Source organism: Sprattus sprattus (genome assembly GCF_963457725.1).
Source record: "Sprattus sprattus genome assembly, chromosome: 3".
Lineage (NCBI taxonomy): Eukaryota > Metazoa > Chordata > Actinopteri > Clupeiformes > Clupeidae > Sprattus > Sprattus sprattus.
In genome coordinates this window covers 34,841,784-34,903,460 of record NC_137922.1, presented here as the reverse complement: position 1 = coordinate 34,903,460, position 61,677 = coordinate 34,841,784, and the positions used below count along the sequence as shown (strand labels likewise).

Sequence of the window (61,677 nt, the reverse complement as noted above, 5' to 3'; positions counted from 1 at the left end):
AGAGTAAGCGAGTTTATGTGTTTGTACTGTTTGTGGGCCCCATCCCCCATTTTTGGAACACATTTTGGTTCATGATGCAAGAAACTTGTACACCTTGATGGATTCACTGCTTGGATTCAGTTACAAGATTAAAAGATGGAAGGACTTTTTTCTATTGAATGTGCTGTCTGTGTTTGTATTTTGTTTTGATGTGTTTGTGTTGTTGTGCTCATGCTGACATGGTAACAGAGAGGAACTCCTCTGAGTGTAAACTTCCTGCCTGCCAGTGACTCAGAATCACATGATGATATGAGGTCACTGAAATAGACAACCAAAACACAAGGTGGACTCTAGTGGAGGAGAGGAAGGTGTGTGTGTGTCTGTGTGAAAGAGAGATACCCAGTTCCAGGGTATTTTTGTCTTTCTTTTTATTGCCTCTTCTCGTCCTCTCGTGTGTCCCCTCATCTATGCTCCCAGCTCAGGTTCATCCAAACAGCCTACAGTCTCACCTTACTGGTCAAATTTATGAAGACCCTCCACAATTTCTCCATTTTGTATTTTCACAAATTCACACAGATTTAAAGATTTCCCACAATTGCAGCACTTTTATTACAGCGATATTTCCACCAAAAAAGTCTATATTATTTGCGATTATTCAACTCAAAATCACTGCAAATTTAACCACAACTTTTTCACAAATTCAGTTACTTTTGGCTGCAACAATTACAACAAACCCTTGCAAGATCCCAGAAGGATCAAAGACCACTGTATACACTCTGAACACAGTAGAATTTGCCAATTTATTCTACTCAGTCCGCCTGCCTGTCTCTCTCTCTCTCTCTCTCTCTCTCTCTCTCTCTCTCTCTCTCTCGCTCGCTCTCTCTCTCTCTCTTTATCTCTCCCTCTGAGTCTTTCCCCCTGTCTACTATACCCTTTCATACACATTCATAAAGAATAAAGTCCAGTGTGTGTGGACACCTCCGTGACCAGAGCTAATCCCTCTTCTTTCCACACCCCTTTCCCAGGACCTCAGTGAGGGAGGACAGAAAGAAGAGAAAAAGTGAGAGCAGAGAGGAGGGAAGATAAAGGGGAGGAGCGACTGAGTTAGGGAGGGAGTGAGGGAGGGGAGAGGGAGAGGAGGGGCAGGGCATTAAGTATGTATGTGGAGTAAGCGCTACAGACAGAGCGAGGGGGACCAAGCACAGGAGAAAGAGGGAGAAAGAGAAGAGTGACTCTCCAGCTGCAGCAGCTGCACCGTGGTGGAATTGGCATCCTGCTTTGTTTGTGTGTGTGTGTGTGCGAGTGTGTGTCTGCATGTGTTTGTTCTTGTGTGTGTGTGGACGTGGGTGTTGTCAGCGTGAGTGTCTGTCCGTCGGTGTGCGTCTGTGTGTGTCGCGGGCTACTTGAGACGCCCCCAGGCTGGCGCTGGCTGTCTGCATAGCAGTCACCTCTTCCAAGCCCATCACCGTGGGAACGACGAGAGGGGGAAGACCAACAAACTGGAGGGCGGGAGAGAAAGAGCGAGCCGAGCGAGTGAGCGAGCAAGTCAACGTTGAGGAGAAAGAGAGATTAGGAAGAGAGAACAGAGAGGAGGAGGAGGAGGACAACGAGTTTATCTCTGGACTGATTCTGACGTTTGCCAGCCTCATTCTTCCTTCTTGCTCTACTCAGTTCTTCTTCTGTGTGTGTGAAGTACAATGACCCAACACTGCTGCTGCTTCTACTCCTGCCCTTGAGTCCGTCCGCACGCATCCTCTCCTCACCATCTCTTCGTCTTCTTCCACATCCTCTTCCTTGTCCTCTCCGGCTCCGGACATGCAGACCGTTCCAGATGAGTGGCGGGACACCCCGTCTGAGCGATCAGACGACAAGGGCACACTGCCCTGGGAGGGACAGATGCTCTTTCAGAGGAATGGCACCGGACCTCCACAGGGGGTGTCGAAGGACAAAGCGCACCCAGGGAAGGGTCACGAGAAGGGGGTTGAGGCGGAGAGGGAGTCCCTGATGATGGAGCTGACCAAGCTAGTGCAGAAGACGGTCAAGGAGAGCAGCTGGTGGGAGAGAAGGGGCATCGACTGTGCCATCCTGGCCGCAGCGTTCTTGTCCCTGCCCGTAGGTAAGACCCCCTCACCCCTCCATGACTGATTGATTGATTGATTGATCGATTGATTGATTGATTGATGGTTTAATTGACAGGCCTGTTCTCTGACAGAAGTCTCAGCTGTGTATTGGATGCTAAAGACAGCAGGTCTCAAAGACAACACAGTCCTCTCTCTGACACCAATTTCTACAGACAATGATGCTTCAGCTATGTAACTTCCTAGGTGTTCTTGTGGCCTTCATATCACACATGTGGGCTTCGAATTGTCATGCAAGTGGTTCTAAAAGAAAACACATAGACATGAAGAGAATAGACTTACATCATGAACTGTAAAACAAGGAGCATACCAGCCATCATTTTAATATTGCTGTGGTCATTTGCTTAGACACAAACATTTCTTTTTAGAAATGTAACTTGTGAGTCCCATGTGTTTATAACCTGCACATGTTCATTGCTGCTCTCTGAACCACAGGACATACAAAGTCCACTGTGCTGTGTGAAGAGAGAGCAAGGGGTTTATTTTAGTGCTCACCCTATGTTTCACCCATGTATCGTCTGTCAAATCCTATTTGGGGTGCATGCCTATTGTGTTTTGTATTGTGAAAAGCTACGGGAAGAGGATAAATAGACTACAGTAATGAAAGTAACAATGTCCTGCATGCCTCCAGGTGTCTAATGACATCGAGTAGAACACCGGCACTTTACAACCTGCTGCGAGTGCTACCCGGCAATCAGTTTCCCGGTTATTGAGGCTTTGCGCAATGGAGGTCACTTGGCTGTTACACAAAAGGGCCGTGGGTTTCCTGAGGTCATGCATTGAATTTTTTCCCCGGGTAAGCGAGTTGCTGAGCTTGACTCGTTTTGACAGCTCATTACATTCTCGCTAAATCTCACGAGGAGTGCAGTAAGAGCCTTTCGAGAATGTACTTTGTTTCAAACTTTCAGTGGTTTTTTGGTTGTCCGTGACCCCCACCACCCCACCTTACCCCCCTCCCCTCCTCGTCCTTGTGTCACACGCCAGAGCAGCACAATGTACCTTCACAATCTTCTCCTCAGTTGTAAACCCTCCACTCTTCAGTTAAGTGGACATTTGTTGGGTAATTCTTGTGGTGGTGGGGGAGGAGGAGAGAATATCTAGCCCTGCTACACTGCATCATCTTTCAGTGTCGGCTTATGACAGATGCCTCAGTTGTGTGATATTGCACCTGACCCCATGCCTAAGCACCTGCTAATGAAGATCCTTGAGATGGCCACAGGGATTTTACAGGAGGGAAGAAGTATAGTCAAGTTATCACTCTTTACACTTGGGACATTCACTTTTCCACCATCTCAGTTACACTATGTGAACTAAACTGTGGATACTTTTGCATTGCTTTGATACAACATGCATTCCATCACTGCTTCTTCCGAAATTCATGAATACCTCTCTGAGTAAATGTCCACCACCCTGTTTTAAAAGAAAAAAAAAAGTACATCACTGTAGATATGCTGCATTTTTGACAGACAAAGGAAACTATATACTTTAAATAAAACAGGTTTTCAGCCTGGCGTCCGTCTATACAAAAAAGTGGTCATATTTGCATTGAAATCTGCAGAGTTTCCCACTATTGGTGCTGTGTATGTAAGAAATGGGCTATCAATAAGAGAAACGGACCCAACAATGCAACTACAGTACATGTACTAGGATGATTTTGCTATAGCATGAGTCAACTGTTTTGGTGGTTATAGTGCATTTTGCACACTATTTCTCTCTGTTCATATGACCTGAAGAATACTATTCCTCGCTGTAAATTTTTTTCTTTTTCTCAGCTGTCATGCAGAGGTGGTATCAGTATTCTGGACCTACAGTTGTCCTGACAACCAACCTAGTTTGAAGTCTCCTCTCAGTGTATGTGTGTGTGTGTGTGTGTGTGTGTGTGTGTGTGTGTGTGTGTGTGTGTGTGTGTGTGTGTGTGTGCCTGTCATCTCCTCCGCACCCGTTAGATCCAGTTTCCCTCTCTCCACCTGAGCCCCTTGAGTCACCTTTCAGCGCTGAAACCAGACCTTGGTGAAGTAACTCTTTACAGCCTCTGAGTGGCTGAGACCAGAGCATCTGCCTTCTCCCGGGCCACCCCAGAACCCTGGGCCCAGCCACTATGGCCACAGCCACTGTGACTCCACACTATGGAACTCATTTACATTTATATTTGGATGCACTAAATCACACTGAATCAAATCAGTTGGCTATTAGAACCCCCGTCCATCCTTACTGAGTGAAAGGTGTTTACATCTGACAAGGTCACAGGGGTCAAACCCAAACAGGCAGAGCAGTTGAGAAAATGTAATGTTGAGCTAATGCTGTGTTTAAAATACCTCTGGATGGTAGCATCTAATCAATGAGCTCATGTTGACACTGAAATGTGCGATCATAGATACACAGACCTGTGTGGGGCAGGACTGAGAGAGGCGAAGCTTGTGTTCATTGTTCAGGCTCCATGTTGTTGCTTTCAAAGTGCAGAGCACTTGGAGACAGTTCACGGAGAAGAGCTATAATTGATATTATGGCTCTTAAACTGAAGTCCAACTGAAGTCGTCATGTTTTTCATACTGTTCAGCTGTTTCTGTAAGACTCAGGGAAAACATGTTATAACTTGCATCTTCAGCTAAAGGGTATTCTGATCAATACTGGTGAGCCACATAGGCACTGGACCATGTTATGATCAATATCTAGCATTAACATAGACACTGGACTGCAGACACCGTACCATGAAAACAAAAACACGTGCTGTATATTGCAGCGTATTGCAGAGCACTTTGTATACACTTTGTTATATTGCAGAGCGTATTGCACTGCCTTTCCACAACTGTGTGTCAGGCAACCACTGGACTGGACTCTCTGAGAAACAGCAAAACCAAGGCCATAAATACACTTCATCACGGGGAAGGTTTGGCACTGTAAATGAGCAGCTCTTTACACCACATATTCGGCTCAAATCCTTATTAAAAGTCCAAGTGCACAGTACAGAGTGTGCCTCTGGCAGCCCTATGCTTTAGTCTGTTGGGTCAAATGGCCTGGTTGGAATGGTACCCACGATAAACAAAATCCATAAGAGGGAATCATGGCAGTGCCTCTCTCTGCACAGTGTGTTATTTTAGGAATTACTTTGCACCCTGCGCAGGCTTAAAGAGAGAAGTTAATATTTATGAGAACGATGAGAGAGTGTAGTGGACAGCAGGTCCTCCTAGGTAACGTGTCATAATATGTGCAGAGACAGCTTATCCTCTTTCTCTCTCTCTCTCTTCCTTTCACTTGCTTTCTTTCCCCTTTCTCTCCTTCCTTACTTCTTCTTCTTGTACAGATCTTCTTTCATTTGTCCTCCATGACAAAACAAAAAGACAAGACAAAAAAAACAGATATTGCAGCAGGGAGGTATAACATTTCCACCTATTTGGCCCTTTGTGAAACACATTTGTCAGCAGTATGAAAATTCTTACACATCATGCGCTTCCCTCCCTTCCTCTCTCTCTCTTTCTCCCCCTCTCTGTGTCTCTCCCTACCTCCCTTTCCCTCCCACCCCCTCTCTCTCCCTACCCCCCCCTTTCTCTCCCTCCCTCCCTCTCTCTCTCTCTCCTTCTCCAGCCTTCTTCCTCCTCAGCTCGTCTCAGGTGGTGCCATTCGCTCTGGGGATGCTGGTCATGGGGGTCGCCCACGGTGTCATCACCATCAAAGGGACCCACTTGGCCAGCCACGGGTCACTAAGCGAGTCCCAGGCCTGGGGAGAGTTCTGGGCCGTGTTCTTCATAGAGGTGAGTGATGGGCACTTGGTACTGGGTATTTTGGTTGTGGGTATGGTAGAAGAACCTAGATCGTGCCCAACAAAATGCCTATTCAGTTTCTCAGCACGTGCAGCTATCAAAATATGTTGGACAGAAAATTGACCATTTTAAAAAGTAATGGAGATGATTTAGTTCAATTCAGTTTCCCCAAATGTAAATAATGTGACAGATATTTGCCTCCTACACCAAGAGAGGCTTAAACACCAGAATGGATATTTGCCTCCATCATCCAGACAGATCCTTCTTTGTGTTTCCCTTCTTTGGCCGGTGACCCTGAGGAGCTCTGGCCAAGAGTGTGTTTCAAGTTGAAACAATTCCAGTATGTTCTGCACAAACAGTCTGCAGCAATTATCCAAGTTCAGTTTGGGTTCAGATGCATTCAAGTGCTTCTCTCACAAAGAGATGAACATCTTTTTTGTATGTATTTCTGTAACTTTCAGTTACTCCATGAACTTTTAAATACGCTTGTAGTTCTGTGATTAACACATTCATAATTGTCCTCTTATCCATTTTAAACGCATCTTATTACTTCTTTCCACATTACAAATAACTTCGTCAGAGTTATGGTCTCACAATCCTCCATTAGCTGCAGTATTTCGAAAGTATTTCGATCAATCAGGGACATAACTACTGTTTAGAGAACTTACAAGCAACAAGCTTATTACTTTGATTTTCACCACCCATGTATTCAGCTCAATATGTTAACCTTGGACTGAAGAAACTAGACTGGAGAGTTCATTCACTCCTACCCTATTAACATGACCTTTATACTCCCTAGAATTAATTTGACCATGACATGACATGACATGACATGACATGACATGACTAATTTGGCCATGACACAGCACAATAAACACGTCCCCTCAAGAGACACACTTAAAGGCACTCACAGTTTGTTATCACGATTTCTAAAGCTGCGATAGTTTCCTACTCTTTTTCATCTGTGTGTACGGATAACCTTTGTACACAGAGACACCCTGTAGATACAGTATATATACATCAGTTTACAGCCCGTCGTTATGCAAACATTCTAGCTCAGTGTTTGCTTCTCTTATCGTAACCCCGTGAAATGAACAATTTGTGTCGCCTAGGTCAGTCCAAAGTTCTTACCTATGAATGACCGATAAACAACATGAATGATAGATAACATCATAAATCAATACATTAAATACATCAATACATTAAAAATTGGAATTTATGTAGGAATATTGGAATGTTATTGGAATAATATTGGAATGTTATTGGAATGTTATTGGAATAATATTGGAATAATATTGGAATAATATTGGAATAATATTGGAATGATTTGACCTTGTCCTGACATACAGTATGTCTTCTGTCCCCACTGTGTGTTGTTCCCAGGTGTGCGGCTCGTTCACGGCCAGAACAGGTGTCCAGGCTCACATAAAGATGCACCATGCCCACACCAATGTCATCGGCCTGGGAGACTCCAGCACCTGGAAGGTCCCCTCGCTGCCGCGGAGCATCTACCTGTTCATCGCCCCACTGGCTGTGCCCATTATCACACCCCTGGCGGCCTTAGGTGAGATAGAGACAGAGTTCGAGACAGAGGACATGCGAGACAGAAGAACCAATACAACAAACAAACAAACAAACATACAAACAAACAAACTAAATCTTACCATCTGAAATACGGCTTTTCAGAAACTAATCCTAAATATAAATAACTACAATCTCACACCTGTACCATCAGCTGTAAACCAAACCATATTTGAAATAGTTTTTGTGGAAGCATTGCATTTAATATGGAGTCAGTCCCTGTCATAAACTAGGGAATTATTTTTAATTATATAATTCTTATTATACATCTATGCATGTGTATATATACTGTATATATTCAGAGCACTTTACTGAGAGTTAATGGTGGCCTGACCTGGGGCCTACTACATGTAAGAGAGAACCACATAGGCTGGAGAGGACACAGACAACAAGGCAATAATGGAAACGGATAGGAAATTATTTGCCTTCCACGCAAAAAAGAGCTGAATAGTTCTTAATCTAGAATCATTTTAAAAAACATGCATCATTGTATTTCAACCTGTCATCTCATAAATAAGTTAAATAACATACTGTATATAAGCCCAAAAATAAATGTAGCCAGTAGTCAGTAGACTCGATGCCTTGATGATGATGATGATGATGACGATGATGACTATGATGGCGATGACAATTATGTGTGTGTGTGTGTGTTCATGTATCAGTATGCATGTATTCATGATAAAGACAGGTAGTGTGTATGTGTATATTGACACGGCCGTGTCTGCTGTGTGTGACAGGGCAGCTGAGGGCCCACCCTCTGTCCCAGGCTCTGAGGACCGTGCTCATGGTGTCTCTGGGTGTGTACTCTCAGTATTGGCTGCTGGTGCACCTCTCTGGGTTCCAGTCCCCTGCCATCACTCTGCTCTGTATGCTGGTGTGCAGGGCCATGTTCTCCCTGCCCTACATCCACGTCAACATCTTTCAGGTGAGCCATTTATACATGCATGCATGCACACACACACGCGCGCGCGTGCGCACGCATGCACACACACACGCGCACGCACACATGCACGCACACACACACGCACATGCTTGCACACACACACACACACGCACACACACACACACAGACACACACATGCACACACACTCACATACACACACATGCACACACACTCACACTCACACTCACACACTTACTTGCACTCACACTCACACTCACACTCACACACATGCACATGCACATGCACACAATCATACACACACATGCAAGCACACACACACACACACAGTGGCGGTTCTACATGGAAATACGCCCCGGGCGAGACCCCCTCCCGAGCTGAACCTAAAACTGAACGTGTACGGTTTTGTTGCAAAGCACAGTCTTATCGCGAAATTATATCTCGTGTTTGTTGAGATAAAACCGATTTATTGTTGTATAATCATAAGCAGCAGAATAGCTAACAAATGTAAGAGTTATAGCCTACCACCAATTAACATTAGCCCTTCATCACTTCATGGATAGGCTACCGTAATCAAACAGAGAGAGCATCATGGCATACCTTTATGTTTTGCTCGTTTCTCCTCTTCTTCTTTTCTTTTTTTTCCGAAATTGGGCACCTGACGGATTTTTGCCTTTTCCTATCTATCTCTGTGATTATTTTGCACTCGACAATCAACACATTCTCCATCCCCCAAAACTTTCACTCGTACAGAAGTTAAGACTAAACCAATTCACCTTGCCCTTGGTGACACATAATCGTTCAGTATTACCTATTTGTATAAGCCATTTCACACAATTCAGAAAAACAAAAAACGTGCAGGAATTATAGGTCTGTAATTATAATATTATGAATGTGCGTTTTTTGCAAGAAAGTCGAGGTGTGAGTGACTTGCGCCCACTAATTGTATTAGAGTATTGCTCTATAGCCTACAGTGGATCCCCCCGTCCCCCCACTTGTCTGTTCCAGTTGGGAGTCCCAGAGGTTAACTTTTCCCCCGCGCTCCCTCCCCTTCCACGTTTTCACACATATGGCACCTTCTTAGCAAGCAGGGGCGCAAGCAGGAGCGCCTGCAGCCGCAGGGGGTGCCAATTCGCCAATTCCCCACACAGTGATATGATAGATAATAGAAAACCGCTTCGAGGCGCAGATTATTATTGATTTATTTACTTGGTCGTGCCGCCCCTCACGTGACCTGAAAAAGTACCGCCCCGGTCCACCGCCCGGGTGGCCCGTGTCTAAAACCGCCACTGCACACACACACATACACATGCACATGCACACAATCATACACACACATGCAAGCACACACACACACACACACATACACACACACACACACAAGCGCACACACTTGTGCACGTGCACACACACACAGCAAAAAGTACAGTTATTGCAACAGAGAGGTATAACATTTCCACCTATTTGGCCCTTTGTGAAACACATTTGTCACCAGGATGAAAATACTTATACATCATGCGCTTCCCTCTCTCTCTTTCTCTTTCTCATCCACTTCTTTGTCCTTCAGTTGCGTAGCCTACTTATAGAAGTACATACATTTCTTCTTGATAACCCTCTCAGTTGCTCAAATCCAAACAATATCTCACTCCTCCTACTGTACAGTCTTTCATGTGCACAATGTATTCATTCATGCATGCATTCAATCCCTTCACTCCTACTCAGTCTCTCACTCGCTCACACACCCATCAGCTTGCCCTTTCTCACACTCACCCTTAGCCTCCCTCAAGTCTCTCAGTGTATCGTAGCTGGATGTGTGTAAGAATGTGCTGACGTGTGTGCTGCTGTCATTGTGGTCCAAGAAAAGCCCCTCTCATGCTGTTCAGCGTTCCCAGTCGTCCTTTTCCTCCCCTTAATTCATCGCTGTTGTTTCATCCTTCTAGTTCAGTAAAGTCTGCAAGCCGGTCCTACACAAAAGACCAACCCATGCATGACTTTCCCAGATAGGGAGGCTTGAGACGGGGATCTGAGGTATTGTTCTGATCCTGTTAAGTATGTCTGCTCGCCTTGTTTGAAGTCGGATCAGAAGGTGCTTTCTTGGGTCGCTGGTGTAGTTGAGGTCAGGAAGCGGCCAGTGCCTGCAGGGAAGGAAGGAAGACAAGCTACATACTGGGATCTGTTACTGTGGTGGGTGTAGCGTGTTTAGCCTGGGTGTGTTTGTGAGGTGTTTTCTTGATGCGAAATTGATGTTTGTTTGTGTGTGTGTGTGTGTGTGTGTGTGTGTGTGTGTTTGTGTGTGTTGTTCCCTTTAGTCCCTCTCTCAAAGCCTCCCATCCACACCCCTGCGGTGATATCCACTTACAGTGGCAACATCCATACTGCTCGCTCATGTAGTGTTTTGACCTGGCCGTCCACTGCTCTGTCTTTCTCTCTTTCTGTCTCTGTATCTCTCTCTCTCTCTCTCTCTCTCTCTCTCTCTCTCTCTCTCTCTCTCTCTCTCTCTCTCTCTCTCTCTCTCTCTGTGTATCTCTCTCTCTCTCTCTCTCTCTCGCTCTCTCTCTCTCAGTGCATCTCAATATCTCTCTCATAGGCCATCTCATAGCAGGACTCTGTTTCAAACACACCCTGTATTGTTCGGTTCTTGTTTTCTGTACTTTTGAGAATTTATCTGGAACCATCACACCTTCTCCAGACACACAGGTTCTTTCGTACTGACAGAGATATGCTCATGAAGACCCACACTCAAATAGACACACACACACACACACACATAATCACATACATACAGACTTGAAGATGCATTCACATACAACTTTACATGATACACACCAACTGGCATGCAGTTTAATGATTATATTAGCAATGAAATTTAAAACAAATTAAAAACAAATGTACCCCTATGAGGCATAGCAAATGAGTGGAAGGATGACCACACAAATACAGATTCAACCAATGCCTCACAACGTGCACAGCATTCCCAGTCTTACTCATTAAGTCAAATCCCCACCACCAACTCACTCTTTCTTACACTCACGCATTCCCTTGTGGTTCTCAGGCTACCGAAGCTGGGCTTTTGAAGTGTCCTAATATTTGAGTATTCTAAAGTATCTCACATTGATCAGTATGCTCGTCATCACGTCACTATTTCAGTACTCCAACTGCTGCTTCCACAGCACATCGGCCTGCCCATGTTCTCCTCGACCCGGCGGCCTAAGCGTATCTACCAGATGACGCATGGCGTCCTGAACCTCCCACGGAACCCGCTGCTGGACTGGATCTTCGGCCACTCGCTCATCAACTGCCATGTGGAGCACCACCTCTTTCCCTTCCTCTCTGACAACATGTGCCTGAAGGTCAGTCACTCACTCCACACTAGTGTGTGTGTGTGTGTGTGTGTGTGTGTGTGTGTGTGTGTGTGTGTGTGTGTGTGTGTGTGTGTGTGTGTGTGTGTGTGTGTGAGTGTGTGTGTGTGCGTGTTTGTGCGTGCGTGCGTGCGTGCGTGCGTGCGTGCGTGCGTGCGTGCGTGCGTGCGTGCGTGCGTGCGTGCGTGCGTGCGTGCGTCTGTGTTTGGGGTCTATGCTCGATTTGGGTTTGGGATTAACCTTGACTCAGTATGTCTGCCATCCGTGTTGGATTAAAATTGTATTCATAGGATTAGCGGCAGGGTCAGGATTGAGGTGAAAGTTAGACATTTGGATAGTAGTGTGGTGGTTGTCATATTAACTAAAAAGACAAAACTTTCACACTGGTAAGTGTAACAAAATAAGGGTGGATGAATTCTAAAGAAGGTGACAGTAAGGCTCAAATTCACCTGGAATAAACTGAACTGAAGTAGGCTATATGACAACAATAAACTGGAAATGGAAAATATTGTTCCACAGTGGTGTTATGGACCCACAGTAAATACGAATGGGCCCCCCTGGCTATATATATTAGGTCAGAGGTACAAACATTGGCACGAGTAGATTTAAAAAGGGATAAGTTCTCGGTTGCCAAGAGTAGCAAATCTCCTCTAAATGTAATCTGCCAAAGACCTAGATGCAAGTTCACGGCTATAAGTCAGAGTAATGTTTTCCTGGAGTGCTCCTGAAAAGGCCACACAATGAACAAGTAAACGTCTTTCCCCCTTTGTGCCGAGAGTCTTTTAAGAAACTAAAAATAAACTTCAAGGTTATGGAAGCCACCCGCTGTAGTTGAAGGAACACCCCCCACTCAACCGTGCTCTTTATCAGTGCATCACACACATTTTTCTGAACACTTACTCCCTCTAACCGCCCCCCACCCACCCATTTCTGTTTCCTCTCCTCTTTCTCCTCCAAAGGTGAAGCCCATTGTCTCCAAGTACTTAAAAGACAAGGAGCTGCCGTACCAGGAGGACAGCTACCTCTCCCGCCTACGCCTGTTCTTCCACCACTACCAGGAGTTCATGGTGTACGCCCCTCCCATCACCGAGCTCGTAGGGGTGCAGTGATGGAAGGGAGACCTGAGAGAGGAAGAGGAGGAGGAGACGAGAAGAAGAAGAAAAGAAATAAAGACACAAAGGACATCTAGAGAGAGACTGCTTTTCTGCTAATGCACAATAACATGCGAAGAGTGAGAAAGCCAGAAAGGGTAAAAGAAAGAGAGGGAGAGAGAGAGAGAGAGTGAAAATGTCTCCCTCCCATTAATGGACCAGCTACAGCGCTACAGCGTTCTCCCAGTCTCATTTCATTAACAAACATTATTAATTATGTTAATTTGATATATATTTATTTTACACATCATTAGCTGAGCAACAGGCTGTGCACCTGTATACTAAGCACAAGTCATACAAACATTCAGGAGGAGCTTCATATGTCACTTAACCATAAATGATGACTATGCAAGAAATCATGCAGAGAAATCCAAGGCAATCAGAGTCTATGTAGACAGCAATAAGTCTGTAATAGGTTTAATGATCACAGCAGTTGATTTAGCTTCTCACTGATTTGTGCAAATACATAGTTGCTATATTTACCCTCTGTAGGTAAATTTCAGATAGTATAATGTGATGTATTTGTTACACAATCTGTAAATCTAAACAAATCTCAAAAACCACTGTAGCCTACCCCATCTGTGTGAAAGACATGCTCACATTTTATTGGAAATCTGAAGTCCTTTTTTACATCCATAGTTTATGATTCATGACCGACAATTGAGGTTCGTTATAGAATTTATATATCAAGTTGACAATACACAGACATTACATAGACATATATTTATATATATATTTACATCACTGAACAATATAGGCATAGGCTACTTGTAGCAGCGTTGCACCAAAATGTCAAAGGTTTCCATGGTGAGAAGTCAAACGGATGTTCATAAAATGAGAGTTTGAGAGACTATTTCAGGGCATTTCAAATCAAACAGGGTAAATCAGTAGCCTGTGGAAATTAGGTTTTGTGTTTTGGAGATTCTTGTTTTGTCTTTGCGATTGGTGCTTCAGCTTGGCAGTGGCAGAGGTTATTGTCTCACCAACTGCCTTTAAATGTGACCGTTTAAATGAAATATGACAGTAGACTCTACAGCTGACTTGATGCTTTTCTATCGTGAATGTCACTTCTGTCGAATGTCTTTAATAATATAAAGCTGCATAACTGTTTGCACTGTGATTATATACACACTGTGTTAGTAATTAAAAATTATCCTGGACAACAGTGGCGTTCGAAATCCCAGTACTTTTCCCCCTGCCACATTGAGACACGCCCTCTTGCACCTGATTAAGAAATCAACCTGAGTCTTCTACCAGTGTCCTCAGTATGGTGGTAGATGGCTCTCTGTTTGCAGTGGCTGCATCCTCACCCAGCAGAGTGGATTGTTGCGTTTGAGACATTACACCAGCAATATCACTCTAGAGAAAATAAAGATTCGAAGTGAACTGGAAGCTGGATTACCGTGTTTTAATAGACACAATCATTCTGGCAGCACTATTCCTAACCAGCCAATCCTCAATACTTTACAAGTGGTCCTTCTTATTTTTGCATGATCGACTGCCTGGAACGGAATATATGGAGCGGCGTTAGTTAATTAGCATACTGAAAAAAGGGTAGGCTAAGTGTATTCCGGTACAGTTACAAAAAGTGAAAGACGTAATTAGATCACAGATACTTTTAGCTAAATTAAAAAAAGGGTTATTATCAGGATTACAGATAGATTTTAAAATGCAGAACATTATACTATCATCCACATGCGCACTTTACAACACGTCGCGAAAAGACAACAGAGAAAACTACAAGTCCAGTTGATGACCTCGAGTTCAAAAACTGTTCCCTGGCTTGAAATATCGACACTATTTTGTCTTCGAAGATGAAAGTGGGAAAAACATAACAATGCAGTGCACCTTATGCTATGGCTCCTCGCGGTGAAAATACTGTCGTTGTACAAGGACTCTTCGTCAAATTTCATGAGGCATTTACAGGCAAGACCAACACTTCTAACGTAGGCTATACACAGACATCCAGGCTAAGGTGAAAGTGACTGGAAATGATCGAAATATGTTCGTGGCAGTTTAATTGAAGTTTCAATGTGGTCTTTGACAGTTCAGAAAGTGGTTATTTGATTCATTAAAATTACTGTGGATGTTCTAAATCTGTGCTGATTTAGTTTTTTACTATTTGTAAACTGTGGTGTTGTGCACTCTCAATGTAGGTCTGTAGGCTTAATTTGCATAATGACAAGCAGGTTTTTTTTTTTTTGTTTAAAACACTGAGCAAAGGGCAGGTGTAGGCCTACTTCTTAAAACTTGGTTTTCCTCATTTTCTTTTCTAAGGTTACTTTGTGCTGATGACTTACAGAATACGCTTAAGGGAAAGCCATCTTATGATGATGCGAGTTATTGAGTTCATGTGACCATTGAGTTGCACAGTTTATGACTCTAGCAGTAGGCTACATGCCATGCCAAGGTTGGACCAATGTTTTTGGCATTGAGGAAATCCAAAAGAAACGGAATGGTAATCAGTAAGTGTATCGGAATACATTTTTAAAGTAATCCTCCAACACTGTAGACCATATTAACACGCCTCAGCATTGCAATGTTATTTCTAGCCAGATGGTGGCAGCAATGAATAAGTTTCTGTAAACTTCAAACTAGGGCCTGTATCTGATTCTCCCTGAAGACAATGAAAGAAGGATCATGTTTGTTTTGGCCTCGTTTCTGAGCTCTAGAATAAGAGTAAGAATGCAGTGAATGCGTGAAACCTCCATTTTCTGGTCTGTCCACTGCGTTAAAACACATTGTCGGAGCATGTGGATTTGGGGTTTTGTTTTCTCGATGAGAGATCTCTGAATCAGGTAGGAAAACAAATACCATTCCAAAGCTGCTGTTGGTTTCTTCTCACTGCAACACGGTGAAAGTGCATATCAGAAATGTATGTGGCTGTTTTATCTGCATCATGTGATATTTGCACTCTACCTTGAACTTGCTGTCAAACAATACAACACAAACACATCACATGTTAGAGTCAACAAAACCCACCCCTTCCAGACGCCACAAACAAACGGCTAAAGCACTCAGTTTGCACAAGCTTTTCACTGTAAAACACAACTCAGACCCGTCCCCTAGACATCACATATGAGGAAACAAGGAGTGGGAGGCAAAGCTACACCTCATTGCCTTTGATTTGAAACATTCCTCCTAAAACCCTCAGCTGGCTCCTCCTGTCCACCGCTCCTCTCTATAGGAGTGACACAAGGAAGGGTGTGCTCTTCTCCCAGTGGGTGGGGCATCCACACACTGAAACTATGCCGAGTTCACAGCAGTGGTTTCAGTCTCTTCCTGTCTCCTCTCCTCTTTTTAAACCACAGGTTGAGAGCCTGCAGAGTATACTTGAGTTTGTGTCTGGCTGGAGGAAGGAACGCGAGAGAAGGGGAGGAAAGCAGTTTAGGAGAGAGAGAGAGAGGGAAAGATTGAGCCATGGCAGACACGCAGCTGACCTCAGATCAGACGGAATGTATTCTTTGTTCGGGTACTCAGAAGGCAGACAATGGGAAGGACTGTCCCCAGTGCAGCACGAAGAGCAGCAGCGGTGCTGGGAAAGCCAGTCCAGCCCCTGAGGGGAAGCCCCAGGTGAACGGCCAGCCAGGTAAAGAGAACGGTTCCAAAACTGAAAAAAAATTGGAGGATAAGGAAACTCCAGATCTGAATAAGAAAGCTTCAGAGGCTAAAACTGCCACAGACGAGACTAAGATCCAGAAGGACCTGAAGGAGTCGGAGGACCCCCAGAAGCCACAAGAGGACTCAGGTGGGGAGACGGAGGCACCCGCCTCAGAGGAGGCGGAAAAGGAGGTAAAAGAGAATGGTGTAGCAGCAGAGGAGGTGAAAGAGGAGGAGGTTCTGGGTCCAGACGACGTGGTGTGCGACTCCTGCATCGAGAACCCACGTCGTGCCTCCAGGTCGTGCCTCACCTGCCTGGTGTCGTACTGCGAGGCCCACCTGAGGCCCCACCTGGAGAACCCCAAGTTTCAGAACCACCGGCTGGTGGACCCACTGCAGGACATCGAACGGCGCACGTGCGAGAACCACAAGTGGCCACTGGATCTGTATTGCTGCGCCGACTCCTGTTGCGTCTGTCAGGACTGCGTCAGCGAGGAGCACCGTGGCCACAACACCGTGCCCATCGAGGAGGCGCGCAGGAAAATAGAGGTGAGGACCTCACTCAAACACCCACTCATATACACACTCACTGGCACAGTCACATATAAACACACACACTTACCCACACAAGTAAAAATGCAGACACCCAGACAACCAAAGCTGCACTCTGTGCTTGGGAGTCTTGTCTGCTGTCTACACATCCCTTCAGATGTATGCTTTTTCTGTCACACATCGACCCTATAATTGTAATTCGTAGAAACACACAATTCTATTTTTCAACTCACACGTTGATTTAAGTCTGTTTTGGCACTATCTACCCCTGGCTTAGCAGTTACGGAAAGACTGCAGAAAAGCACACACTGATATGGAAGGCTAAGATTATGGCAGCTTGGTACAGCCAATGCGTGATATTGAATGTGCTGTGAAGGTGAAAAGGCTGGGCAGCTGCTTAAAGAAAATTGGAAGGGATTTCCCACAGTCAATCAGATCAAAGGAAAACAGATAAAAATAGTCAAGGCAGACAGATGGACTGCCAGGTCAGATATTGACAAGCTTGTGGTGTGTTTGCGCTGTGCGAGAGGAATACATTGCACAGGATAAAGTGCTTTGAGGGGCCCCCAACTTAATCAGTGAGTGGTAAGCAAATATGGGTGTCAATGTGTGATGATTGTACTATAATTTAATCAAGGGTAATCAAGATATCATATCAGAAATGTTTTCACATCACCCATCAAATTAAACCTTGGTACTTCATCACACGAGCACTCAGCTTAGACATGCCAGATCTCAAACATACTGGAACCAAGTGTCAGCCACTAACTGCCATTTGACTTCAGCACAGAAACTGAAAGAGTACCTCATTTGTGTAGCCACATCCTCATTTCCATACGGAACCTGTAAGTGTTGTACATTGGCACCATTTTTCAGAGTGTACCACGTGACCATAACTTTGGAGTCATGTGACCAAAGAGGTCATAACCTCTCTGGCTAGGACACGTCTCCCAGTCAGGCCTGCCTCATCTCCTCTGTCCTGAGGTATGCCTAGCTATTGTCATTTCACTACTGGGTAGATCACAGAGTGACATGCTTGTAATACTCAGGAAACAGGCCACTCGTGCCACATTGCACTGTCATCATAGATAGTAGGGATTGGCTTCCTGCTCGGCTGGAGTCACAACATGAGCAAACAGGAGCATTGTTTCATGCATGTACTGCAAGTTCTTTGAAAAGGGCCTCTTGCCATGTTGTTGCGTAACACCATGGGCTAGTCCTGTTTGATCAGAACTTGAAAGTTAAAAGTGCTTATTCATTCTCCTCACTGTTTCTGTAGGGTTCTACTACACAGCACTTACTGTACTGTCCTAGTCGCAAAGTTATACCGAAAATGGAATGAATCCTTAATTAATCATGTAAATACAGTCCTTAAAAAAAAGGGAAAGTAATGAAGGAAGTGTCTAACTCAGCTAACATTTAACACAGACACTTCATGCAACCAAATCATCCACTTGTCAGGCAAATTATTTTTCAGTTATCTTCTGTCAGCAGACTAAACTGCTCTTCACCATCCCTATACATTCATTCCCCTTAGTCTCAAACTGATGTGTTGAGTCCACTGGAATTGCTTTTCAGAGTATTCCAACTTTGAGCATGTTCAAACTGGAACTCGATTTATACTTTTGGGGAGGAAATAGCTGAACAAGAAAAGAAAGGTAACTAAAGGAATGGCATGTGTTAAGAAGAAAATGCAAAAAACCTTTTATAACTACTTCAAAGCACGACAACTCAATCTCATCCACCAGGAAGAACCAGTTCTTCGTTAACTGCACGACGAATTTCCCCTTTTAACTGAAAGAGTGGCATTCATAAAAAAGAAATCTGAGGTCTTTCTGATGCTGATGCTATAAATATAAATCTCAGGTACTTTATGTTCCCCACCATTAAGTTTTTGCTCAGGTCTAACCTGTAGAGAAACAATGGGAATGGGGGAGATCACCTTCAGGCACAGAATCTTCTGTGGAATTACTGTTGTGAGGTATGCCCTGACCTGCCCAAGGAATGTAGCCTGTAGTTCATGCTAAGTGAAGTGCAAGGACTAGTTCAGACTCCTATTAAGGAAAGTAAATGTCAAGATGATTACGAGAGATCTGGATTTGACTAAAAAAAGAAAAGACATGGCTCATCAAATAGACTGAGCTGTAGAAATGATTTAGCCAAAGCATCGTCTGTGTACAGATGGTGTCCTGTGCTTATGTTTTGCAGAGTTACATGTTGGATGCAATGATAACATAAAATTGAAAAACGTTAGACAACCATCAATGTTGAGGGGATCAGTCTAATTTTCTTCAGACATCAATGGCTTTGTGTGTGGGTGTGTGTGTTTCTTTTTTTACTAAAGTTTGTTAGTAAAGTAACAAAACTTCTCTCTTCTCCTCCACTGACAGAAAGAGCTGCACGATAAGCAAGCTGAGATGGTGAAGACGGTGGGTGCAGCAGAGAATGCCATCAGCAAGCTTCAGGTCAACACCGTCTCCATCGAGGTACGCCATTACATCTTTCAAAACAGCTTATCCCACAGTGTCTGTGCTCGGTTCACTGCTTCTCTGCTTACATAACACACTGTATGATAAGAGACATGTGCAACACTACGCTGCATTTCCCGAAACCACTGCTGTGCCAAAATGGTGATAGCACAAAGTTGAGCCTTGTACAACAACAAAAGGCTCAAGGAAACACCTCACATTTAAGGAACGAATGTAGAGTCAGAGACGTCTTCCGAGCATTTGTAGTTATTTCATTTACGCACACTTTACAGAGAGGTCTGGTCTTGTTTGTACCTTTCGTCTCATTTCCATGGGGTATAGGGAGTGTTTGTCAGTCGACCAAACAATTTGTTATGCTACAGCTGTTTGGGAATTCCACATCGGTGACTTCCTTTGACAGCCCACGCAGTTGTACCCTGATGACACATAGTAATGTGGGTTAACCTTACAGTATGTCACTGGCAGGTGCTGATTTGAAGCTTAGATTTGGCTGACTTAATCCCTGGTTGTCTGAGTTTCGGCCCGCCTCCTGGCCTCACAAGCTCATGCTTAGGAACAGCTCTCTGTGTCAGGGAGGGGCAAGTCTTTTGGTGCCAGACTTGATCTCTGCATTAAAGCAAATAGCTGAAATGTGCATGGAAAATGCCTCCGCCTATAAGCTTTTTCTCTTAAACCCACCTCTAATGTCCCTGTAGTTTCAATGGACTTTCAGGCCTTCAGGAAGGCCATTAATTTGGTTCAGCTGTAATCTGTTATCGTTAACACCCACAGTTCACTGTGGTATGAGAATGCACATCTGGCTATGCGAGATCAGGGAGAGCTGGTTACACATTTCTACCTCAGGCGAAAAAGGAATCAGTACAAATATTTTGCATTCAACCCTGAGTTACATCACAGACTGTGTTCCAGAAATTGCGAGGCTGGGAGTCCAGGAAGAAGACAATCTGCTCTTTCTGTTCATCTTGATTTTACTCGTGTTTACGGAATGACCAGCCTGAATGACTTCTATTGTTATTATTGGGCCCACAATTCTGAGATCCTGTTTTTTCCTGGGCAGTCTTGAGCTTCTGTTATGTAACTGAATTACTTAGAGTAGGAACTGAATAAGATAATGAATTATAAGAATTAAAAAACATGTTTTATTTAAACATGATGAATTTAATTGTTTACAGGTTAGATGAGCAGAGTCAATGTATCAATGTTCCCAAAATGAAAATGTGGTTTTCATTTCAGTCATGTACAAACCCGATTCCAAAAAAGTTGGGAAAAAGTTAGTACAAATTGTGAATAAAAACAGAATGCAATGATGTGGCAGTTTCAAATTTCAGTATTTTATTCAGAATACAACATAGATGACATATCAAATGTTTGAACTAAGAAAATTTATCATTTTAAGGGAAAAATAAGTTGATTTCAAATTTCATGGCATCAACACATCTCAAAAAAGTTGGGACAAGGCCATGTTTACCACTGTGTGGCATCCCCTCTTCTTTTTATAACTGTCTGCAGACGTCTGGGAACTGAGGAGACAAGTTGCTCAAGTTTAGGAATAGGAATGTTGTCCCATTCTTGTCTAATACAGGCTTCTAGTTGCTCAACTGTCTTAGGTCTTCTTTGTCGCATCTTCCTCTTTATGATGCGCCAAATGTTTTCTATGGGTGAAAGATCTGGACTGCAGGCTGGCCATTTCAGTACCCGGATCCTTCTTCTACGCAGCCATGATGTTGTAATTGATGCAGTATGTGGTCTGGCATTGTCTTGTTGGAAAATGCAAGGTCTTCCCTGAAAGAGACAACGTCTGGATGGGAGCATGTGTTGTTCTAGAACTTGGACATACCTTTCAGCATTGATGGTGCCTTTCCAGATGTGTAAGCTGCCCATGCCACACGCACTCATGGAACCCCATACCATCAGAGATGCAGGCTTCTGAACTGAGCGCTGATAACAACTTGGGTTGTCCTTGTCCTCTTTAGTCCGGATGACATGGCGTCCCAGTTTTCCAAAAATAACTTCAAATTTGGATTCGTCTGACCACAGAACAGTTTTCCACTTTGCCACAGTCCATTTTAAATGAGCCTTGGCCCAGAGAACACGCCTGCGCTTCTGGATCATGTTTAGATATGGCTTCTTTTTTGATCTATAGAGTTTCAGCCGGCAACGGCGAATGGCACGGTGGATTGTGTTCACTGACAATGTTTTCTGGAAGTATTCCTGAGCCCATTTCGTGATTTCCATTACAGTAGCATTCCTGTTTGTGATGCAGTGGCGTCTAAGGGCCCGAAGATCACGGGCATCCAGTATGGTTTTCCGGCCTTGACCCTTACGCACAGAGATTGTTCCAGATTCTCTGAATCTTTGGATGATATTATGCACTGTAGATGATGGTAACTTCAAACTCTTTGCTATTTTTCTCTGAGAAACTCCTTTCTGATATTGATCCACTATTTTTTGCCGCAGCATTGGGGGAATTGGTGATCCTCTGCCCATCTTGACTTCTGAGAGACATTGACACTCTGAGAGGCTCTTTTTATACCCAATTATGTTGCCAATTGACCTAACAAGTTGCAAATTGGTCCCCCAGCTGTTCCTTATATGTGCATTTAACTTTTCCAGCCTCTTATCTTTACCTGTCCCAACTTTTTTGGAATATGTAGCTCTCATGAAATCCCAAATGAGCCAATAATTGGCATGACATTTCAAAATGTCTCACTTTCAACAATTGCTATGTTATCTATATTCTATTGTGAATACAATATAAGTTTATGAGATTTGTAAATTATTGCATTCCTTTTTTATTCACAATCTGTACAGTGTCCCAACTTTTTTGGAATCGGGTTTTGAACAATGTACAGTCCATTACCTTGAATTTACAAAGAAACACTGGCAAACAGTTTTTAACTTAAATGTTCTCTCCTAAAAAAAATGAAAATGCAACATTATTCTCATTTCTTTCCCTAAAATAACATAATAATCAGTTATCACAATAATGTCATTTTGTCTGTGGCAGTAATGACCTCCGTAAGAGACAGTGCTTTAAATCAAACATTGTGTGGTTCTCCCCCAACAACCACAGACGTCAGTGAAGGATGTTTGTGGCGTGATCGAGCAGCAGTTCTCAGCGCTGCAGGCTGCGGTGGAGCGAGCGCAGCGCGAGGTGACGGAGATGCTGGAGGGCGAGGAACGGCAGGCTCTGCGCCAGGTGGAGGGGATCCGCGTGCACCTGGAGCAGCGCTGCACCGAGCTCAAGCGCACCCAGACGCAGGTGGAGAAGATCTCCCGCAACAAGAACGACGTGGACTTCCTACAGGTAAGGCATGACCCCTCCACCGCATGTCCATGGTAGACCACCAGATGCAAACTAAAACCTCTAGATGCAGCTCTCGATTGGTTGACTTACTGACATGACAGTCACCATTTAGTGTTAGGATTTGACTTCTGAACCAATTGCCAAGGGAGAAGGTATACATGTCATTAGCACATCTGCTTTGTGAGGCGTTGTTCTTGGCATTGTTCAAGCCATGCTTTACCACAAGAGCTAGATGAGCTGCAGGAGCTTGTCTTGATTCCCTCTGGGCAGCATCACTTTAATATCTTTTGACGTTTTTAATCAAATAGAATTCTTCAAAATTGTTCAAACTTGGCAATGTAAGGTGTCATAATCAAGGGATAATATTAACCTTTGTTCATAATGATTGTACATTATAAAACAATTGGTTTCTAGCGCGTAATTTAGCTGTTTCTGATTGGACGAGAGACGTTCCATGCTATAGGTTATTCTTCAACATACCTACAGTTACGGGACTTTTCACAGCTAAAAATAAATCACTCCGCGATGAAACATTCGCATTGATGGATGGCGGCCTCGGTGGCTACGGCCGAACACCACCCGTGGGATTATCCCTTACCTACCCCACTCCCACTCTTGCTATATTGCTTAAGTATATGATGAATGAACAGCTATGCATTTAGAGGGGCTGGTTTAACTGAGGATTTTCACCAGGTTGTGGACCAGATTGAAACAGCAGGTTGTCATTTGACTTGCAGGAATACTCAGAATGGAAGAAAGACGCTCCAGATGTCTCACTTCCTGGGGTATCCATCGGCCTGATGGATCGCCTCACCGCCTTCAGCCGTGTGATTGTGAGCTCAACCCAGGAACTGTGCGATAAGCTGCTCTCAACCTACATTGACACGCTCAAGGAAACCTGCAAGAATGGTACGTCGTGGATTCCACACAGTCCAATCTCTCTTCTCATGCTTCTCTCTATGACGTCTGCCACCTGTGTGTGTTAGACATGCACACAGACTGAGTCTCATCTACTCCCACTCTTTCAGAGAAACACTCTGAAACATAGTCATAGACTTACATAGTGCCACAAACAAACAAACTTGCCAGCCAGTGAGTAATGAGAGGCGCTGAGACGTCAGAGAGCCGGAGTTAAAAGGAGTGTTGAGAATGCGGTGTGAGTCTGAGGGGGCGTGTTCGGACACGTCCAGGGACCTGGTTATTTGGTGTGTCACAGGTACACCTGGATTTAGCAGAAAGCTGAGCCAGTGATTTACGGGAAATTTTGTTTACTGATTACTATAGCCAATGACTTGATCCTTATGATTTATGCACCGTAATGATTGAGTTGCTTTATGTTTTCATTGAGAGATATCCACATTCAAGTGATTCTGTAATTCTTTTCTCCCCCAGATAAACTCAGCATTAAGACCACAGTACAAGCCATTGTTGCAGCTAAACAAAATGTTGCCATTCCTAACCCAAAGACAAGAGAAGACTTCCTTAAGTGTAAGTGTTCGCATCATCTTATGCTCATCCACATACAAACACTGAATAAATACAGACACTCATGTGTAAGATGCTTTAACAAGACTGAAATTCTGCAAATAATGTCACTTATTTTGACTTAGTTGTGGACGTTATACGTATACATTCTTTTGTCGCTTTTTGAGAAGGGGCGATTCAAATTACAAAATATCCTTAAATGTAACCTCAGCATGTAATGCTCTTGCAGACTCCACTCCCCTGACCTTCGATGGCAACACCGTGCACAAGTTCCTCCGGCTGACGGAGGAGAACCGCAAGGTCACCAACACCACACCCTGGCAGCACAGCTACCCAGACGTCCCGGAGCGGTTCGAGCACTGGCGGCAGGTCCTCACCACCGAGAGCTTCTACATGGGCCGCCACTACTTCGAGGTGGACGTGAGCGGTGAGGGGACTCACGTGGGGCTGACCTACAAGAGCATCGAGCGAAAAGGCGAGGAGAGCAACTGCTGTATCACAGGCAACAACTTCTCCTGGAGCCTGCAGTGGGACGGACGCAGCTTCTCCGCCTGGCACAGCGATGTGGAGACACCGCTGAGTGCCCCAAAGGTGACGAGGATCGGCGTGTACGTGGACTACCACCGTGGGCTCCTGGCGTTCTACGGCGCGGAGGATGGGATGTCCCTGATCCACGAGTACCAGGCCGAGTTCCTTGAGCCGCTGTACCCGGCCTTCTGGCTATCCAAGAAGGAGAATGTGGTGCTCCTGGTTCCCCCGGGGGACACCCGGCCAGTCAAGAGCCCTTCCCCGCCCTCGACTCCACCAACCTTTCCTGGATTGCCACCCTCACTGTCACAGTAGGGCTTAGTCAGGACCTCTTGGCCTGGTCTACTTATTCAGGACTGGTGTTAAGACCATTTCAGAACTGTAGCCATGTTTCATGGTAATGTATACTCAGTCAAACTGTCATTTCTGGAACATGATTCCTTGGCCCATGAGCTGACATTTTCTGACACTCAAGAGCCCCTCCCCGATTTCATCTCAACCAACTCTCCCTGTGTCTCAGCCCTTCTTGCCACAGTAGAGCTCAGATGGATACTTCAAAGCTGCACTATTGGTTTAGCGTGTTAAGACTAGTTCTGAACAAAGTAGTGGCTCACTTAAACACTCAGGGGTGAAATTGTACCCATTTTTCATGTTTAAGCACACCTAGACAAACTGGACCACCTCAATGACACTGAGATGACAACATTTAGTTCAGAGGAGGCTGACGGACAGGATAAAATTATATTGTTCTTCCTCAGAATAACATCCATTAAAAAAATGCAGTGCATATTAAAGAGAAATGTTTTTCTGGTAAAACAGTCTTATTCTTATAGGCATTATAGCCTAGCAGAAAAAGTATATTTTGTATGTTTTCAGGTGTGTATATAATGGTTTAGGTGTTCATCTGGTGTTATTAAAGTTTACCGTTCTCTTCATACATGTTATGACCTATTTTCTGAGCTGTGGATGTTTTTTCCCCAGCTGTGTGCAATGTCTAAACCACTGTGACTTGTTGGTGATATTTATTTGTAAGCTGATGGGAAAATTGTTACTGTTTTGTTTACTATGATGGGAAACGTACAATGAGTGTGCCTATTTTTTTGTCTTTTTACAACTATAAAAAAATTAATAGATCAGAGCTCAAACAGAACAGATTCTAGGATTCTATATTGTCGATGCTATGATCCAGTTTTCACTAAGCTGTTGACAAACTGGTTTGCTAAAGGTTGCGCAAATTATTTCAAAGCGTTTAAATGCCATTTTAGCAATCAGGAGGATTGAACACGCACAGTTAGGCTGGTTGCTTTAACGGTTTGGTTAACGTGTGAACTGTGAAAGATCATTAAAATTTGCCTTGCTTTGAACGGATTCATTTAATGTGTTGACGATTCATATTTTGTATCAATTAAAGATCAGTGAATGGTGTTTTGTGACATTACAACCCCGAGCAAGTGAAGGCTCATTCAATGTGTAAAGACAGCTCCCTCCAGTGGAGGAAGAAAACACTTTCAGAAGACACGTCACCATTTTCACGTCATTCCCCCAAATCCGGAAGTGGTATCGAAAACAGGTTTTTTAAGATGAGGCGACTGGTAAGTAAACGGTGCTACTTTATTTGATTTTTTTATCGCTGCTTAGCGTATGTTTTCTAAAAAAATGTTTTAGTATGGTGGTTACATTGCTATTGCTGAAAGAAGTAGCCTAAACGACAACTTACAACGCTAAACTAACGTCAACGTTATATCTTAACACATTACTGATAGCGGACATCAGTGATACCTGCTGGTTTCAAACAATAAGCCGTCACAGTGGTACAAACTCACAGATAGCTCGCAAACTAAGTAATGTTGGTTCGCTTACAGTTGGTAGTCAGTTGAATAATCGAGAAGTGTATCCCACAGTTAAGTTTATATTTTGCACTAGACTTATAACTAGTCGTTAGCATCCTCGATAAGGCGAGCTAGCGATCTGTAGTTAGCTTGGCGATGAATTCCCATTATAAAGTTTTCGCTGTTTCGACACCCTTCTGTTAATGTCCACATTATGTCAGTGTGACTATGCCTGTAAAGCTATGACAGTCGCAAAGCTAAGATGAAGGAATTTCATACGCCTTGTTGTTATTTCCCGACAGTTCAGATCAATCCGATGTTGCTAACACAGCGTATTTGGACAAATGTAAACTCGAAAAGCCTGCTGACAGTTATCTCGGGGGTACATTAACATTCTTTTAGAATCGGTTGATTTTGGCCTGGTGTGGTGTAAAATAGGATATCTGGTTAATGGGATCTTCTCCGAAGATCAGTCCTTAATGCATGGTTTTAAAACTAAAGAATGTCAAACATGCAGCTGGCAAATGCCAGTGAAATACTGCTGTCTATTAGAAGTGTACCATTCCCCTTTGTCATTGCCACTGCAGCCACCCAAGACTTATAAGGGTTGGGTTATGGATTGTTTCCCAAGAGCTGTCGGATATTGTATCTTGTCAGTGTTGAAATAGCTGTAGACACAATGTGATAGTATTATTGTGTTAATGCTCCTTTGTGTATTCCAGGATTCAAGTGATGATGTCTCCCTTTTTGATGCGGAGGAAGATACAGGACGGAAATCAAAGTCCAAAATTAAGTCAGTGACTGTGTTTCAGTTGTTTACTGTGTGTGTTGGGGGGGGGGGGGTTAATGGGTATCTACTATACCACCTACTTATTGCATTAAGGAATGGGGTTTGTTGTTCACTCCTCCTAGATAAAGTATAGAGTGGCATGGAAGTCATGACCTAGTAAGATTCTGTTTTTGACTGCAGCAATCCAGTTGGTATTTGTTTGCTCACTTGTTTAACTTATTGGTGATTTAATTCATTGCAATATATATTTTTACAATATTTTCTGGGTATACTCTAAACTTAAATATCCCTCAGGCATGCTCACTTGTTTAACTTATTGGTGATTTAATTCATTGCAATATATATTTTTACAATATTTTCTGGGTGTACTCTAAACTTAAATATCCCTCAGGCATCCGCTGGCGTCTTTCTTCCACCTGTTCTTCCGTGTGAGTGCCATCCTGGTGTACCTGGTCTGTGAGCTGCTCAGCAGCAGCTTTATCGCCCCCATGGTGGCCATCATCCTGCTGCTCTGCTGTGATTTCTGGACCGTCAAGGTGACGGTGACACAAACACACACATACATTTATCCTTTCTGCACTTTTTAAAGTTTTATTTTGGGTCTTTTCAGAATAGAATAGAAAGCTTTTATTGTCGTTGTATAGTTTTGCATACAACGGGATTTGGAGCACTGCTCTTGTGCGATGAAGGACAACATATAACACAAAAATACAAAACTTAAAACGTTTTTTGAGATGGCAGTACATTAAAGTGACTGAAGTATCAATATTGCACATTGAAATTTCACATTTTAGTGCATGACTGGCCTTTATGGAGGTGGGACAGTGTAGCGAGTCAAGAAATTAGTGGGGGAGAGTTTTGCACTAGGATCAGGAAATGACTGCGGGTATCTTCTCTGTAGGTACTTAGACCTGTACCTGGTCAGGGATGTTACCATTCCTCACTAGACACGGTTTCCTCTCAAACAGTTTAGGCTCTTACAGACTTGTTAATCCTGTAAACAATATGACTAATTTCAGTTACAAATAATTCCTAGTATTTTTAAATATAGGCTTTTGTTAAGATCAGTTTGATGTTTTCAGCCTTCTTCCATGCAGTGTGTGACACATACAACTATTTGATTTCATCCCTCAGAACATCACTGGTCGTCTGATGGTGGGACTGCGATGGTGGAATCAGGTGGATGATGATGGGAAAAGCCACTGGGTGTTTGAGTCCAGAAAGGTAGCCTATATTGTTGCTGTGTGTGACTGAGAATGTGAGCTAGAGAGAGAGAGAATGACACTCAAACAAAAATGCATGGCTTTCTGTACAGTGGTACACATATATTTTGCTTTTGTAAAATGAAAATATGACTAAAATGACATCAGTATGATTTTACTTTAATTTTTTGGCTCTGTGAATACTAACCCCACTAGTTTTCTTCCCACCAGGGCTCTGGGAAACAGGCCTCTGACTCTGAGTCTCGGATCTTCTGGCTTGGCCTGCTCATATGCCCCATCGTCTGGGTCATCTTTGCCTTCAGCTCCCTTGTCTCTTTCAAGATTAAATGGCTGGTAGGACTGTATTTATTGACATGTTTAAATTACTGATGTGAAGTATTATCACAGTGGCAAAGGGTAACTGATGCCACTCTAGAAAACTGTATATGCATATTCAAGATTGATTTAATACGCAATGAAATGATTCATTCAAAATTGATCTATTTTAATAAAATCAAGACAGAAGGCAGTGTTCTGTTAATCGTATTCTTCCAAGTCATCCCTTGTGAACCTGTGACACAATAAAAAGGATCTACTTAAATCCGTTATTCTGTGCTGCTTATCTGATGGACTCTTCAGTTTTGTGTGCATAACCTCACCAAGTCTGTGTTGTCATTCAAACGCCTAGGCTGTGGTCATCATGGGAGTGGTACTGCAGGGGGCCAACATGTACGGCTATGTTCGCTGTAAAGTGGGCACCAGGACCAACCTGAAGAACATGGCCACCAGTTACTTTGGGCGGCAGTTCCTGAAACAGGTGAGTGTTGATAAGTGCAGAGTTTGGCTCTATGAAGATGAGGAATGGGTAATGTCATGAAATAAGTTCTCCATATACAATCATGTTGTTAGGGTCAGTGATCAAGTCAGAAACATAAATGTGTTTATATTTGGGTGTCTTTCTTTTCATGCAGACGATGTCCAACCAGGAAGAATCCTAAAGAGGTTATGCCGTATGGAAGAATGTTTGCTTTACATTTTAAAGAGTGGAGTTTTTATGATTGTTTCCTCCAGAATTCACAATATTTAGAATCATTAACCTAAATAATTTTTTCTTTTGTTTTGTGTGGTCACCATGTTTGATGTGGGGTAATTTGACCTGCTCATTGTTGCATTTGACTGGGACCGATTAATATGCATGGTGAACAAAGCACCTCTGGTTACTGAATTTCATGGGGATCGTATACAGCGATTTCACCTGTCCAGGAGAGATCAAGGGAAATTTCTATATTTCCCTGCCCGCACATATTGTTTAGAGTTTGAGTTCCCAGTGGTTTTTTTCGTTTGATTTGTTAATTTTTGATGTTTTGCCTCTCACACACTAACATGTGTTTTGTACAGTAAAAAAACTACATTCTATCTTGTACAATGGTTTGGATGAATGATGGCAACGAGTGTATTTGTAAATATTTATTTATAAAACATCATGTAAAATACATTGTTGGGCTGATACAAATACAGCATTTCTGAAAAAAGTAACCTTGTCACACAATTATTTTCGAATGCAGTAAGAACATGTAAAGAAGAAGTTTTTCTAAACGCCATTTACTAAGTTCCAATCGATATGCACAAGTATACATACGTTTATTATCTCCCTCTGGAACAAAATACTGTTTTCTGATTGGCTAATGGGGTGTACATTAAGTTTGTATAACCAGACACCTTGGACGTAGTCCCAGTAGAAAAGTTAAATCGCCGTTCCATATCAATGCTCTTGAATGGTTATCATTGACAACCAACGTAACTTTTTTTTTTTTGACAGCTAGCGGATACATATCAATGCTCTTCAATGGTTACCATTGACCACCAATGTAATGTTTTTTTTTTTTTTTTTACAGCTAACAGGAGCACTAGGCTTCAAATCAATAATTCATCAGGTTATTATGCATATTAAGTTTCCTAAAGATAAAGGAAATTCTAAATAATAATAATAAAAACATTTTTGGATGTTGTAAACGGGAGATAAGCGGGATAACGGCCTTCGAGCTGTATAGTTCTACTAATGGACTTCGCGGAGCAACTCCCTGCGCGTCGTGGAGTTCTTTGCCCTGCATCGTCCATTATCTTTGTATCTCCCATTTACAACATCCAACATTTTTTTTATTATTTTTATTTAGAATTTCCTTTATCTTTAGGAAACTTAATATAAATAATAACCTGATGAATTCTTGATTTGAAGCCTAGTGCTCCCGTTAGAGAAAGTAGTGAGTTTTTTCACAAAAAAAAACGTTACGTTGGTTGTCAATGGTAACCATTCAAGAGCATTGATATGGAACAGCGATTTAACTTTTCTACTGGGACTACGTCCAAGGTGTTATACGAACTTAATGTACACCCCATTAGCCAATCAGAAAACAGTATTTCGTTCCAGAGGGAGATAATGCTAGCTAATAAACGTAGGTCTACATCTCAGTTCCTCTCCATATTAATTAAATTAACCAAAGGTAAAGTAATGTTATTTCTCTTCCACATCATGCAGAGGATGGAGCTGAAGAAAAAATGTAGTCTCAGCCCAATAGCTCTCTCTGTTTAATTCTGCTCCTTTTCTCATAAATGAACTACAGAATTACTTTATAACAGGGCAACTCTTTACTAACTCACTGCTACAACCTACGTGTCTCTCACGTTCCACTCTCACTTCAGGTGTCACATTCCAACATGTCCGTGTGTACACAATTACTATTGTAACACTCTCAACTTAACAAGTGTACAAGGCAAAATCTTATTTTCAAAGGGTTACTGTATGTATACAAACTATAGAATACGTATAACATCACCCATATGTTGTTACTCATGTGCTGATAGAGCTAGCATTAAGTAGAGCTAGCATGGAGTAACTGTATTGAGATACCTCAGTGATGTCCACAGGGGAGTTGCAGTTCTGTCTTTGCTCTGTATTGGGTTTACGCCTTAGGAGGAAGCTAGAAAAAAAAAACATTTCTGAAATATTGTGATGTCTCTGTTTACATATGTCCGGTAGTTCACCTTGTCTAGGTGTTAAATAAGAGCCATTACAAATACTTTGGTGCAATCTATACACAAATGGCTTTGGTTTTGTGTATCCATTCCTATCAATCAGAGACCAACCAGATACAGCAATGTTAATACAAATATCTAAACCTAAAATGGTTAACCGGTTGTATCAGCAGCTTGACTGAAAGCGGTCACAGGAAACTTACCCCCCCCCCCCCCCCCCATATAAAAATATAAAAAATCAGGTTAAACATTAAGATTAGCGCTGTCAAACGATTTAAATATTTAATCCCGATTAATCGCATTTTTGTCATAGTTAACTCAAAATTAATCGCGATTAATCGTCAATTTATTAATCGCAAATTTTTATCTATTCTAAATGTCCCTTCATTCATTTTTTTTTTTTAATGCTCTTATCAACATGGAAAAGTGGATTGGCTTGCTTTATGCATATATTTTATTGAAAAACAACATTGCCAAACAATTATAAAATGCACATTTCAGATAAACAAGGACTCAGCCTATAGTGCAGTTAAACCATGGCTTAATATTTTCTTTTTTTCAAGTTTGTTGTGAACATAGAAGTCAGGCCTCTTATTTCAAAAACAATGAACTGTAACAGTTAGGTTACCAATAAAAGGTAAGCCTATTACTTCTGTGCTTTCAGCCAGCTGCCTGTTGGCATTTTCAGACATCAGTGAAGCTCGCTTTTTTTGCACAACACAACTTTTAAAGGTAAACTTTCTATTCAGAGGCTTTTTTATCATCCATTTCGCTGTATCGCGCTCACCATTCACTCAAATGTAACGTTAGCAGTTTGGGAGAGCAAAAAGAGCGTTAATCTAAAAAAAAATTACAACGCGTTAATCGCGCGATAAAAAAATGTACGGCGTTAAGCCCATTTTAACGCCGTACATTTTTTTATCGCGCGATTAACGCGTTGTAATTTTTTAATAACGCGTTAAACTGACAGCACTAATTAAGATCAGATGGAAAACTCACTCAGACACCCTTTTCCGGAACAGAAAGGCCAGAATTGCCAAAATCGCCAGAATCACCAGAGGCACAGACACTACCAGGGGTAAGAACAGCTTTCCTTCCTCAACAGGCTCCATGTCTGAAAGACAAGAGTTCAGTTAAGGCTCTATTTTAATGCCAAGAAATAAACACAGTGGTTAGAGTTGCTTCAGTGTTCAAAGTCCTTTGTTCATGAGTTAATTGTAGTTTTCAGAACAGCAGTTCTCAACCTGCTGCCTGACAAAAGTTTGTGTTTTGAAGAGGGAGGAGGGCATGGAGTAGGGGAATGGAGGGCATGGAGTAGGGGAATGGAGGGCATGGAGAAGGGGAATGGAGGGCATGGAGTAGGGGAATGGAGGGCATGGAGTAGGGGAATGGAGGGCATGGAGAAGGGTAATGGAGGGCATGGAGTAGGGGAATGGAGGGCATGGAGAAGGGGAATGGAGGGCATGGAGAAGGGGAATGGAGGGCACGGAGAAGGGGAATGGAGGGCATGGAGTAGGGGAATGGAGGGCATGGAGTAGGGGAATGGAGGGCATGGAGTAGGGGAATGGAGGGCATGGAGTAGGGGAATAGAAGGAATGGAGTAGGGGAATGGAGGGCATGGAGAAGGGGAATGGAGGGCATGGAGTAGGGGAATGGAGGGCATGGAGTAGGGTAATGGAGGGCATGGAGTAGGGGAATGGAGGGCATGGAGTAGGGGAATAGAAGGAATGGAGTAGGGAAATGAAGGGCATGGAGTAGGGGAATGGAGGGCATGGAGTAGGGGAATGGAGGGCATGGAGAAGGGGAATGGAGTAGGGGAATGGAGGGCATGAAGTAGGGGCATGGAGGGCATGGAATGTCTCACCACTCATTGATTTATTCTAGGGTTAGGGTGAAAACGATTGATGGACAAGTGCAGGGTTTGCCATTTCATGCAAAACTGTAATGGATTAAAAAACATTACTTTATCATGCTTTAGTTCACCACATTTAGTCATCTATATCCATGTAACTATTGCTATTGCTAGTGTGACAAGCTAAACTAGCTGGAATCCTGCTGATGTTCATATCCAGTAGCTAATATTTGTTGCAAAGTATGAATACATTTTGCATGTATGACTTCAAATCAGCATTGCGTTTGAGAGAAAACAGACAAGGAGAGGATTGATCAATTTCAGGCATCGGTTCACTCCAGGCCTGCACACCATCAGAGGTGAGGGCTACTACAGACACTGAGCACCTGACCTCCTGAGGCAGTCCCTCCAGCACAGTGGAAGTCCCAGACACTGTCACCTCATTCATCAGCAGTTCAGTAGCATTGCAGGACCACTTAACCTGAGGAGGACAGTTGGAAAATTCTAATGCGTGTTCCATTATATTTTACATTTATTTATACAAGACACACTTTTTTTCTAAGTAACTTAATGGGCAAGTAAGCTGTTAACACCTTGCCCTACCAATTGAGCTATAGCAGGGGTTCTCGAACCTGCTCCTCAGGCCGACCTGCACTGATCATTTTGTATCCAAGCACACAAACAGCGGCAAGGCAAAGTTAGGGCACCCCTGGCTAAGTGGATTCAGAAGGGATGCAGTGGTACACAGTATATTGTCAAACCAAACACCAAACCTATAGTTCAAAACGTACATGTGAACCATGGTATTTCAGTACGCCTGTCAATTTCCTATAATTTTCAAAACATCCTTACTGCGCTGCTGACTACACGTACGTTGTACATTCACATCCACAGAACATCTCTGGCGTCTGTTAGAATTTTCCTCTCAGCATTTTGCATGCTAATACACACACATTTTTTCTATTTGATTCTCAGCGACAGGAGAAACTGACAACTCTTACATAACAAGCTCACCACTGCATTGTGGGAAATGTGAACAGCACATACTAAAGCCACCAGGTGAGTTCCGCCAAGGTACTCAGAGGAAGGAAACTATGGAAGGGAGCCCTAAGAACAGCATTGAGAAGCTCCTGAGCAACAGAAACACGGCTCCATATACATTCATAGTTTCCCCTTTTAAATGTCTTTACCTCATACTCCAGGATGGGTCCAGTCTGCCAGTGAACAGGAGGTGGCTGCCAGAACACGCTGACTTTGGACCCATTGACGGATAAGGAGACATTTTGAGGCGGGGAAGTGGTGGCTAGAAAGTTAATGAAATGGTATGGCATTAGTGACAATGAGAAGGGTATTGTAAACACTTTTAATTTCAAAGAAAATGTCACAATGTCTACGGCTGTTGAAATGACCAAAACAGATCATAGCCACGAATATGTATGAAGAGCTCCTCCACTTAGAGAAGGTTCTGGAATGATCACAAACAAATGTGTGGAGGCAGATGGACAGATTACATGGAAGATGCTGAAATGACATCTGTGAAGAGCTACATCAACACTTTGCTTCGGGGTGTGGTGCGTGTCTCCACAGTGCTTCTGCATTTGTTTAGCCTATTAATATTTATCTTCACAGGTGTGAAGGCTTTCAGTCTGGGCATCGGAGATCATAACAATCTTGAGTATTCTACAAACTGAAAAGGATCTAAAACTGGATCTTGTAGACATCATTAAACTGGTTGATCACTCTTACCTTTAATGCTGTAGGTGTATGTTTCAGGGCTCGGAGGGACCAGATACGTAAGGGATAATGTATAGAACGCAGGTCATTGTCGGGAAAATAAGCCCCGACAGGGCGAACAGCACCCCGACGCGAAGCGAAGGGGTGTTGATTCACCGTGAAGGGGCTTATTTTCCCGACAATGACCGGCGTTCTATACATTATCCCGCTTATTATACGGCTAAAACTAAAAAAATTACTTAACACAGTGTGTCTTTTTACAATGTATTTGCTTTTGTTACTATACGTAGTGAGGTTAAAAAGCAGAGAAATAGTTCGCCAAAGACGTTGAACTTCAAAGACAGTTGAACATTCTTTAGAACACAGCTGCTCAACCGTCCGCTGAAACTCCCTTCATAAGTTAGCGTACTACTTGCGGAGTGCTACGAAAGATGTGAATCAGAGGCAAAAAGGCCACTTTCCTTGACAGCGGTCATTAACTGCATAGCAACGGTCAGTTATCGGAAAATAGTTGACCGCAGAACGTTGGGAAGCCTCATTCAAGTGAATGGAGCATTCTACAGCATTAAGAAGAGCCGTGTAATAATCACATAAACATGTGATCTAAATCTCCTTTTCGTACATCTTTCAATATGAGGCAGTCACACGAACCAATTAAATGGTTCTGAAATTCTGCCCCCCCCCCCCCCCCCCCTTGTCTTCTTGAGAGAAAGTATTATATCTAGGTTGGAGGGGGGGCACTTCTGGACTAGATCCTGCGCCATGTGTGCCGCATGCAACAGGATAACGGATCACCACAGCTGCACAGCACATAACCAGAACAGAAATGTATCTTCAGTAAAACAAATTCATAGGCTATACAATTACTTCACTGTTATAAAATGTAGTCATCAAATCACTTCACACTGTAGACACCTTTGGTGTACCTCTCTTAACACGTTGTGCATCAGTGGTGAATAATCGTCCAGCGATTAAAAAAGAATCTGTATAAAAAGAAAAAGCAAAGCAACTGTAATCGTAACGTTAATGTTATAGGATACAATATTAAGTTTACTACATTGGCAGTATGGGGCAAGCAAACGGGCTACCAGTATGAGGAGCTCTTGCCATCCTCGGCTTGTTGAAAAGAAATATGCCAGAAGGGAGATCTGGAAGTACTTCGGATACTTCTGGTTCGGTGAAGGAAAGCCCATCGACACACCTAGATCCGTCTGTAAAACATGCTTCAAAGCCACTCAGGCAAAGGGAGGTAGGCCTACGTCAAATATGGCTAAGCACCTCTCAGACAGACAACCCGAACTTTTCAGAGAGTTCAAAGCACGACAGGTCAGCAAATGTGATTTTAAACAAAATAAGAGAACAAATCCAAAGCTTCCTCCCCCTCTGTGACCCTACACCCCTTCCAACATGCGCCAAGGTAACACCATTTCAACCGGGTGCTATCCTTGAATTCTTCGCACCCACCGACCTCCCTGAATTAAATTCCTTGATCCTCTCATCTAAATCATCAACGTGCCTACTAGATCCTATCCCCACAAAATTACTTAAACATGCACTTCCCTTACTAAGTGAGACATTGCTCAATGTAATGAATTACTCACTTATCTCAGGCTACGTCCCACAATCTTTCAAAATAGCAGTGATAAAACCATCTCTTAAAAAACCTAACCTTGATCCCGATAATCTCGCTAACTATAGACCCATATCTAACCTTCCTTTTTTGTCAAAAATACTTGAAAAACTAGTTGCTAAGCGACTTACTTCTTTTCTACATCAAAATAAAATTGAAGAAACCCTCCAATCCGGTTTTAGGGCCCACCACAGTACTGAAACGGCCTTAGTCAAAGTCTTAAATGACCTACTAATCGCATCTGATCATGGGTGCACCTCAATATTAGTTCTCCTAGACCTTAGTGCTGCTTTCGACACTATAGATCATCTGATCCTGTTACAGAGACTTGAACATCACGTTGGCATCAAAGGTTGTGCCCTATCTTGGTTTAGATCTTACCTCTCTGATCGCCATCAATTTGTTCATGTCCATGAGAAGTCGTCAAATCACACCAGAGTAAGCTACGGTGTCCCACAAGGCTCTGTCCTTGGACCACTGCTTTTTTCCCTCTATATGCTACCCCTAGGTGCTGTCATAAGGAAACATGGCATTAACTTCCATTGCTATGCTGACGACACCCAACTCTACCTATCAATGAAACCTGATGAAATTGTACATCTACCCAAGATAGAAGCTTGCCTCCATGATGTAAAATCTTGGATGACTAGCAACTTCCTGCTCCTCAACTCTGATAAAACTGAGGTTATGCTTGTAGGCCCCGATCAACTGAGAACTACACTATCTACCCATTTACCCACACTCAATGGCTTCCCAACACCCAACACTAACATCAAAAACCTTGGTGTAACTATCAACCAAGACCTCCTACTTGACTCACACATAAAACAGATCTCAAAGACATCATTTTTTCATTTACGCAATATTGCCAAAATTAGAAAGGTCCTATCCCTCCAAGATGCAGAAAAACTAATCCACGCATTTATTACTTCCCGCCTCGATTATTGTAATGCTCTCCTGTCCGGATGCAGCATCAACACAATAAAGAGCCTCCAACTTATACAGAGCGCTGCTGCTCGTACACTCACCAGAACTAAAAAATATGAACACATCTCACCGGTACTCGCTTCTTTGCACTGGCTCCCCGTTCAAAGTAGAATCGACTTCAAAGTACTCCTGCTAACATATAAAGCCCTAAACGATCTGGCTCCAAACTACCTCAAGGAATTAGTCGTCCCCTATTGCCCTCCAAGGCTGCTCCGTTCCCAGAGTGCAGGCCTCCTGGTAATTCCAAGAATATCAAAGACCACAATAGGAGGGAGAGCATTTAGCTACCAAGCCCCTCTCCTCTGGAACAATCTCCCTGCCTCCATCAGAGCTGCAGACACCGTGCCTATATTCAAATCAAGACTTAAGACATTCCTCTTTAGTGCATCATATAGCCAAAAGTAACCGCGCCAACAAACCAATCACCTACTGTACCAGCCACCCAGACATATCCGAACACATATTCAAATATTACTTGCATTTAGTACCGCAACATCAAATGTGTTTCCTGTTTGCCGAGTGGATGCATGTACGGCCCCGGCAAACAGATCACAACAAAAAACAAATTAAATTACTACTTGTAATTTAGTACCGCAACATCATATGTGTTTCCTGTTTGCCGAGTGGATGCATGTACGGCCCCGGCAAACAGATCACAACAAAAAACAAATTAAATTACTACTTGTAATTTAGTACCGCAACATCAAATGTGTTTCCTGTTTGCCGAGTGGATGCATGTACGGCCCCGGCAAACAGATCACAACAAAAAACTAATTAAATTACTACTTGTAATTTAGTACCGCAACATCAAATGTGTTTCCTGTTTGCCGAGTGGATGCATGTACGGCCCCGGCAAACAGATCACAACAAAAAACAAAATGTTCAATGCCAGAAAAACTAAACATATCTAAGTATTGCAATATGCAACAGGCAAACCGACACACAGGTGACATGTCCCTGGTTGGTGAAATGATTCATCTGTGTGTCTGTTCGTGCTGATTCCCGACTGACAGACCTGCAGACTGATTCGTCATTTCCTGTTTGTTAGATGGATCAGGAGGAGCCTCCTGGGCCTGATAACTCCCCTCCTCAGCCCGCCCCGAAACGCCCCTGCAGACCGGCTCCAGAGCAACACCAGCATCGCCCACGCCGCCCTGCTCCCCATCCTGGGCCCTCAACTCAGTCATCATCCCCTTGACGACTTCTCCCGCTGGATGTGACGACCCCCACCCTGGTCATCGGCAGCTCCATGGTCCGAGATGTCCACACCCCCCCCTTCAACAAGCGGCCCCTGCAAGGTCCACTGCCTCCCCGGAGCCTGGCGTGTTCCAATCGCTGATGGATGTGGAACTTTCCCTCCCCACCCCCACCACTCTGCACGTAGTCTCTCTACCTGGTCTACCTAGAGAAACCCTCGGCCAACCGCACCCACTGCCACTGCATTGCCGTACACCTACTCTACCCAATACCCTATGCTAGCATTTATGTACAATATACATTATTGCCTCCACCGAAATGTTTCTCTGTCCCTACATCCCCTACCCCTGTAACAGTAACCCTATTGCCACAGTAATCTGGTCTTGTCTGTATCATGTATTTACCACCAGATGTATGTACACATATGTCCAGTGATCAAATGCTGGCTGTGTATTGCCCCTGTTGCTTCCTTTCCCCTTCTGCCACACTACCCTTCCCCTTCCCCCCGTCCCACCTTCCTGTCTCCACCCGGCCGACCTCAAGCAGATGGGTCCCCCCTTATGTGCCGTGGTTCTGCTCAAGGTTTCTTCCTGCCTAACAGGGAGTTTTTTCTTGCCCCTGTTGCCGTTGTGCATGCACTAAGGGGGTTCAGGCTCTGGGCTCTGTTAAGCGCCGAGAGGCAATTGTATTGTTATGGCGCTATACAAATAAAATTGAATTGAATTGAATTGAATTAAACATGAACACCCCCAAGGTCACCCATATACAGCCTTACACGAGTAGCCTTAGCCTAGTTTGGCGACAAGCGATTTTCCCCATCACAGAATTGTGACGATGTGTAGTGGCCTACAATGATCATAATGCAGTGTCGTTAATAGGGGTGCACGATTCAGAAAATGTCACGATTCGATTCGATACCGATTTTTAGGCTCACGATTCGATTCAAAATCGATTTTCGATTCAAAAACGATTCTCGACTGAAAAAAATGGATTCACAGTATGTAAATGTTAATGCTGTCAAACGATCGTGGTTAATCGCATTTTTGTCATAGTTAACCCTCTAGATCCCATAGCAGCCGTGGACGGCCTTCTTGTAGAATCCCATAGCGGCCGTCGACGGCCGTAACTTTTAAAGACACGGTGTGAATACTACAACATTAATATATGAAAAAATACACCGCTAATGGATAGATTAACTTCTTACTTTTATTTTGAAACCGGAAACGGGATATGCTGTCATTGGCTTTTTTTAAGTATTTGCTAATTTAACCTCGCTACTGACAGATCGCCTATGATTACAGTGTCTGTTGGAGTAAAGGCTAGAAATCAGAGACGTCTACATCTGTTCTCACTGGATGATACCGTATTTTTGTGCACCAATGACGACGACTAATCACGTTTGTATGACAGTAACGATCCTGTTTGAGAAGTCAGAAATAAAAAACCGTATTCAAATAGAAATATAAGTATCCTCCTGTTTATTTCTGACTAGCTAACTCGCCAGTAACGTCTTCGTATGGCAGTAACTGAGAAGTGTTGGTTTACAAATAGCTCCAGCCTCATCGTATACATAGACAAAAGTCATTGCTAGATCAGTGATGTTTGAAAAGATTGTAAAGCCATGACACTTTTATTAGCAGAGATATGTAACATTTAATAATTGGTCTTTGAGGGACGTTCAGTAAAGCTAATTTTCACGTTACCTCACTTGTGGAAATGGCGGTCAATTCGTGACTTTAGCAACCTACGAAGGAAGCACCCGCGTCTGTGGGTGAGAGCTATTATTTGCACAAATAAACGACGTGGGTAATCGGCTGTGTTTTCTGGTTTTCAGAAGAAATGTCTTACAATTTGTATCGTCATCTCAATTTCCATGACCAGTTTGCCAGCTTACTTGCTAGCTATCTACATTGACTGAGGTAACGTTAGTCTGAGGAGTTCGTCTGGAGTTGGTTGATAGCCAGCTATTGACTCAGCCTCATCACTTACTAAACTGATCAGTGTAAGATAAATAACATGTATAGTAAAAAAAACTTCATCTCTACTAGTATTTCAAATCCCTCATTTGTTTTGAGCTGCAAGCTTATGGTAACAACAGTAGCTACAATCAATAGCAAGGTCATCATTGAATATTGAAAACCTCATATTGAAATGGTATTCAGCAGATTATTCGACAGCCAACTAGTAATATGTTATGATGTTAAATTTTAAGCTTGTACAGCTTTTATGCTGTGGAAAAGCTAATCACAATGAAATCAGGACCAAGGTATAGGACATCACTACTACAAAAATCTATAGTAGATGTGATATAGCTTGTCTGTATGTAGTACACACTGTTTTGTGTGGCAAGAATGCCAGGTGTGATAAGTGGTACAGTGGTTAGTGTTGTTGGCTAACAAGTAGGCTATCTGACCTGGGTTCAATTCCTGGCCAATGAAAGATGATAGGGTAAATCACTTTGGATAGACATGTTTGTTTTAGTTCCCTTTTTGGGTCACTTTGTCTCATTGATGGCCCATGACTTTCATAAGCAGCAGTAATAGTGGGAAAATGTCTTCATTGACACCTACAGTACATCTATATTTTACATACGTACATTTCAACGCAAATGCTGTACAGCGGTAGTTGGTAGCAAGGCTGCAAAACAAACAAAATCAAGATGTAAACTATATACATTTATGTAGGCTAAAAAATCTCTCTTATGTCAAGTGTATAATTTAATTTGTCTGAAAATACAGCATCTTTCCATCTACAGTGATCTAAATTGTGTCTGGTTAAAAAACTAAAGTTAACTATTTTGAACAGAGTATCTAAATATCTTGAAAAAAAAAAAAATGCTGTAGTTGCACAGCATTTTGCTGGTGGTGAACATTGACTGCATTTTGGATCTAAGCAATGGAAAAGTATCCCATTTAGTTGGTCTACTGCTGGATGTGTTAAGTGTTTTGAGAAAGAGTACATGGTATTGAACCAAGTGTGAAAATGATTGGAAAAAACTGTAATGGTCTCACTTTCGGAAGCTTGTTACCAGAGTCTGCTATCCCTGGGTTTGAACAGGGTAGGTATCTGAATAACTCCTCAAACTTATTTCATGGCATTATTGTCTGCCACATAGGACACTTGTAAGGCTGGATCAGATGAACAGTAGTCAAGAAAAGAGGGTATATGATGGATACCCAGGTGGATGTTTATCCTCACAAACACCTTCACCTCCTCCACAAATGTATTGCACCAGGATGCTTTTGAAGAGGCATAGAGGTGTTTTCCACCAAATTAGCAAAAATGTTGGTAATCTGTATGGTTAAGTAGTGTTAATATTTTAATATTTATTCATTTATTTACAAAATATATAACAAATACTAATAAAAAACATTAAGAATATATTAAATATAATAACTACATCTGCTGTACGGTTCAAAACGTATGAATTTGAACTTTAGGGTGTGTGTAATGATTTGTATTTTAATATTTGTAGAAGTCACTAATACATATTTGATATCATATTAACAAAGAATTTATGCCCTTTCAAACAAAACAAACTTGTAATTGTAATTTTTCTTTTGTTTTCTAACTGTAACTGTTTGTTTACAGAATAACAAAAAATGAAGGAATTCTCTGTTTTTCGTGGGATTTTGCTGCAGTGTTCTAGAATTCCGTTGGGGTATAGAGGGTTAACTCAAAATGAATCGCGATACATCGCAAATTAATTAATCGCAAATTTTATTTTAATGCTCTTATCATGGAAAAGTGGATTGGCATGCTTTATGCAATGTTTTATTTTATTGAAAAACAACATTGCCAAACAGGGCGGTACAAAAAAAAATTAAGAAGTGCACATTTCAGACTCAGCCTATAGTGCAGTTAAACCATGGCTTAATATTTTCTTTTTTTCAAGTTTGCTGTGAACATAGAAGTCAGGCCTCTTATTTAAAAAACAATGAACCGTAACAGGTTACCAATAAAAGGTAAGCCACGCTCTCCCTTCGCTACACACTATGAAACAGTTAAAAATAAATGGAAAGAACTGCATTCGATGAGCCCTTGTCAGTGGACATGCCAGTCCTTTAGGTATGCGGGAGAAGAATAAAATAATTATTACACATTAATCTACCTAATGAGGTACTGATACTGATCACCTCAACCAAATCTAATTTAATGAAAAAAAGTATAAAAACCAGTGCTGTAGTCATCGCTGTCCTGTTGCAATAGGACCAGCAGGATGGCAGTAATAGTGCTAGTAATAATTAAAAAGTAAAAAAAATTGTACTGTACACGCCAAAAGAGTTAAAAAGAAAGGTTTTGAGTGAGGAAAAGAAGGGTTCTATTCTGGTTTTACTGGCAGATGCACTGTAAACCTGAAGAAGTTCAAAGTACTTAAAACTTTTGATGTAACCGATTACAATTTGAGTACATAGTATATATTTTTAAGTGAACTTAACTTAAAAATTATACATCGGCTATACTGATTTATTTTGTTATCATTTTCATAATTTTTAAGTTCTCTGAACTCATATTATTCCAAAATCGTCCAGGATTTTGCCTCGTCGGATTTTTGTGTTTCTCTGGGTCTTTCACAAAATAGTTATTACGCCCTTACAAGTTTTTAAAAGGGTATCTTGTTACGTTCCAACTTCTTGCACAAGCTCTTACTGTAAAGAGAACTGTCATTGGTCGACCGCCTTCCCAGTGTTGCCAGATGTACATTTACATCTGTGATTTAGCAGATGCATTTATCCAAAGCGATTTACAAGGAATTTTGCGTTTATAGATCAGGAGCAGTATAGGGGTTCACACTTACAGTGCCCTCCACAACTATTGGCACCCCTAGTGAACAGGCTATAAAAAAATATGTCTTTGCTGTTAATCCTCTTGGTTTTTCATTCATATACATACATATACACTTGGTAAGGAGGAGTGGGGAATCGAACTAGCAACCTTCCAACCTCTCTATTACTAAACGACGCCTCTACCTTAAGTCTGCTGTCTTGCTCTCATCACAAGATCTCTGCAATGGTGTTCTCAACGATGTTGATGACGTCAGATACTACAAAATATGAGTAATCAGGCTCAAACAAATACATTCCAATACAATTAAAACGTCTTCATTTGCTCAGAAAACTAATACATTTAAAGTTGGGTCAACTAAATACCAGGTTTTAAGTACTGAATACATAATGTTAATAAGTTAGTAAAATGATTGGGTTTACAGTGTGGAAGTGAGCGTCAGGTTGCTTCAATCCTTAAAATTTCAAAGCCGGAGGTTCAGAAGAACAAGGTCAGGCATCAGACATTAGGGACAACAAAGCTTCAGACCGGCACTGGACGAAAATTACTCTGTATTCACTAGGATGACCGCCAACTCTTGAATGTTTTGAATGTTGAATTTGAATGTCACTTAACAACCATAGGATAACATCAAGTGACCTCCAAAAACAATGGAAAACGGCCGCCGGTTAAAAACAGGCTCCTAGGGTCAGGCCTGAAGTCGTGCAAAGCTAGGAAAAAGACCGATTTGAATGTCACTCAACAACCATAGGATGACATCAAGTGACCTCCAAAAAAAATGGAAAACGGCCGCCGGTTAAAAACAGGCTCCTAGGGTCAGGCCTGAAGTCGTGCAAAGCTAGGAAAAAGACCTTCATCAACGAGAAGCAAAGAAGAGCCAGGCTGAGGTTTGCAAAAGACAATTAAATTAAATGTAAATCAAGGTTATTGGACAAAATATAGATTTCTGAACTCTTGGTTAAAACATTACTATTCTGTTGTTTAAAAATTATTATGAACTTGTTTTCTTTGCTTTATACATGATATGAAAACACTTTTTGTTTGTTCTTTTTACCAGTTGTCATTTTCTGCAAATAAATTATCTAAATAACAATATTTGTATTTGAAATTTGGCAGAATTTTTTTTCATTGAATTTTCTCAAACACATACCAATAAAGAGTAAAACCAGAGAAACTGAGTCTTGTGTTCGTATCCTGTATGCGGTGTGTCCAAAGTATTTTAAAAAAAGTTTCCTATGTGGGATCAGGCACCTGGAAATGCATTTATCAAAAAGATATGGATCCAAAATAGCCCCTTCTCCCCCACTCAAATGGCTCCATCGCCTTAACAACTTGCCCACCTCGTCTGCATCGCCTATGTTTATCTAGATCTAGAGATTTTGGGGTTGGGTTTCTGAAAGTGAGACTGGTTTTATCTGCTTTTCACTCAAACGTGTTTGTAGAGGTAATAGAAGAGTTTTGCCGATTCTGGTGGAAAATATTGCCACCTAGTGTTTTTGTGCACAGTTGCACTTTATGCTCATGGTCAGAAGGCTTTGTTAATTTCCCATTTTTCAAAACATATTCTATCAACTATGTCCCAAGAAAGAATGTATTACTCTGCACAAACTATGTGCCAAGTATGTACTATGTGCAAATACATGATGTTATACTATGTAAACATAAAAGCAAGGAAATGTGTGTTTGGTAGATTATTTCTTTGTTGTAACAATGCTTCTTGGCAATATATCTTATACCGTTGGAAAGCCTGTTTATTTCCCTTTTAAATGGTGCCACATCTGTAAGGAAGATTCATTTGGGGGATGATCAGCAGAGCTGAGTATGTGGGTTGCGTCCATGAAAATCTTGCAAAAAATTGCTAGATGCTAGACAGTTTATTCTTATGTTGGTATTCACTCTTGTTTTGAGTTGTTTGGTGGACTGGATGATTGAACACTCGACCAGTAACAAGGAACAAACAAGACATATTGGCAATTTAGCACTTTATTCATTTAATACAGCCTCATGAGCGGGTGGAAGATCCATACGCAGCCACAACAGCCTGGCACCACCTCCTCAAGCTGGTCAACAACCTGGTCACACATTGCTGTGGGATGGCATTTCATTCCTCAACCAAGAGTCGTTGCAGATCAGCCACAGCACGCCCAAGCTAATACCAAAAGTGTTCAATTGGGTTGAGGTCTGGACTCATGGCAGGTCATTCCATTCTCTCCCTGATGGTGTATTAAATAATAAAGTGTACAATTTCGAATATTTCTTGTTTGTTCCCTGTTACTGATCGAGAGTTCAATCATCCAATCCAACAAACAACTCAAAACAAGAGTGAATACCATCAGGAGAATAGGAGAATTTTGGCACATTTTTCAAGGGGAAAACACACATATTCAGCTGTGCTGCTCATCCCATAAATGCATGTTCCTTACAAATGTGGCACCATTCAAAAGGGAATTAAACAGGCTTTCCAACGGTATACGATGTATTGCCAAGAAGCATTGTTACAACAAAGAAATAATCTACCAAACAAATGTCCTTACTTTTTGTGCTATGTTTATAACTACGTGTCAACAAGTGATGGATTATTAGTAATGCATTAGTGTCGTACAGAAATGGCAATGACACTAATTTGCCCTCAAATGAGCCCAGGAATGTTGACTTACAGATTCCTCCTCTATTTTGCTGCTTCCTGTTAAAATTATACAGAGAACTGGATGCTGCCAGTTTTATGAGACCTGTTATGAATGGACGGAAGACCCAACACAGCACATTGCTTTCATCTACACATATCACAACCACAGATAGGCCCTTTTCAGGATAGATTTCAGGCCCTTTTGTGATACCTATAACTCACATCCAGACTAGGGCATTTCATCTGTTACAGATATGTTTTGAAATACCATATTGTTACAATGTTTTTTTAAGTAGTGATGTAGGATCTTTTCCTTTAAAGCTTAATGAGTCCAGATTTTACAGATCTGTGTAGATATCACAACCTGGTGCCTGTTGAGATTTGGCAGCAAATTAGTCCTGGGTTGTTGCTTTCTGACCAGCTCGTCACTTTCTTTGAATGGGCCTGTAATTACAAGTCCAGTTTGTGACTGTGCTTCTCACAATTCAGGTCACACAAGGACAGAAGCCATCCATACATTTCAGAGGTTATTTGGTATTCCCAATGAACTTCCTCCATTGGCTGTGTATGTGTTAGTTCCTCGACCAGTCTGACAACAGGACACTTAAAGTGACCTCTGCAAGCAAAGGTCAACCCTGGGTGGGGCGTTGCACTGGATTCCAAGTCCAATGCATTACCAATTCTGTGTTACAACACCTTAACTCATTAAAGTGTATAAAGCTTTGTACAGTGTTGATCTTATGCTGTTGAGTAGTTGCAAACAGGGCGTTCTGCTCTTCTTTTTTTCAATTCTTATTTTACCATTTAAGAAATAAATTCACAATGTCAGCATTTTTTGAAGAGGAATTGACTCTGAGTTAGCTGTGTTGATACAGGTTCCCAAAGGTCAGGGCTGTTGACAGTACCAACAACCCAGAAAGTTAGCAGAAAATTGAAAAGTCTTGACCAGGAAAAGTACAAAATAAGCAGGGTCGTATTACTGCTGGCTTGCTTGACCATTCGTCAGCTCACTCAGAGACAGCTGGAGCCATAGGGAATGACAGGGGGAATGAAGAATGGAAGAGAGAAGAGACGAGAGAGAAAAGGTCATTGCACAGACTCTGGGAGAGAGGGAGAGGGAGAGAATAGAAAGACAGGCGTATATAGGCGTGTGTGTGTGTGTGTGTGTGAATGTGACTGTACACATGGCCTGATTATATGTGTGATCAGGGTAGGATGCCAAAAAGAACCGCAACGAAACTTAATTTTATAAATCCCTGCGTTATGTAACAGTTGTGCCAGTTCAGTTTTATGCAGCAGAAGATTACTCAGGATTATACACAAATCCTATTCAACATCCTCAATGTGTGCTGTCAGACACATCACAGCTATGACAAGAATAAAATGATTTCTGCGCTTTGAACCATACAATTCTCTACACTGCTGCAGCAACCTTTGCTGTTACAGTCGGCAAGATAGACCAGGCTTGCTTGCAGCTCTTGAGCACTGGACATGTTTAAGTATCCGAATCACCTTGTCCTTTTTAGAATCCCAGCGACAGTGAGACACACCAGGTTTGTGCTGTGTGTGGAAGCAAATCAGATCCTACAGCGGACACCCGCGGCATGTCAGAGGGTATCTAACTCAACATGCCAAGCCCACGTTTGAAGCCTGTCTGCCGGAGTCACCACAACACACACACACACACGCACCCACGCTCACAGCTTGCATATGCTTCCTGCTGCCACGACTGACTCAACAAGTAATATGCCGACACACACAGATTAAACATGTGCCACTTGCCACGCTGTTCAGATCTGATATTTATACCACTCTAGTTTAAATGTGCCTCTGCACTCAAACTTAAACAGTAACTATCCCCTGATTATTTCTTCTCTCTCCCCCCCCCTCTTTCTCTTTCTCTTCCCCGTTCTCTCCACCCCCTGACCCACCCTCTCTGGCCATCATCTTACCACTCTGACAAAACTCCTGTCACAAGTCTCCAGTGGCCACTTTTCTTAGTTCACAGACACGTTGTCATTACCACGCTCTCCTCTCCACACATCAAAATGCCTGAGTCTCAGTCGCCTGTTCCAGCCCAATGTCAGGCTCCAAAAGCAGAGATGGACAAATGGTGAGTAATAAGACGTTTTTAGTCATCAATTAGAATCATCCAGCTAAATGTAAATGTAAATTCATAAAATGTTAATCTGAATCATCTATGTGGTTGAGGTTGTGGAGTACCTGGAGGCTTGTGAAGTTGGCGTGTTCAATCAATCTAGTACAGATGTTCAGTTCTCCTGTTTCCAACCCTAGATGAAATATAGTTTTTATTATTTCATGCCTTTTCCATTATTACATGGTACTAACAGTTAACAAAAATAGACATAGTATGACTGCACATTACACTGAATACTTGACTTTCCATAATGTTGAACATGGCTTGCGTAGTTAGTTTAGTTGGTTTTAGATGACTTAGTAGCTAAATCAGAGTTGGAGAGTCCAAGCACATGGTCTGACTGCTGTAGGGGGTTGTGAAGGCACAAACATGATGATGCAGGTGGAAAAAGCATTGCAGATAGCCCTGGTGTTGCTAGCACACTCTTGTGAAACACCATCACCAACACAAAGTGAAACATGCTATGAAACTGGTGATTGTGAATATCTCAGGGAAATTGAGTTACAATACAAATGCATGATAGAATGCAAATGGATCATTTCGATTCTGCCAGGGTATTTATTTTATTCATGCAAAAAAATTGCCAGGGTATAAGAATTACGTCTAACTATTGCAAAGCTCCAAATACTTAAACAAACTCCAGCAAGTGGTTGGAAGAGAATGACTTACTTAATGCTAAATACTTACTTATTGTACAAAAGGTCAAACAGAAAAGGTCACACCGTCATATGGTGTCCTAACTCCAATAATCAAATTAGTGGGTATAGAGTCTTTGTTTTGGTAGTTGAATATAAAAAATAATTGTGAGTAGTCTGACATTTTGTGCCATTTTTGAAAAATAACCTCCTCATAGTAGGATCAGGACACATGGTGTGTAGACACTCCAGTAATGCAGTTACCACTGAGAAGCTATATGCCATAGATTACACATAAAACAAAAGTTGGTGATCTCTCTCCAACCCTCATGCCAATAGCAATTTATCCCAAATTATTCTTCAGTGTCATTTGCACGCACATATCAACCCAACCCAGGATGTCTTCAGCAGAGATGAATCATGTCAAGACATTTTTAAGACAGATATGGAAATCTTTTTGGAATATTTAAGAATGTGCGCTCAGATGGAAGATAGCAATTAATGTGTTATTGGAGTATTGTGAGACGTATGATGACTACCCCTGATGTGTGGATGGCATTCAAGACGAGGGAGCTCTGTGTGACCACTAGTTGTGCTGCCATTTCCTGGCAAAGTGTATTGGCCACGTATATGTGCTCACATATTAATAGCATGTTACCAAAATAGCCCTCACATGTGTAACCTATGGGTTGGAGTGTGACAAGTGACCCAATGGGAGCCATTGAAATGCCCAGTTCATGTTTCTCGCCCTGCCTGACCTCCAGCAGCGGCCTACCCCCAACCCCCCTCCAGGCTGTATGGTGTTAAGTAGCTGTGCTCATGAAGACATGGCAGGGCCCGCTGACCTTACTGGGTTCAAAGGTCAGCTGTGTTACAGTAGGAGAGTGAAATGACTGTAGAACACGCATGACAGTGCCGTACGCACACATGTACCATGTGGTGTAAGGCCTTTGTTGACATATGACAATGCAAAGTGACCAAGTAAGTAGCACCTTTACATGTAAAGGTCAGTTGAGCCGCACTGTCCAGCCATATTGTGCCTTCCAGCCTCGGACTGTCCAGCTCACTACAGAGAAAATAATCTGGTTTGGCTTTCATGCCCTTGAGGTATTAGCACTAGACAAATCAGCAACTAGTGGGTCTAAAATAAATTGTGCTGATTACTGAAATACTTGAAGCAATAGGTTCGCTGCAGATGACTGGTCAGCATGCTTCCACGTGAGGAACCATGGCCTCCTCCTTTGAGCGGCTGGCAGTATCTTAACTCCTTGGCATTTTGTCAACGCAACCCCCCATCCCTGCCTCCGCACACACACTTTCTGCACTTCTCTGCTGGAGGTAAAATGAGTAACGTGTGTTGTTTCCCAGCGTCCAGGGGAAAGGAGCAGAGGGCTGTAAGGACCTCATTGAAGCCTTCCAGTCCTGTGTGAAAAGTTCTGCTTCGTGAGAAGGTCATCTTTCCACATTGCAAGTAGGTGAATGTGCAGACTGATTGTCTGTGATATCATTTCAAAGTCAAAAGTCAAAGTCAAAAGTAATTTGGGTCTTTAGTAGCTGTCAAGCGTTCTTGCTGGTTTGTTGTTTTATAACAAGACCGTTTTTGTTTGGGTGGCTGCTAACCACAATTGGTTATGATAACTAGTCATTAATTATATGATTATTCTTTCATAAATAGCTGTATTCAATCCATATAATATTTGTCCAAAATATTAAAGAGTCCATACTGAAGTTGAGTTCATAATTCAGACCGACAATAACTCAGTTAATTGAGTTAATAACCCACCGGCTTCAGTTTAATGTTAGAATACAAATTTGATATTGAAAATAAATTGGTATGTATAGGCCTAAGTGAAACTTGTATATCTAGGGAACCATAGTGTAACAGGCTTTGTATGCTTTCCAGTTAGCTTTCAGATTAGATCAGTAAAGTTTACATTAAGTTATTACGATATTGCAATACGTGTATATAATCTCTCTCTTTCCCCTCTCACATGCACAGAGGTCCATCATTTTGATTTTGAGGGGTTGAGTCTACCAATTTCCCAGCATTCCCTAATGCACATTGCACTGGACTAAACCATCTTTGGGACTGGAGTGGGGGTGTTGATCTTCAGGAGGCCATGGGAAGGCCCCTCTTAATCCTGCAATACCTTGTTTGTGTCCCTGATACAGTTCATGTATATATGTGCCAAACATTTTGATTTTAAATGTAAACTTGTCTGTGTACATGCACTGTACATGTCATTGAATTATTAATGAAGTTTATGCCCTTGCAGTTAGTGAATTACAATTCAGAACTATATGTCTTTTATTAGGGTGTCTGGTTCAATGATAATAAAATAATTAAAACAATCTCAACTGTTACTAAACACACACGCACAGAGAGAGAGAGAGAGAGAAGGAGAGACAGAGAAATGAGAGAGAGAGAAAAAGCCTACTTTAGATAGCAGATTGAAGGGGGAAAAAACGTAAACTTGACAGTTATGCAGCTCAGGGATGTTGCGGATTAACCAACAATTCATGGCAGGTGATCTGTACTGCCACGTGTCGCCTGAGATTAAGGCGGCTGAATAGCCAACGAAAAAAAGAAACTGAGATGGACCAACATGCCTCACGATGATACAAGAATAATACCACAGAAAAGTGGATTACGGCAAGTTTAAGCCCGAATATTGAGAGGTAAGGCGGAGACCGCGGAGCCAAACAGTAAAGCGCATTTAAGAGCGCGAGAGGGAGGGGACACTGGGATGGAGAGGGAGTGGGACCCGGATGCTGATGCGAATGAGGAGAAGGAAGAGGGGAGAGAAAACAACGATTTACTGGAAGGGGGCATACAAAACGAAGAAGTATTTTTTCTTGCACGCCTTTTGCATATTGAGGGACTCTTGTAAATTGATATCAACGGACTTATTGCCCATATCTTCAGAAGACAAAGCTCCATGAATGAAATCAGACCCGGCGAAGGAGGACACGGCAAAGGAGAGAGCGAGGGAAGATGCTGTGATACGCTCGTAGGGAGGGATAGAGCGAAAGGGAGGGGGAGGGTGCATCGCTAAAGATGGTTGTTTTGCCAGAAACAAACGTATCCCCTGATAAATCCTCTATAATGAGCCATGGTGGGAAAGCATGTACTCTAGTACAAGAACGAAACTTTACTGTGGTAATATTTTGACATATCTTTGAAAAATGATTACAGAAATATAAGCGAGGTCAGCTAGAGAGGATGTGGGGAGGACTTGTTTGTTTAACAAAAAGGGTAGCATGCTGGGTCCCTCACCTGTAATATAGGCCTAGCACCGGGTGCATATTTGACTTGTCTTTAAATAACCCTCAACCTAAACTGAATCGTCCATATTACTGTTGTAATTCACCGGATGAGAGGAAGTAAGGGAAACACGCTGATGAAATAGATACAATTGTGGCAGGAAAAGTCAGTGGATAAATCGTCCTGGAACGTTTGAATGCGTATTCGAAGCATTACCTGTACTGTTGTCATAACTCACATAACCTTACAACTCGCTTGCTTAGATTTCCTGTAGAATAGATGTATATGGCATAGCATTGACTGAGTGAGCGAGATAAATGGTCCGATTTGACATCATCGAGATACGACTCAGCCATTAGCCTACTAGTAGCTATTAGTAGCCTTCTTCTGTGTCTCATTATTTTCCAAAGCATGGCATAGCAAATCTTACACCTCTATTATCCACCATGCTTTCACGATTGCATATCCTGACCCTATTCTGTCAAATAGATAGGCTATAATGAAACAGTTGCTCTCGTAGACGAACCGCACCTCTAATATTTCAACACTTAGCTGTTAGATAGACTGTTTCCTATCAAACTGCACAACGTAGGCTAACGAAATAGGCCCAGAGTAGTCAGATGTCACCTAATACAACCGAGGCGAAATCACCTGCCATCTGAAATAGCCTAGGCTACACCGGTTCCCTACCCGACAGTGGGACAGACAGTTCATGACTATCAGCGCGGTGAATTTAAGTACTAACCACAGTAGTTATAATCCGCCGCACCGGTCATTATGTCGAGTAAGGAAATGTCAGTGACCCAGTCTGCTCAGTATGTTGGGCCATTCAGACTGGAGAAGACCCTGGGAAAGGGACAGACAGGTAGGATATAATATGTATCAGTACATATTAGTATTTATATGATGGATTGTCATAATCTAATATTTACTTTCAAAGAAGCATTTGAGAAAGTTTTATAAAATGTGTTTTTCTGTCTGCCTGCCTCTTCTTGCATGCATGTTGTGTGTGTTTGTGTGTGTGATGAGAATAGGTCTGGTTAAACTCGGAGTCCACTGCATAACAGGACAGAAAGTTGCTATTAAAATAGTCAACCGAGAGAAGCTCTCTGAGTCGGTGTTAATGAAGGTAGGAAAGGAAGCATACTATGCAAACAGCTTCTGACTTGGTTTCATCACTTTACAATCTATGGACACTTTTAACCTCCTGATTTTTTTACTTGTCTTACAACTGATACTAATTACCATTCCTACCACTGCTCTGTTGACATAGTATTGATGGCACAATAACTGCTAACACACTGGCAAAGTGATATTAAATGGCATTTATGATGGAGTGTGGCTAAATACACATGTAGCAATACTCACAACGCTGCACTAAATTATATATGTGTATTTCTCTTTTTTTCCTACTCCTAACTTATCTTGTGTACTGCTCTCTCTTTCTCTCTCTTTCTATGTGTAGGTGGAGAGAGAGATTGCCATACTGAAACTGATAGAGCATCCCCATGTGTTGAAACTGCATGATGTTTATGAGAATAACAAATATTTGTGAGTCCTTTAATCCCTATCTATTTACCTATCTATCTGTCTGTCTGTCTGTCTGTCTGTCTGTCTGTCTGTCTGTCTGTCTGTCTGCCTGTCTTTCTGTCTGTCTGTCTGTCTGTCTGTCTGTCTGTTTGTCTCTCTGTCTGTCTGTCTGCCTGTGTTTCACCAATGTCACTCTCTGTCTGTCGTTTCATGTACTCTCTCCTTTTACACAGATATCTGGTCCTGGAGCATGTATCGGGTGGGGAGCTATTTGATTATTTGGTGAAGAAAGGAAGACTGACACCCAAAGAGGCCAGAAAGTTCTTCAGACAAATAATCTCCGCCCTGGACTTCTGCCACAGCCACTCTATCTGGTGGGAAGCAGAGACATATTTGTATAATATGTCATGTCATACCAAGCAGACAGTGCTGTACATTTACTATAAATGCCTTTAAGTGTTAAATCTCTCATACAGTGGGTGTTACAATCGGTACAATGTGAATGGGTATTGCAGTGTATTGGCTCTGTGGTTTGTTGGTAATGGGTCACTTTTGGAATGATTATTCTGTCTCTGTGTTCAGTCATCGAGACCTGAAGCCAGAGAATCTGTTGCTGGACGAGAAGAACAATATCAGGATCGCTGACTTTGGTATGGCCTCACTGCAGGTGGGGGAGAGTCTGCTGGAGACCAGCTGTGGGTAAGTTTAGTAGGTGTGTGTGTGTGTGAGAAAGAGAAAGAGAGAGAGTGTCTCTGCATGTTTTTTATATGGTTAATGTGTATGCGTAAGTGTGTGTGGGTGTGTGGCTTCACGTACCAGTGATTATTTTTAGTGTTTCAAGAGAAACACTGGAGACAAAAGAGAGTTCCATTCCAGAGTGGACTGACAAGCACTTGGGGAGTCGTGTAATCCAGCCTCTGTCCATTACCGTACTTATGTGTGCTAATCTCTTCCAGCTCTCCACACTACGCCTGTCCAGAGGTTATAAGGGTAGGTCTCTTTGTAATTAGATGATGACACAATTCAATTCCACCTTTAGTGGGTTGTACTGCTCAGTCAGTGATTTGCTCTGCCTGTTGGAGGGGCGATGGGAATGTTATATGCTGACATTGCTCGGTTCTGTCTCAGGGCGAGAAGTACGATGGTCGCCGGGCAGACGTCTGGAGCTGTGGGGTCATACTTTTCGCACTGCTGGTGGTGAGGAAACGTATTTACCTCTAACGGCTAAAGGCTTCAGTTTAAACCAACAGCTTGGTCATCAGAAGCAGCTGACCTCAGAATGGAATGTGCAAAAAAATGATTTGATCTGTGTTGAAGTCATGCTAAGTTTGATTACCTGTGGCATCTATATGTTTATGTATAATCTTTGTGGCATTACAATGCTATAACTCAAGGCTGATTTTATATTCCCACATTTTGCATTTTGATGACATTGGTAATGAGCTCAAAACAATTAATGTCATCATTTCAGATTTTCATGCAGGTAATCACTTCTCTCTCTATCTCTCTCCTTTCTCCCCACTATCCCTCCCTTTCTCCCTACCTCCTTCTCCTCTCCTGCCCCTGACCCCATACATGTGTGTGTTGGTGTAGGGCGCGCTCCCCTTCGATCATGACAACTTGCGGCAGCTGCTGGAGAAGGTGAAGAGCGGGGTGTTCCACATGCCTCACTTCATTCCGCCCGACTGCCAGGCTCTGCTGCGGGGCATGATCGAGGTCGACCCTGAGAAGAGGCTTACGGTGAGGTTCCTGTCCCCCAACAAACCTCAGTCTGAGCACCAGGGGTGCATCCCCTAAAAGCGTTGTTGAATAACTACCACTGTTAAATGACACTTGGAAGCGCAGTCTAGACCTCTCATTCATTTACCTTATTTAGGTTTACGCAGACAGGCGTGTATGTTAATGCAAGCATTTTAGCACGTGTGCTCACAATGTAGTGCTGTAGATTTTGACTCACTTATGTGAACTGTATATTAAAAGCTTCACATGCAGGTTGTGCACTACCTAGACTGAGAACCCAAAGATTGCATGCTTATAGTTATGGGAGCTTTATCCTTCCAGCCGCGATACATACGTATATTTGAGGCCAGAGGCTGCCTTTTGCTTCAGGCAGTCTGGCCATGACCTGGTTTACAGCGACCACGCCAGAGAGAGTCCTAGACTCAGCATCAGCTACACGCCTACTTTCCTCAGTGTTGCAAAATACTAGTAGAGAGCTTTCGTCAGTTTGAGTCATTTCTTCCTGTCTGATATTGTGAGCTTCACTTCGTACAGAGGAGCACACTCATACCATTCTGCTACCAGAATGAAGATGAATTTTGCTACTTTTACCTGCCACTGAGAAACATATTATTGCAGGTGTAGGAGGATTGGCATATACCTGATTATACTGGCATTAGTTTACTAAGTAATTAGTGCCATGGGAATTAAACTACTGTATTAAGTGAAGTTAGTCATCATTTTGTTATTATAATGGGTATTTCTCATTAGTATCATTATTATTGTAGAGTGGCACATCATTTCAATACCTCATTAATGAGAATGGGATTGGGATGGGACACCATTAAATAAGACACCATTGAAATACATTGCCCTCTGCACATGTACTGTATTTGGTAATACCTACGTATATGACCACTATTGTACAGAGCGGCAAACAGCGCCATCTGCTGCTGAGTAAGAGGCATTACTAATCACGTTTTCTCTCCCCTCTTGCAGTTAGATGCCATAATGAAGCACTCCTGGTATCAGTAAGTGGCAGTTACGATTTCAATATATTCATTGATCCCCCTTTTCTCTCTTTTAATCTAATCTAGTTATGGCTGTTATGAATCTGTGTGTATTTACAAATGTGTATGTACTGTATGTCTGTCTGCTTGTGTTAATGTGTCATGATCGTGTGTGTGTGTGCGTGTGTGTGTGTGTGTGTTTGTGTGTGTGTGTGTGTGTGTGTGTGTGTGTGTCTGTGTGTGTGTGTGTGTCTGTGTGTGTGTGTCCAATGTGTGAATGCCCACACCTATGTGCTCACGCGTGTGTGTGTGGTTCATCCAGAGCGGGTCGTAGCGAGCCCTGTCCGGAGCTGCCAACCCCTAGGCGAGTGTGTGTGCCCCAGATCGTCTCTCTGACCGAGCTGGACCCAGATGTACTGGAGAGTATGTACTCACTGGGCTGCTTTAGGGACCGCCACAAACTCACCAAGGACCTGCAGTGTGAAGAGTGAGTGACCTCTGCCCCTCTGTCATCCTCCATCTGTTTCCCTCTCTCTCTCTCTCTCTCTCTTTCTCTCTCTCATATCCTTTAGTCCTTCAGTTATGTCTTTGTCAGACTTCTCCCTATATCTCTATGTCTCACTCTCTACCTCTAACGCCGGTGATTCAAGAGTGAGAAGCTTCTCTCTTTCCATTTCTCTCTCTCTCTGTTCTTTTTTCTCCTTGTCCTGCATGCTCTGACATTCTCTTTTTGAAGCGCCAGGAGAGAATAACTTGAGTCATCTGCACGTCAAACCAGGCAGTGCTGTCAGACTTTGTGACAGACTGGATCTATATTTAATACAGATCTATTTCATATAGATTTAATACTAATCTTGTTCTATATTGCTTGTAATTTATCTCTGTAGTAATGATTCATTATTTAAATTTGTAATATGGTGTTTTGGTTTTGATAAAGACTTCCAAACGTAAGTAGTATATTATGATCTAAAATGTGTGATGTGAAATATTTTGAGGTGTATTGTCACACAAGAAATGGTTTCATCTGTTTGGAGAACTCCAGTTGTAGTCAGTGGAATTTAGTCTTCATGCTCAGTCCAAAAAAAGTAATATTCAGTCCAGAAAACTGACCTCGTCTGTCGTCTTCCATTTTAGAGAGAATCAAGAAAAGATGATCTACTACCTGCTCCTGGACCGCAAAGAGCGCTACCCAACCTATGAAGATGAGGATCTGCCACCCAGAAATGATGCAGGTGAGTCTAGATCTTCTAAAGGAACTAGTGACAATCAGTTCTCTTTGTTTTCTGAACCCGTGTGCACTGCACTATGGATAGGCGCCTTTCCACAGAACTCGTGAGATTTTAAAGTGCCTAGAATGTTAAATATGAAAGTCCCACTGCTCGTTTTTTTTTTTTTGGTTTTCCGACACGGTGCAGGAACTCCTGGATCTACATGTCAACGTGCTCTTAGATTGGGGCGTGAATTCCAAGCATGACAAAATAATGATACAGCCTATTTCTCCAGCGGCAGCACCAACATTAGACCATTAAACATGGCAATTTTCTAGATAACGTTAGGATTATCCCAAGGTCGAGTTGAATTTTGCCATAAAGTAACATTAAATTAAATGGCTTCATGGCAGCTGTAATTACTTGATAAATGAAGATACCACCACCACTATTTAAAGCCTATATTTCAGTTTACGTTTTGCCCATTGTTCTGTCAGTGAAGATAACCTGAACAACTGTGAGCTATAATTAATTTTGCTATGGCTATTCACCATGTAACCCCCGGAAACAGTCCTGTTGATGCAGTCCTATATAATGCTATTGTAATCTGCATCTAACTGTGTGTGTCATCTCATGGATTTGGTGAAGTAAGAATGATTATTAATGAGACGTGTGTTTATATTTGTATGTGCGTCTTACTGGCGTGTGCCACTGTGGTGAGTGTGTTCGTGTGCTTGTGTGTGTTTAATGTGTGTGTGTGTGTGCACCCTCCCACAGATCCTCCCCGTAAGCGCGTGGACTCCCCTATGCTGACGCGCAGCGGCCGCTGCAGGCCTGAGAGGAAGAGCCTGGAGGTGCTGAGCGTGACGGAGCAGGGCTCACCCACACCCCCACGCCGGGCCCTGGACACGTCCGCACACAGCCAGAGGTGGTGTACACACTCAAATATACACACTCAAACAAACACACACACACACACACACACACACACACACACGCACTCCTGCACACACAAACACACACACACACACACACGCTAACTCTCTCTCTCTGACACATATACACACATACATATCTTCACACACACACACACACACACACTGGCGTACACTTCCACTGAAGTGTACGCTTCCACTGAAACAAACATAATCTTGACAGTAAGTTCTAGTGTAAGTAAGATGACCCCAGGCAACACATACACATACAATCACATATGTGTCCTCATATGCAAAAACACATACACACTCACTAATATTACATAAGACATACTCATAATGACTACTGTATTGTTATTGTGAAATTATCGTGTGCATAATACACACACACGCACCCACTCGGGTACACGCATGGTATGAGTAATGGCAGTTAAAGTTCCGCACAGTCAGCAGTCATACATGTTTGATTCAGGGTCTCTTGTTTTGTCCCTTTGTAGGTCTCGTTCCGTCAGCGGAGCGTCCACCGGTCTCTCCTCCAGTCCGCTGAGTAGCCCCAGGGTGAGAACCTGTTGGTCGTCCGTTTTTTTTCTTGGCAATCTAGTTTTACAACACACCAATGAACATGATTACGTTTCTGTAAATTAAATGCTTAGGTTCAGTGAACTCCAGTGAACTTGCTGAGTGATTGTGCTGTGCAATGAAACAATGCTGTGCTATTTCTCGTGCTGTCCTCATAAACCTTGACACGTTTTCTTGAGGAACCATCACACCAGAGCACCTTCCCCCCTAATGTCACATGACATGTCCTTGAGTGATCACTCTGACTCTTGTCCAGAAACACAAATCCGCCTTTAGTCACGCTAACAAAGCCCTTCCCTAGTCACGCTTCACGCTCACATACACAAGACCATCCATGACTTCTCTTTTCATGTCACACTGCCGTCTCATAACCCATTACCATTGCTTTCTCTTTCTCCATCCTCCACTCCTTCACCACACTCCCTCCCCCTTTTCTTCCTCTCCATCTCACCCCACCTCACCCCCAACCAGAGCCCTGTCTTCACCTTTAGCCAATCAGAAGTCGCCACGGCCACCAAACCAGGAAGTGGCATCGGTGGAATTGGAGGCAGCGGTGGTGGTAGTATTGGTGGCAGTGGTGGCCTTGGCAGCAGCAGCACCACGCCCCGCCCCGTCCGCTTGCACGATCCCCAAAAAACGCAAACCCTGCCCCACAAGGCTCCCCCCGAGCGCCCCCTCCTGCAGTCCATGAAGTCCCTCCCCTTGCACAACCCCCCGTCCCGCTCGCCCTCCCCGTCCCCGCTGCTGTCTCCGCTCCCCCGTTTCCTCTTCCTACCCTCCCCCTCTTCCGTTCTCAAGTCGGTGACTAAGACCCTGTACCCCCTGTCACAGGTGACGCCCCAGGGCTCCCCCCTGCCCACCCCGCTGGGCACGCCTGTGCATCACCCCCAGCACCCCCCTCCCACCCCTCCCTCCTCTTCCTCCTCCTCCTCTTCCTCGCGTGCTGAAGGAGGGGGGGGCGTGGGCTCCCTCTCCCTCACCCCGCCCTCCAGCCCCGGAGGGGGCGGCGGCATGTCGGCCAGCAGCTCCGCCCACTGGAGGACCCGCCTCAACTCGTTCAAGAACAACCTGCTGGGATCACCCCGCTTCCACCGGCGCAAGCTCCAGGGTGAGGGAACCAGGGAGCTGCCACACGGTACCTCCAGGAAAGATACATGACATTAAACATCTATCTTTCTACTATTAAACAAGACTCAACATGCTTTCCCACACAATAAACGTGCCTAGCATTACTGGATACATTAGCCAGGAGCTGTAGAATTCAATTTAGCCAGCCTTGTGGTTAAAAATTACTGTATTTATACATGAATCATAATTTCCGAAATTGGCGGGATAATACATTTAATACATTTTGACAGTCATGGTATGCGAAACGATTATTCTAAATGGGTTATTATGACATACAAACACACCATGTTAAGTACCTGATTGTACCTATGTGGATTTTAATTAGCCTTTAATCAGCGATTTGATATTCATTCTCATTCTGAGATGTACACATCTGGTGCTATTTCTGATGTGTTTTTCCACACGGTAGCTCACATTGTTTATGTTCAGTGTTCCAGATACAAGTCTTAAGGCGCCCTGGCTAATATTGCCGGGTTTAATTTATGGCTTGAGTGTAGCGCTGTTTATGTAGATTAATGGTGTTCAGCACCAGCTGGCCCAGTATACTCTGGGTTCAGCTATTGAATTAGTGTAGCTTTAAATGAATGATGCTGTTTTGTTTTCCTGTATTTTAATTATGTCAGCAATTAGTGTCACTTAACACACTGTGCTAGAAAATGGCGTCTGTCTGTGTGGATTATGGAACTGTTTTGCTTATCTGCTATAACTATGGATATTTCTGACAGTACCCACCTCAGAGGACATGTCCAGTTTAACACCAGAGTCCAGCCCAGAGTGAGTGGCACACACACACGCATACGCCCACGCACACGCACACGCACACGCACACGCACACGCACACGCACACGCACACACACACACACACACACACACACACAGATACACATACTCTCTCACACACTCACTCTCACACACACACACATGCGCCCAGATACTCTTACAGAAATGCACACATATCCTCACACACACATGTACAGATACACACATACAGCCACTATAAATTCAAGTTTTACAGA

At 42.8% G+C, this 61,677-nt stretch overlaps 4 protein-coding genes and 1 long non-coding RNA gene across 6 annotated transcripts in view; all 5 read left to right on the top strand.

Annotated features, from left to right (window-relative positions):
- Nucleotides 1-1,180: 1,180 nt before the first annotated feature.
- Nucleotides 1,181-14,105, top strand: fads6 (fatty acid desaturase 6). The gene is made up of 6 exons (XM_080834719.1): nt 1,181-2,095; nt 5,700-5,866; nt 7,259-7,439; nt 8,194-8,381; nt 11,529-11,708; nt 12,677-14,105. The coding sequence occupies exons 1-6, from the start codon at nt 1,795-1,797 to the stop codon at nt 12,824-12,826; spliced, it is 1,167 nt and encodes a 388-aa protein (XP_080690845.1). The 5' UTR covers nt 1,181-1,794; the 3' UTR covers nt 12,827-14,105.
- A 2,183-nt stretch (nt 14,106-16,288) lies between these two features.
- trim16 (tripartite motif containing 16) lies at nt 16,289-25,144 on the top strand (the record flags this gene model as incomplete). The annotated part of the gene is made up of 6 exons (XM_080834656.1): nt 16,289-17,017; nt 19,411-19,506; nt 22,583-22,816; nt 23,554-23,725; nt 24,209-24,304; nt 24,531-25,144. The coding sequence occupies 6 exons, from the start codon at nt 16,289-16,291 to the stop codon at nt 25,142-25,144; spliced, it is 1,941 nt and encodes a 646-aa protein (XP_080690782.1).
- A 1,254-nt stretch (nt 25,145-26,398) lies between these two features.
- tvp23b (trans-golgi network vesicle protein 23 homolog B) lies at nt 26,399-30,101 on the top strand. Of its 2 annotated transcripts, none has more exons than XM_080834665.1 (7): nt 26,399-26,421; nt 27,381-27,451; nt 27,840-27,984; nt 28,583-28,672; nt 28,882-29,004; nt 29,339-29,467; nt 29,622-30,101. In XM_080834665.1, the coding sequence occupies exons 1-7, from the start codon at nt 26,410-26,412 to the stop codon at nt 29,646-29,648; spliced, it is 597 nt and encodes a 198-aa protein (XP_080690791.1). In that variant the 5' UTR covers nt 26,399-26,409; the 3' UTR covers nt 29,649-30,101. The 2 variants fall into 2 exon arrangements, with proteins under 2 accessions (XP_080690791.1, XP_080690790.1); XM_080834664.1 differs by having other exon boundaries at nt 28,867-29,004.
- An 18,379-nt stretch (nt 30,102-48,480) lies between these two features.
- LOC308361947 lies at nt 48,481-51,639 on the top strand. The gene is made up of 3 exons (XR_013968563.1): nt 48,481-48,607; nt 50,656-50,758; nt 51,287-51,639. It is a non-coding gene; the product is annotated as an uncharacterized lncRNA (long non-coding RNA).
- Nucleotides 51,640-53,329: 1,690 nt separating this feature from the next.
- Nucleotides 53,330-61,677, top strand: part of brsk1a (BR serine/threonine kinase 1a) — a gene marked incomplete at both ends in the record, with an annotated part of 9,636 nt that continues 1,288 nt past the window's right edge. Inside the window, 15 exons of the mRNA XM_080833772.1 lie at nt 53,330-53,417; nt 53,587-53,681; nt 54,018-54,103; nt 54,316-54,456; nt 54,665-54,781; nt 55,039-55,072; nt 55,211-55,279; nt 55,676-55,822; nt 56,801-56,832; nt 57,134-57,298; nt 57,946-58,043; nt 58,797-58,947; nt 59,452-59,512; nt 60,365-60,641; nt 61,387-61,435. Of these exons, the coding sequence (XP_080689898.1) occupies nt 53,330-53,417; nt 53,587-53,681; nt 54,018-54,103; nt 54,316-54,456; nt 54,665-54,781; nt 55,039-55,072; nt 55,211-55,279; nt 55,676-55,822; nt 56,801-56,832; nt 57,134-57,298; nt 57,946-58,043; nt 58,797-58,947; nt 59,452-59,512; nt 60,365-60,641; nt 61,387-61,435 (1,610 nt within the window). The remainder of the gene's footprint in view (nt 53,418-53,586; nt 53,682-54,017; nt 54,104-54,315; nt 54,457-54,664; nt 54,782-55,038; nt 55,073-55,210; nt 55,280-55,675; nt 55,823-56,800; nt 56,833-57,133; nt 57,299-57,945; nt 58,044-58,796; nt 58,948-59,451; nt 59,513-60,364; nt 60,642-61,386; nt 61,436-61,677) is intronic.

What these genes read in the sequence shown, in the direction of transcription:
- fads6 (XM_080834719.1), top strand. Translation starts at nt 1,795, where the DNA reads ATGCAGACCGTTCCAGATGAGTGGCGGGACACCCCGTCTGAGCGATCA. An exon ending in GGGCCGTGTTCTTCATAGAG is followed by an intron (nt 5,867 to 7,258) that starts GTGAGTGATGGG and finishes TGTTGTTCCCAG; the next exon opens with GTGTGCGGCTCGTTCACGGC. An exon ending in TCCACGTCAACATCTTTCAG is followed by an intron (nt 8,382 to 11,528) that starts GTGAGCCATTTA and finishes CTGCTTCCACAG; the next exon opens with CACATCGGCCTGCCCATGTT.
- tvp23b (XM_080834664.1), top strand. An exon ending in AAATCAAAGTCCAAAATTAA is followed by an intron (nt 27,452 to 27,839) that starts GTCAGTGACTGT and finishes AATATCCCTCAG; the next exon opens with GCATCCGCTGGCGTCTTTCT. An exon ending in CTTTCAAGATTAAATGGCTG is followed by an intron (nt 29,005 to 29,338) that starts GTAGGACTGTAT and finishes TCAAACGCCTAG; the next exon opens with GCTGTGGTCATCATGGGAGT.